This window comes from Phaenicophaeus curvirostris, chromosome 2, assembly GCF_032191515.1.
Source record: "Phaenicophaeus curvirostris isolate KB17595 chromosome 2, BPBGC_Pcur_1.0, whole genome shotgun sequence".
In the NCBI taxonomy this organism is placed as follows: domain Eukaryota; kingdom Metazoa; phylum Chordata; class Aves; order Cuculiformes; family Cuculidae; genus Phaenicophaeus; species Phaenicophaeus curvirostris.
In genome coordinates this window covers 5,760,093-5,832,181 of record NC_091393.1, presented here as the reverse complement: position 1 = coordinate 5,832,181, position 72,089 = coordinate 5,760,093, and the positions used below count along the sequence as shown (strand labels likewise).

The 72,089-nt window shown below is 37.3% G+C and overlaps 2 protein-coding genes across 2 annotated transcripts; both read left to right on the top strand.

Moving 5' to 3' along the window:
* Positions 1-13,164: 13,164 nt before the first annotated feature.
* Positions 13,165-38,006, top strand: UFL1 (UFM1 specific ligase 1). Its single transcript, XM_069851162.1, has 19 exons — positions 13,165-13,308; positions 14,217-14,362; positions 15,277-15,305; positions 16,046-16,143; positions 16,982-17,096; positions 20,193-20,323; positions 20,965-21,023; positions 24,285-24,431; positions 25,597-25,772; positions 26,483-26,662; positions 27,044-27,164; positions 29,815-29,937; positions 31,792-31,912; positions 32,876-33,039; positions 33,536-33,666; positions 33,809-33,889; positions 34,644-34,729; positions 35,170-35,350; positions 36,026-38,006. The coding sequence occupies exons 1-19, from the start codon at positions 13,229-13,231 to the stop codon at positions 36,236-36,238; spliced, it is 2,382 nt and encodes a 793-aa protein (XP_069707263.1). The 5' UTR covers positions 13,165-13,228; the 3' UTR covers positions 36,239-38,006.
* A 2,976-nt stretch (positions 38,007-40,982) lies between these two features.
* On the top strand, positions 40,983-70,401 carry FHL5 (four and a half LIM domains 5). The gene is made up of 6 exons (XM_069851161.1): positions 40,983-41,201; positions 58,685-58,866; positions 61,124-61,298; positions 64,063-64,232; positions 66,372-66,558; positions 67,536-70,401. The coding sequence occupies exons 2-6, from the start codon at positions 58,708-58,710 to the stop codon at positions 67,685-67,687; spliced, it is 843 nt and encodes a 280-aa protein (XP_069707262.1). The 5' UTR covers positions 40,983-41,201; positions 58,685-58,707; the 3' UTR covers positions 67,688-70,401.
* Positions 70,402-72,089: the final 1,688 nt, after the last annotated feature.

Sequence of the window (72,089 nt, the reverse complement as noted above, 5' to 3'; positions counted from 1 at the left end):
ATTTTTTTCACAACATGTGGACAAGCTTTAATGTTTTAATTGGAGTACATTCAAGTTGCAGGTGGAGGGGTTTCTCAGTGATTGTTTTTGTGTGTTTGTTCTTTTAGAGAAAGTAGAAAGTATTTCTAAGATTGCATATTGGAAGGAATATTTATTTTCCTTCATTTTACAGCATCAGAGAAGAGAGTATCAGGTCTGTTTTCCCAGTATCTCTGGTCCACTTCCATTAAGCAATGCCAGTGCCCCTGTATTGCACGTGGCAGTATAATGAAGTTCTTTAGAAACTTCAGTGGTCCATATATATTTCAGTGCATCACTTTTTAGTGCTGCTCTAGATAACAATTTTGATCTATAATTCCCTGTGTGGTTAAAAACCATTCTTGTTCTTGTATTTTTTGCCAGCAGCTGAAATCCGCTAAACAAACAGTCACTGTGGCGTGTTTGCCTGGACACATGGCTGGGGGTTTTCAGCAGTTAGTCTTTGAAACTTACTCTTGAGTCAATGAAGCTGAAAAGACATCTGACTTTCAGTTCATAGGGTGAGGCAGAGGACATTTTTCATGGGATTGGAAGACAATTTCAGTGGGATTGCAGGCACACATTGCTGTGTTCTCTTCAGAAAGATAATTAACGTGTTATGTGAACGAGCAATTTCATGGACAGGCACTCCCTCTGCACCCTATCCTCAAGGAAAGCACTTCACTGCCTACATGGCTAGAAAAGCACAGGCAAATCCTACTTTGGGTTCACAGAGCCATTAAGTCCCCAGTAAGTCTACACCCATAAGGCTGTGCTTAATGTGGGCACATTTGCATATTTAAACTAACTACAAAAAGGGCTGTTTTCTAAATATATCCTTATTAAACCATTTTAATTGTTCTTTACCTCACATGCCAGCTACTTGCAAAGGTTACATCTGAGCATGCTTATTCTTTCTTTATATTCACCTTTGTTTTGATTCTCTATTCAACAGAGAATTTGAGAACAGCAGACCAAAGTTAGTGTCTTTTGGGCTTACCATAAGGGGAACTGAGATGATCAGTATAATATTCAAACACTCTGTCAAGAACTGAAATACATAAAGAAGGATAACCAACACTCTGCTTTAAGATCAGCTGTGACTGTTGAATACCCACAGCTTTACTACTGCAGACAATTTAGTACTATCGGGAAACAAAAAGCATTTAAATGTGGAGCATCTCTTACACATCTTGCATAACTGCAGACTGCTTGATCAAGATCAATTCAGTCCCACCTGGAAGCATGGACAAATACATCATTGCAGGAACTGCAGATTCTGACTTTTAATCCAAAGGAACTCCTATGATAGATCTCACATTTTAAAAGATTTAAGAAAAATTTCTTCTGTTCTCTGGGGGTGCAAATCTTTCCATCATGCTAATGTATGATTAATTTGAGATCTGTGGTCTCAGATTTTCTTTTCTACTCCTCTTATATGATGTCAGTGCATTTTATTTGGCTGTCATACTACTCACCTCCAAAGTCATTATACTAAGGCAGCTGGTTGGCCATGGAAAACATAAGAAAAATTAAAGCAGCAATCAAAAACCTGAAAAGGAATATGTTCAATACCTCACGGATCTTTCATTTTATATAAATAAGTAATGCAATTTAGGTTCATAGAATGTGAGAATCCAGGCTTTGGCTCTAATTTGCAGCTGCTACTTCCTGCAGAAAAGCAAATGTGTTTAAGTGGATAACTCTGTTTATTTCAGAATTATTTACAAAAAATTGTAAATTGTGCCAATTTTCCTCAACTTTTAAGCAGTCTTCTGTAATGTGGATTTGTTTTCTATAATGCAGATATTTGAGTCTCTGAAAGGTTTAGGGATGAAAAGCTGTACTATCCGTGTTGAGCTGCAGCTATTCAAATTCTTTGGCATTTAAGATAGTTTTCTTCTGTTCAAATTCAGGAGCAAAATAGTGGAACTCATTTATAAACCATCCAACCTGCTATCAGCTGTATGGTTATAAACCATGACTTTGATTTCTGTGCACTATGCTTTCCAGTCTTTCAAAAGATTATTGTCTCAGTTACCTGCAAGCTGCATGCTTGGAATTTAACCTAGACATCCCATAGCCCACTGCAGAATAATCAAGTTTTATAATAGAGTTTAACCCATTGGCACACATATTTTGCTTCATTAGGTATTTCATGCTTCATGGCATGAGGTATTTTTTACTATATGGAACTACAGTGTTGGCCTTAAAATTGTTTGGGTCCCCAAATTCATTAAATAAACTTCCCTACAAGGAGAGGGAAAAGATTTACAGAAGTCACAGCTGATTTCTGAAATTTCAAAGCAGCAGCAAACAGATCCATGTTTGTTGTAGAGTACTTGAAGTATCAGATTTTGCCTCTAGAATTAGGCTTTTGTGAAATCCAGTTCACTTTTGTTTCCAGTTTTCTTAAACTCCAGTCTCTAAAAGTTCTGCCACAAGGTGGGTTTGCCTTCATGTATCTTTCCTTTTCATACAGTAAAAGTTGCTACCAAACACTATACGGAATCTTGTGCTGTACTGACAAGCTTTTCATATGACCACGTGGTGAGGCAGCTGATGATAAAGAATAGAATAGAAAAAAGAAACAGTCAGTTCTTTGCTCCCTCTCTTTACCCAGAATGGCCTATTCAGGATTAGACTTGTGTAAGACAATTGCAGAATGTCACAAATGCCCCTCCTATCTTCAGGAAGGGCAAGAAGGAAGATGTGAGGAATCACATGCTAAATAGCCTCACCTCAGTCTCTGAGTAGGTGGTGAGGCAACTAATCTGAGAAAACTGTTTCAAACACATGAAAGACAGGAAGGTTGTTAGGAGTCATCAGCATAGTTTTACAAAGGTGAAATCATGCTTAAGCAACCTGATAACATTCTACAATGATTAGACTGGCTTGGAGCGAGCCAAGTGGGGGGCCATGAAAATAAAGGGACTAGAGCACCTGAAGTATGAGGAGAGACTGAGAAAGCTGGGGTTGTTGAACCTGGAAATGCCTCAAAGAGGGGTATATTTATCAGTGTGTATAAATACTTGAAGGGAGGGTATAAAGAAGAGGGATCCAAGCTTTTCTCAGTGGTGCCCACTGATGGAATAAACTGGAAAACAAGTTACTCCATTTAAGCAAAAAAAAAAATCTTTTTACTGCAAGAGTGGTCAAACTAGATGATCTCAAGAGGTCTTTCCCAACATCCACTATTCTGTGATCATGTGAAAACACCTGCCACCGAGACAGAGGAAACTGTCTTTAAAAAGAACTCTTTAAAAAGCAGTCTGGAGTTCCCCTGCTGCCATGAATTCCATTAAATCTGGCATCTTACTTAGATCTCAACTGCATGAGTTTACACTTTCATTCTTGGAAGAATATTAGCCTGCATGGCTCCAACCTCCATAACTCTGAGGAAAAAAAAAAAGTAGCGAACGAAAAAGACTGTGAACCAATAAGGCAAATAAAGAACTCAAAAAATATTCCTTTAATTTAAAAAAACATAAAAATATAGATAGAAAGTTAAAACTCATAATTTGGGGCTAACCTCAGGTTTTGCTCAACGTAAGGGATCAAGATTGCACACCCTATCACCAAGGAAGTTAACTGCAGAGTCTCTATTTGTGGCTCCTGTTGGCAGTACTCCAGGTCACTACACTCCTCAAATGCCAGTTAAAGAGCAAACAGAAGTCAGGCATGGGCACCTCTCACTCCTGTGAGAGGCCTTTCCTCAGCAGGTTCCTTCCTGTAAAACTAAACATTTCTCCCATGTCTCTCCTGGCCACGGACAGTTCCCTTAGCTCATGAACACCATTACCACCACGTGCTCCTCTGGCCAAGCTGACCTCCCAGCAAACTCAAGTAAAGTAATAAGGAATTTCAAAGGAGCAGAGATACAGATTACATGTACATTTTTCAGTTTTACCTGGCGTGAGAGTCTCAGTAAGTGCTGAATAATCAAATGCAATATATGTTTTCTTTTTCCAGAATGCATTTAAGCTGTTCTAAGCAGATTTATTATGGATTCTCATGGCTGAGTAATGGAAAAACTTGAATTATTTCTTGTGATACTGCTTTGGAGGCAATACCACAAGACCAGAAGAAACATCTACCATCTGCAGGCTAAAGCTGAGTATTCATGTCAGTGTGGTTTTGATGAAAAGCCTGAAAGCTTGCTAGCACATTCTCAGCTGAGCACACTCCAATTACAAAAGGGAAGATTAATATCATCAACTTCAGTCACCTGAAAGTTAGTTGAGTACTTAAAAATGAGTAACCTTAAGCCCTATATGTATCAAGGGGATGAATGAGGCACCTCTAGAGGGTAATTCGTCTTATCGTAAATCTAGTGGTTTAGACAAGATGAATCTCTCCCTGCAGACACTTGATTCATTTCACTGACCACAATACTCAGAGTTTAAACTTAAACAAGTTCCAAGATTATAAGTCAGCTAGGATGCATAAAATGTCCATTACCTGAACTCCGTTAAATCGGACATCTACATAGGCATTTTCATTGGGAATATATGTCCAAGATCACCTAGAAAATCATTTTACATAATGACAGGAAGGTTCTGGGTCCAAAGGACTGATACCATAAACATGTATCTTGAGAAAAAAAACAAACATGCAACAAAATGAAAGAGTACAGAGGTATTTTGGAAATAATTAGGGAGTAGCTCACAAACAGCTCAGATTGAAGTTGTTAACTTGCTAGGTTAAACTATCTGCTGACATTGATTCAGTTAAAAGGTGAACCATTCCCCTCAGTCTTTTTGTCACTGCACACTGACAGAAAATGGAAATCTGCTTTCTGATCACAACATTTTGGGGCCATTTTAGGAAATGTTTTTCTTCTTGTCCCTAAGTACGTAATGGAAATAACGCCTGGGATTCAGCATGAGGCTAAGAAACCTAGAGAATAAATCAGTTGCCCAAGCGCGGACATCTGGTTCACATACATTAGTTTCAGCTATTCAAAACTTCCACATAGGGCATCTTATTTCAGATGTCATAAGACTCATGGCTACCATACATGATACATAAAAAGGTTTTTCATTCCCAAATTGATCTACGAGCTTTTTCCTTATTTTAAAGTATATTTTTTAAATTTTTTTTTTTTAAAAAAAAAAAGCCACCTATTTTAGAGACACAGAATTAAACAGATTTTTTTAAAAAATGGAGATTGTATCTCAATTTCACCAGAAAATCCATTACTCTTGACATGATTTCCCACTCCGGAATAGAATAAAGGGATAGGTGATGAATTCATGAGTCCTAAGGTTTTTGTCCCCCTTTTCGGGGGGACTTTTAATCCTCCTCTTACACTCCATCAGCATTTTCCTCTTTCAATAGACCAGCACTATGTTAAAAGAAAGTAACCTCTGTAAGGAAAAAGGTAATCATGTACTCTACAACATACTGAGAGAATGTGACATATGTAGAAAACAGAAGAGGAAAATATCTACAAAATAATTTTCTGAGATACAAAGCCTGTATCAGTCCTGAAAATAAAGCAGTGAGATAATAAATATATTGTGTAGAAGACCAAAATCTAAAGGATATTTTGCTACCCAAATCTCTAACTCTTTAGCTTCAGCAGCTACCATTTGAGCACTTAGGAAGAATCTTTTTGTCAAATACAATATTTGCAGATGCAAATTTAGCAGAAGGTTTGGATTTTTATTTATTTATTTATTCATTCATTTATTCTGTGTTTGCTTCTCATAGAAGGATTAATTTGCTTCTCACCATACTTTGACATTTCTGAATCTGAAAGATACTGGAGATTTTTATCCGAGCACATCTGTGCTATTTGCAGTGTGTGCAACATGAATGCATCCTCTAACAAAATGATACAGAATGGAATGTATGAATATGTTGAGCTAAAATAGAACACAGTTGTTCTGCTTGAGCATGATTATAATTTCAGAGGCTTGGTGCAGTACTGACTCGAAGCAAAAAAAAAAACCCACACAAAATTCACTTTAACTCTTTGAATGCTTTCTCCACAATTTTACCTCTTTGAGTCTGCTAAACTTATTTTCTAGAAAGATGCTAAAACTAACTTTTCAAAGAATTTTATTGGTCATAAAAGAAAAGCCAAAGTGTAGGATTGTTTACATATGTCAATTAAATTTTGCTAAAAATAGTCAGAAAATGGAATAGCAAATAGTATGCAAGAGCACAATCAGAAGCATTTGAGCTACTGCAATGTGGCAAGTTATCACACATGAGCTGAAATGTGATGACTGATCACTGTAAGCTCCTGGCTTGTCCCAATTGCAACGTAAGATACAGTTGTTCCAGTCCTGAATTTACCATTTTTCAGTTGGAGAGGCTCAGTATATTCATCCACAGATATTATCACGCTTTTTGACTGTCTCCACTCACAGAACCTGACTTAATATGGCATGAAGCTATGTAACTTATTAATATCATTAGCTTAATTTGCTTGGGAATTGAGAGTCACAACACATTTCAAATAATCATATTAGATCAGATCTTGAAATGCACTGATCATCTTCAATTCCTTTTACTCACATTTGCAAAACTATAAGAACTCTGAATCATATGAGATCTGAATCATTTGTGATTCATTTTTCCTACAAAATCACTTAACCACACATAAGACCACATGTAAGAGAAAGATCTCCTATGGTAATCCAGACCCAATTTAGACAATTGAGGCTCATCATTCTCCCTTAGAAAAAATTCCAACTGAGAACCAGTTCAGTTTTTTTCCTCCTAACTCACATCTTGAGGTGTTTCCGGAAGCAAATTGTTCCGGGGTTTTGTAACAATTTTACCTCTAACCTAATTATGTGTTTTCCCTATATATCAGTTGTTTACCATTTGATTAAAGGCTCAATTGTGTATCAGCCTTTATAAATTCAACAGAACAGATCTTTCTTGTAAAACAGACCTTCCATCCCCTGCCCGCATAAATTATACCTACAGATCTTAACAAGGCTTTTTCTTTTTTAACCAGGACACTTAGTACTGTACCTGATTCTGACAACCAGTGTCTTTCACTGTGGGTCTCACGTGTTCAGCACAAATATTTTACCACAAGCACCCTTGCATCCTACTGATCCTTTTCACAAATTTTATACATTTTTAGGCCACACTTATTCTGTGAACAAACAATTCAACTAAGGCACTACGGTGACACAAACACTAATGTTCATTAATTGATTCAGTTTGGAAATTAGATGATGACAGGCAGGCAGGCTTGAAACCTGGTTCTTCCATTCCTGTTGAAATTCCATACCCCTTATGTGAAATACAGAATGCCACACTTGTTTGAAGTACTCTTCCATTTTGTGGCAATGGACATCTAGCACCTTTAATGCTTGAACCCACGCTGTGCCCTGGGCTGACATCTCTGCTGATGCTTCAGTGCCTGCCAAGAATATGCAAAACCTCAGTTCACTGCTGCTTTACAAAAGCATCATGAAAAGCTATTTGAAAATGCATCACTGTGAAAAGGGTACTCTGGGGTTAAAAATGTGTTCAGTCTTTTTATTTGCGTGTTTGTTAATACTGCGTTTTGAAACTATCTTAACAATAAATGTGTACTTCCCTTCTAATTTTATTTGCTTTTATTTTATTTCTCTGGTCCTAAATGCTACTCAGGTCTTTGCTTGGGATTGGATTTTGAGAATTTCTGTTGAAAGACCCCTTAAAAGTTTATCTGTTATCTTTGATAGTATAAATGCTTGTTATTTATGCAACAGCATATATTTTATATTGTTAGCAACATTTTACAAGTGCTTCTGGTTTACTATCAATAAAAATTTTATATACCACTTCAGTGCTCTCTTCCATGACAGCTCAGTATATCAGAGTAAGATACACTTGATGTTTGCAGTACCTCACTATGACATGCTATTACTGACAAATTGGTCTTCTGTTTAGCATTAATCAAAATTTTCAGTTGAATAGCAAAATATGGGCATTTACAGTGGGTTTTGTTCTTTTCAATTACTTCTACAAATACAGCAGTACATTTGATGTTTAACTGTGCGTATAGCTGAAAACCTGCTGAAATATGCCTCTCTCTCTCCCCCTAAATATTCTGCATTATGATTGAATATCAGGTGAAAAAGGCAGTTACACTAAATTCTGCATATTATGTTTAACTGTTCTTCAAAAAAGATCAAAGGGAGTTTTGTCAAACAAAACGTAGGAATTTGCTCATTTAAACACTTCAGTACATTTAGTCTTGTAATACAAGTAAAGAAAACAACATCACCAAATAAGGCTATAAACTAGACTTAATACTTTGAAACAGAGTAAATTTCACTAGCTCTATACATATACTAACAAAAAGAAAAGAGTTACTTAAAACAATTAAAACGGTATCTATACTAACATAATTTTATGAATACATCTGAACCAAATGCATTAAATGCCTGAACAACGCATGCTGTTACATTTTGTATTCAGTTTTACTTGTGAGACGTTGCACATGCATGTGCTGTTTAATGCCCTGTACATCTATAAATATTTTAGCCAGGGAAAATTTTATTGTTGGTATGAACATTTACTGCAAAGGAAGAATCAAATGAATACCAGATTCCCTCTGTCTACAGTTAGACAGGTAATCACACTCTTTAATTGAAAATATGGTGTTTCATAACTAAACCAATTATGCAGAGAAGGCTGCCTGAGGTTGAACTAAGCACCCTTCCATTAGCATACTGAACAGCCACTGTGCAATAGGACAGGAAAAGAGAAAAGAGTACAGTGAAAGCAAAATATTATATCATTTATAACTGCACATTAAAGAGGGACTGTGAAAATTAAAAAAGCCAAAGCTCTCCATGGCATACACAGCCAAGCTGAAAACCCTGCCCTTCCAATATATGTCCAACATCCAGTTAACATTTAAAAAAACCTTTGCTTTATCTTGCCAGCTCTCTGATAAAGTAAGAGCTTGTTAGGCACCTGTTCCATCATCAGAGTAATCCCTTGGAATCACCATATCAAAGTTGTTAAATTTTGTATAACAGCAGTATGGAAGCCAAATGAGACATGAAGTAACCTTTTCAATTGTTAAAATCAAAGTAAGCACATTAATAAGCAAAACCTAATAGCTGCAAATTTTAAACTCACAGACTCAGCTGTTTGGTAGGAAAAGATGACGAGCAAGTAATGAAGGTAGTATCATGACATATGCAAAATAAAAGAAACATTTCATAGAATTCTAATTTATACTCCATTCCATCTAGTTTACAAACTATTTTTAGACATCTCAATGGACAGGAATTTACACATTTCCACTTGCATAATTTCTACTTCTTCATCATTACAGTGGTTACAGTTACGTCCTCTCTTTGTAGGTATCTGAAAAAAAAATGCCCCATATAAAAAAAATAGTCTGCACACAGTGTAGTCTACCAAATAAGCATTATGATCTTTATTATGACTTATTCCCTCATTAATGTCAGATCAATTCCATTTCCATGTGAACAAGGTGTGACACTAGTCTTTTTGAGTAAAAGAGAAATATATTATGCATACCACAATTCCTCTAATTCATTTTTTTATGCCAAGTAAAGTTCTTCTCTATTCTGCATTACAGAATCACAGTTTCATTAGGTTGGAAAAGACCCACAGGATCATCAAGTCCAACCATTCCTATCAATCACTAAACCATGCTGCTCAGCACCTACTTTATTTACTCTTTCTATGTATTTCATACATACTGCTGAAAATGCTGTGGTCAAAAATACCCACCTACTATGTTACCACTTTGATTTGTTTATACACTGCATTTATCACATCCTTTGCATGGTAATTTAATGCTGTAGCACTGTCCTCTCATCCTGTGGGTTTTCCTAACTCAATAGATTAATTTCCTAATCTATCTTGAGATGAACAGGAGCTACCTTTGAGTGACAGAGAGGTTATCATCCCTAGCTGTTGAGATTCCAATGGCATTAGTAACAATACTTTTTCATTACAGGTTTAATATGGGATGCTTGACTATACCTTTATCTTTTCTTCTTTCCTAAGTAAATACTAACAATTCCAGGCAGCATCATCGATGTTTGAAGTACCTACTCTGCAGTAAAGGAGGATGCAGCAGGGGCATTTTTGCTGGATCACTAATTCAAACAGGCACTGTATCAATGCCTTCTTTCAATTAGGTTTTTTTTCAGTAATCTCTTTTTAGGATAACTGCTATAAAGATACCATAAAATATGCCACCAGTGTTTGTGTGTACAGAGTTTACAATGGGACACTAAAAAGAGCTGATTTTTCAGAGCTCTTGCTTTCTTCCATGAAGGTTTCTTGAGTCAAAAGGTGAGTTCTCAAAAAATTAAAGAACACTCTCATTTGGCATTAGAAGTCAGTGCTCCAGAGTATAGAAATACACGTCTGGAGTTTTTTTCACAAAATTCTGAAGCAAAACTAGGTGTTTATACATAAATAATAAGAGAAGTTTGTGTACTTCAGCATCATGTTTTTCTCCTGCTACCAATGTTGTAATAACCGCATGAACCTTTGGTGGTCTTTTATCTGGAAGATATATAGATATAATTTTCTGGAATGCTTGGTAGCCAGCAGGGGCTCAGTCCATTTCTTCAAGTTTTGATCTATTGGTGGTTAATGCAATTAAGAGCAACACAGAACTGAAACTCTGTTCCTTTAACTCACGCTCCTTCAGTGGACTTGTAGAAATTGAGGGAGCTGGCAGATGTGCTTGCCAAACCCCATCCCTGGAGGTGTTTAAGGGACGGGTGGATGAGGCGCTGAGGGGCATGGTTTAGTGTTTGATAGGAATGGTTGGACTCGATGATCCAGTGGGTCTTCTCCAACCTAGTAATTCTATTATTCTATTCTATGATTCTAAATTCCAAGTTCCCCAAGGACAGCTCAGAATAGTGCATCTGAACATAAGTTAATGTTGCAATATGAAATTTAATAACATATTTTATGTGATACAGACAGCACTGATTCATTTTGACAGGATTAATAATATCATTATTTTCTTTTATTGTCCCCAATTAAGACAGAGGAACTGATACTCCCAGAGTGAATCAATGCAATACTGTACATGTCCTTCATAAGAAATTATTTGCTGTGTTTTGTGTCGATGAAATGTGTCCATCAATCCATATCATAACTGTTTTGTAAAGGTTTATTTAAAACTTTGCTATAATTAAAACTACAAATACCTTCACTCTTGCTTTATACACCTGCAACAGCAAAACAAAAACATTTATGTTTCCACTGTGGCTCAGGCATCAGTAAACTTCAGAGTGCTGTAGTAAAATTATTTCTATCAATTTTACTTTTAAGCAACATATTTATTGCATAAAATAAAGGCTAATAACATTAGGGTTCAGTTAACTGCAAGAGGTTTGTGCATGTATAGTAAAATGAACCAGTCGCTACTTTTTTAACAGAAGATTTAAATTAATTTATAAATTGTCTAAAGAAAACATCGATTTCTAGATAAAAAAATAACTGAATTGTTATTAGAATAACAATTAGGTATAGAAAATATTAACACACGTTTTGTGCATGTACATGCATCTTGAAAGAAAAGGGTTCTTATGAAACCTCTTTAATTACAGACTCGAAACAGAATCTGCAATTTAGAAATATCAATATGCTCGTAACCATTGTGTTACCCATACAAGGTAGGAAGTTTGCAGATGATACTGATGTGCGGGCATATGATAGAGGGGAAAAATTAGAAAAACTTAGAAGGCTTAGATCACTGAAATACTCACTGTCTGCTAGTAAAGGCCTTGAAGACCCTGGAGGTTGATAAGGGAGGAGCTCAATCAAAGACATTCACTGATAAGGGAAAGCTGAAATGTGCACAACAGCAGAAAGCTGACTGCACTTGTCTCTGCAGTCTTGGAGCTCGATCAGGATGAGAACGCACCTGCGCACAGCTTGGGTTCAGGGACGATTTGTGAAGAAGATGAAGGCTACTTCAGCCCTGAGCCCCAGACCACGACACCGCGACTGTGCAAGTATGTGAGAAGTTTCTCGAATCTAATTATAATAAGAAGTGGGGAAAGGTCATGAATATGTAATAGGCGCTTATGAATAGGCATGTCTTTACACTATAACTATCTGCTTGTTAGACCATAGTGTGTGCAAGTTAGGAGGATTACCCCCTCGTACCCGCCGGCGAATAAATGCATACCTGGTTTATAACCATTAACGGAGTTATAGAGTTTGATTCCACAAAACAATACTAAGCCGAGTGGAAGCGTGGATCTGCTGGAGGGCAGCGAGGCTCTGCAAAGGGACCTGAACAGGCTGGACCGCTGGGCAGAGTCCTATGGCATGAGGTTTAACAAGGCCAAATGCCGGGTCCTGCACTTGGGGCACAACAACCCTGTGCAGTGCTACAGACTGGGAGAAGTCTGTCTAGAAAGCTGCCTGGAGGAGAGGGACCTGGGGGTGTTGGTTGACAGTGACTGAACATGAGCCAGCAGTGTGCCCAGGTGGCCAAGAAGGCCAATGGCATCTTGGCTTGGATCAGAAACGGCGTGACCAGCAGGTCCAGGGAGGTTATTCTCCCTCTGTACTCGGCACTGGTAAGACCGCTCCTTGAATCCTGTGTTCAGTTCTGGGCCCCTCACCACAAGAAGGATGTTGAGGCTCTGGAGAGAGTCCAGAGAAGAGCAATAAAGCTGGTGAAGGGGCTGGAGAACAGGCCTTATGAGGAGCGGCTGAGAGAGCTGGGGTTGTTTAGCCTGGAGAAGAGGAGGCTGAGGGGAGACCTCACTGCTCTCTATAACTACCTGAAAGGAGGTTGTGGAGAGGAGGGTGCTGGCCTCTTCTCCCAAGTGACAGGGGACAGGACAAGAGGGAATGGCCTCAAGCTCCACCTGGGGAGGTTTAAGCTGGACATTAGGAAAAAAATTTTAACAGAAAGGGTCATTGGGCACTGGCAGAGGCTGCCCAGGGAGGTGGTTGTGTCACCTTCCCTGGAGGTGCTTAAAGGACGGGTGGATGAGGTGCTGAGGGACATGGTTTAGTGATTGATAGGAATGGTTGGACTCGATGATGCGGTGGATGTTTTCCAACCTGCTGACTCTGATTCTATGATTTATTTTCCCGCGGCGTCAGGCGGCGCGGGGGCGGCTCCTGCCCGGCAGGTGGCGCTGCGGGCAGCGCGAGGAGCTTTGTCCCCACTCGCCGCCCGTAGCGCGGCCGGCGGGGCTGACGTGGAGCGGCGGCGGGGGCGATGGCGGCGGCCGCCTGGGAAGAGATTCGGCGGCTGGCGGCCGATTTCCAGCGGGCGCAGTTCGCGGAGGTGGCCCACAGGTGAGCAGGGCCGCGCCGGTACCCGCTGCGGCCTCCGGAGCCCGCAGCCCTCCCCTAGACCGGCAGCGATCCTCTCCCCGGGGCCCGGGGGGGCGGTCGGGCCCTGCCCCTTTGCGATCCCCCGGGCGCTGGCTGTGAGCCGGGGCTTGTCAGCCCCGGGGGGGCGTCTGGGGCCCCCGGGGGGCAAATGGGGCTTTGCTCACTGCCTCGGCTATTGACAAACTTCTTTTTTCCCCTATTTCTTGCTTTACCTCACAGTCCTAAGATGTACTAGCGCGTTATTTCACGGCATTCAGCACGCTAACATCTACTGGAGTAACACTTGCATGGGGTTGCCTCTACTATTGATTCCGCTGCAGGGTTTATTCTTGGCAGAGAATATGAAGTTCCTGGCTCTCTTGAAATAATTCAGTCTTGTCTTGTTCAGTAAATCCCTTTTCCACAAAAGCGCATAGAGATGTGATGCCATTAGGTTCAAGTTGCTAAACGTGCTCACGGCTTGTTTCTTCCCTGTGTGGTGTTGAGCAGTTGAGGTTGTTGCCCAGAACTCCTTTTTGTTAAGAAGGAAAAAAAAATCCCAAACAATAAAAAAAAACCCTAAAATAATAAAGTACAGAAAGATCTAAGACAAATTCTGTAAGCACAACCATACCAAAATCACGGACCAGTGCATTCTTACAGGACAAGGTATGTACAGCTGATCATGGAAGAGTAAAAGTCGTTTTAGAGAGATGACCCACAAAAGCGAAGCCATATGGATGTTAATTAGATTTTTCTCTTTAAAAGTATTGACAGAGAACAACAAGTAATCTTCATTGTATTTCCTGTGTTTCTATTTTTGAAACATCAATTTAAAGATCCTTTTAGCAAGGACTTGCAGTAACTTATTATGTCTATTCTGTTTATAGATTGTCAGAACGGAACTGTATAGAAATTGTCACTAAACTCATTGCAGAAAAGCAGTTGGAAGTAGTGCACACACTTGATGGAAAAGAGTATGTCACTCCAGCACAGATTACTAAGGAGATCCGGGATGAGCTTCACGTTTGTGGTGGTAAGTGTGCCATTTGCTTTTTTTTCCCTCTGGATTTGAAAGCTAATTTTGAAGTCTACAGAAGCAATTTGAAAGTTCTCTTCCGGGCCCTTAATCTATTAAAAAACTGAGTTTCTTTCCTATTGCTTCATCTACAAATTAATTTACCTACTAATATTTTATTTTCACTTCAGATCTGTGTTAAGCCTTTAGGTAAGCATATCAGTATATTTTACTGGATCATTTTCACCATGCAGGATTTCTGAGGTAGAAGTGGTCTAAGAACACTTTTGAAGGAAATTTGGCATTTTGGTGTGGCTAAGTATCTGGCCCAGATGTTTGACCTTGATTCAGACTTTCAAAATTATCCTCCTTTCATATCATTAGTAATAATATTTTTAAGTTGCCATCTGCTTTGTAAGATATATAAGGAAGCAAATACACTTCGCACTGCTTTTTGTCACGGGTTTTAATGAGAAGACAGTGTTTTGTGCCTTTAGTTAGACTGAATGGAGACTTTCACAGTATTGTATGTTTGGAAAATTAACTTCCTTAATATATTCATACAGACTAGTCATTTTCATATAAATCTCACAATATGCCTCAGTTTGTGTTATGCCGTTGTGCATCATATCAGTATGATTGCCTGAACTCAATTTGAAGTTGCTGGGTTTTGTTACTAGCATCATGCAAAGGAACGAAGTTTTGATACTCATGGACTAGTGGTAAAATCCAGATCAGCATCAAAGCAAAAACTAATTGGGAGGGAGTTTGAGCAGTGGTTTTTACTTCTGGAATTTCTGTATTGGATTGTCAGCAAGGAGAGAGGGTAGAATACAATATGGGATATCTTGCACTGATCACCTGTGGTTATATTCTCAATCTGTTCAAACACGTTTCATGTACTAAAAGTATATTTGTACTTTTTTTTGAAGGTCGAGTAAACATTGTTGACTTGCAACAGGTAACTTTTTAGTAATAAAAAAATATATACTTCTTTCTTTTCTTCATCACACATGTTGTAAATATGGAGATCATCAGTTTTGCTAAGTTATTTCTTTAAAAGAGAACTAATTTTATGGAGAGCTGGTAGTTCATGTCAGATTACTGCAGGTTACATAACCCATAAGTTTACGGCTTTATTGAAAGCTCGTCTGTGTTTATTGATAATCAAGAACCTCTGAAATCACTGCTAAAGTAAACTGATTTTCTTTATGAACTCTTCCCTTGTAAGCTAAAGGGTGCAAACAGAAAAAAAAAAAAGTTTTCCATTTAAATTTAAAGCTGCAGGAGCACACGTTATTAACTCTCTTCCTTCTTCATTATTCTCTTCTCTTTACTAATCTTTATCCTTCAGTGTTCTTCCCCTGTAACAAGTTTTCCCTTCTGGCTTGAGTAAAATGACTTGGAATCACAAAACCATTCTGAAAGACAGTTTAGTATTTTCTGTTCATTACTTTCTGGATTTTTCATAATCTAGGTTTCTTTTAACGTTGTCACATCTGCAAAGAGAGTGTTTTCCCCCCAGAAGCATTGCTGCTTTATTCCAAATCACAGATTAGTTGTGTGTGTATGCAATAGTAGTAAAAAATAAAAGCAACTATTCTCGAGACATAGGAACATGTAAGTATAATATCTCAATGTTTGAGAACTAATTTCAACTTAAAAGTTCTGATAAGAGGTTTTGTTGGTGGTTTTTTTTAGGTCATAAATGTAGACCTTCTGCACATTGAAAACAGAGCTAACGACATTGTTAAATCTGAAAAAGCTGTTCAGCTTGTACTGGGACAGCTTATAAATGAGTGAGTACTTTCATGAGCGATATGCTTTATTCATATCTCATTTTTAAAATGCATACTAAAAGCCTTTGTTGCTTCTGGAGCAAAACACATTTTTCTTAACTGCTACCAGGGCTGTTTGGTAGTGATCAGTGTTTCTTTTCCAGCTGGTGAATGAGGCCTATCCCAGTAGAGTATTTAGTGAATTCATGAAGCAAAGGCCCTACTGAATGTCTCAGCCCAGTATCCTGCACTTAAGAGTCTTCATTTCTTACAATAGCCAGGTCTCATTTGCTCTGTGGCTTTGCTGTCTGCCTCAGCTGCCTCAGAGAAGGAAAAACCTTCTCAGTTTTTTCCCACTTCTTGTTTTACCTCACAATCCTAAGATGTGTGAGCAAGTTATTTCATGGCATTCAGTATGCTAACATCTACTGGAGTTATATTTTCGTGGGGTTGTCTCTATTATTGATTCCAGTGCAGGGTTTAATCTTGGTAAAGAATATGAAGCTCCTGGCTCTCCTGAAATAATTAAGATCCATGTTGCTCTATAAAGCCCTTTTCTAAGTCTCATCAACATATAATCTTTTCCTGCTCCTGCTTCTTGACAGTTTCATACAAGCAGATAAATGGCCCATTTTAATACCACCTACCCGGTTAGCAGGCTTTTTTAAAAAGCCCATGTTTTCACTCATATTGTTCTCTTTTATTCATTTAAAGTAACTTTCAGTTTATTTTCACATAGTTGCAACAGAAAGAGGTATAGTGCCAGGTCAGATGATAACTCAATATGTGGCTAATAGGTTGATCTTGATTTTCCTACTTAACATGTTGGGTTTGGTTTTTTTCCTTGTTTTTAAATAAGGAGTTACCTGAATCAAATAGCAGAGGAAATAAATGATAAACTACAGGAAACCGGCCAAGTGACAATATCAGAACTGTGCAAGGCATACGACCTTCCAGGGGACTTTCTGATACAGGTGATGCAAGCCACCAACTTAGTGAATGTAGAATTGATTCTGTTCACCTTCTTTTGTCATCTTTGTAATATCCATGGCTCTAATTGTGATCAGCTGCTTGTCGTTTAAGTAGAAGAGTATTAGATGCATGACAGTTGCAGTGTAACAGCTATTTACAGATTGAGGTTGACTTTTGCCATTTCACTTTTGGACAAAATTTCTTCAGAATCTTTATAACTCTTAAGAACATGTCAAGAATGTTAGGAACAGGGTAGATTAGTGAAGCTCTGAAAATGTCTTTGTTTGCAGTATCAGAAGGAAGATACAGGGTTAGTTTCATCAGTCTCATCATAGAGCTTTAAACTAGATGTGAAGGGGGAAGGAGGTAAAACCAGGCTTGATCAAAAAAAGCCTGAGAAAGCCACTCCAGTTGCTTAGAGATGGTGTGCTGGCAAGGGCCATTGGTCTGCCACCTCACAGGAAAAGAGGAATAGCATTTCAAATGGCACCACAGAAGGGTTATAAAATTCACTGAGTAGTCGCTTGGGAATTAAGACTTAGGCATGTAGTGGGACCAACAGCCCAGCTGAAATGCATCTACACTAATGCGTGCAGCATGGGCAATAAACAAGAGGAACTAGAAGTTATTGTAAGGCAGGAGGACTATGATATAATTGCCATCGTGGAAACATGGTGGATGACATGTAACTGGAGTGCTGCTATGGCTGGCTGCAGACTCTTTAGGTGGGATAGCCCCATATGTTAGAGAGAGTTTTGACAGCCTCAAACTCGTTGATGGTTATGATAGGTTTGAGTATCTAGGGGAGAAAATCAGAGATACACCTAATAAGGCAGATATTGTGGTGGGAGTCTTGTTATAGACCATCCAGCCAGGAAGAAGAGCCTGACAGGTTATTCTATAAGCAATTGGGAGAAGTGTCACAATCGCTAGCCCTTGTCCTTGTGGGAGACATCAACTTGCCAGGTGTCTGCTGGAAGTATAGTATGGCAGAAAGAAAACAGTCTAGGAGGTTTCTGGAGTGTGTGGAAGACAACTTCCTGACACAGCTGGGGAGTGAGCCAACTAGGGAACATGCCCTGGTGGGCCTGCTGTTTGTGAACAGAGAAGGCCCTGTGGGAGATGTGACAGCTGGAGGACACCTGAGGTGTAGCGATCATGAGATGATAGAATTCTCAGTTCTAGGAGAAGTAAGGGAGTGGGCAGTAGAACAGCCACCTAGGACTTCTAAAGGGCAGACCGGTTACAAGTGGTGTTCCCCAGGGCTCGGTGCTGAATCCACTTGTGTTCAATAATTTTATCAATGACCAGGATGAGGGGATCGAATGCACCCTCAGCAAGTTTGCAGACAACACTAAACTGGGAGGAAATGTCAATCTGCTTAAGAGTTTAGAGGCTCTACAGAGGCATCTGAACACACTGGGTCAGTGGGCTGAGGGCAACAGGATAAGGTTTAACAAGGCCAAGTGCAGAGTCCTGTGCTTAGGACACAAAAACCCCATGCAGAGCTCCAGGCTTGGGGAACAGTGGCTGGAAAGCTGCCTGTCAGAGAAAGATGTGGGTGTGTTGGTCAACAGTCGACTGAACAAGAACCAACAGTATGCCCAGGTGGCCTGGAAGGTCAACAGCATCTTGGCTTGTATCAGAAACAGCGTGGCCAGCAGGACCAGGGAAGTTATTGTGCCCCTGTACTCGGCACTGGTGAGGCTGCATCTTGAATACTGTATTCGGCTTTGGGCCCCTCACTATAAAAGACATTGAGTTCCTGGAGTGTGTCCAAAGAAGAGTAACAAAGCTGGTGAAGGGGTTGGAGGACAAGTCTTAGATGTGGCTGAGGGGACTGGGTTGTTTAGTCTGGAGAAGAGGAAGCTGAGGGGAGACCTTATTGCTCTCTACAACTACCTACAAGGAGGTTGTAGAGAGGTGGGTGTTGGTCTCTTTTCCCAAGTGATAGGTGACAAGACAAGAGGGAATGGCCTTAAGCTGCATAAGGGGAGGTTCAGATTGGGTATTAGGAAAAATTCTTCCACTGAAAGCGTTATCAAGCACTGGAACAGGCTGCCCAGGGAGGTGGTTGAGTCACCATCCCTGGAGGTATTTAAAAGACAGGTAGATGGGGTGCTTGGGCGTATGATTTAGTAGTGCATGTGGTACTGTTGGGCTTGACAATCTCAAAGGTCTTTTCCAACCTAATGATTCTGTGATTCTGTGATCATCTACCCAGGAAGAAGAAATACAGTGGTAGAGACCTTTCAGATTATTCAGAAAGAGTAAAATAAACGTTCGTTTCTAGAAGCTGGCGCCAGACATTCGGAGTAGGAACAAAAAGTTAGTGACTATTGAGGTGTTTGAAAGGATTAGGGAGAATTCTCCTACCATTGTTGACTTTCAGTTGAGCTTATATTTTGTTTGGAAGATTTTTTTTCAAAGGGTAATCCTGTGGCATGTGTTAAGTGAACAGTCATATTAGGTATCACAGACAACCTTGTTAACTCTTATATTAGAAGACATCTGTTCATAAATTTTGTTGCATGATCAGCTTCTACAAAAACATTTCTAACGTGGAAATTATTACATGCTTTCTCTTTCTTTCCTTGGCAATATTTCCTGGGTTTAGTTAACTTTGCAAGGATGCACATTTTTTAAACTATTTGCACATCTTCTATGTTTATGGTTGCTAATTTTTGTCTTGACTGTTTGAAAAAATTGGATAGTGAATTCGTCTGCCAGTAGTTCGTACTAAATACAGAGGTTAAATCTTAACTTTCATTGTGCCTCTCCAAACCTTACTTATTTCTTTTGCAAAGTTTTCTGTCATCATTAGATACACATATATCTGATGAACAAGGGCATTCTTAGGAAAGCTGAATTCCAGGAAGTTTGGAATGTGGGCTATAGTGGCATCAGCTTACATGTAGTAAGATACATTCATAGTATACCTAAATAATAATTTCCACTTGTAGTCCTAGTTTCTGAATGTTTTGTTTGTCTTAGCAAAACTAATTGACTGATCTGTTAAATACAGATTTTTTATTATTATTTTTTGCTTAACATCATTAATGTATAATTATAGCAGTCATCCCAGCTTCTATTTACAGGCATTATCCAGGCGTTTGGGTAGAATTATTCATGGACAACTAGACCAGGAAAACCGTGGGGTGATTTTTACTGAAGCCTTTGTATCCCGGCATCGAGCACGCATTCGTGGTCTCTTCACTGCAATTACACGGTAAATTGCAACACCTGCAACCACGCATTAGTATGTTTTTACCATAGGTCTTTGTGGAACAAATTTACTTGCAATTGAAAAGAAAGAAAATAAAGACCTAAGGATGTATCTCTTTAAGGGTAGTTCAGTTTCTGGGGAGTAATATTCAGCTACATTGGACTCATTTTTTTGAAATCAAGGCCTCCTTTTGAAAGCAGAACAGAGGAAGTGCAGCAACATAGAACATAGTGAGGTTTTTTGGGTGAAGAAAATATTAATCAGTAGTTCTTTCATTTGTTCAGAGAATGCCTATCCTCACTGTCATTCTGCGGCTCCCCAGTCAATTATGTACTGGTGTACCCACTACATGTGTTCACAGAAAATGTTTTCTTACTAAATCAGTAATTTTCTGTGTCAGTTTGTACGAAGAGAAAAACTTGACACAGCAGAAGTTTCCTTGCAATAGTTATTGTAGCTCTGTTATAAAACTATATAGTAATTCAAAAGTTAAACGCTATAAGCTGTGTTAAATTTCAGCGTAGCAAAATATAATATTACAATATAATGAGTGTCTCCATCTGGAGTAACCTCTCTTATTTCTAGATTCTCCACATCAATTTCAGGTCATTAACTTAATTGATTTGGTTTTCTTTTTTTCCAAGGCCTACACCTGTAAGTAACTTGATCACTCGCTATGGATTTCAAGAACATTTACTTTACTGTGAGTTTCGTTCAGTCTGTTTTATGTTTTTGTTAGTTTATTCATTGATTCTTCATTACTAGAAGCATGCTTTCAAAGAAGCATTTTAGTATATAGCCTTAATTCTGGAATAAAGAACAGTACGTTTAGTGTAAGAAGTTTTAAACCTTTTGCACTATCCGTAACTGAAGAGATGTTCTCTGTATCTAAAGCAATGGAAGTGTACTTTGATGAAATGCCTCTGGGAGCAGAGTGATGCAAGAAGTACAGTACTCATTTTGTCATCTGTTTTGTTATTTGCCCCTAGCTACTGGCAGTTTTATCAGTGAAGCACACAAAAGGGGTCAGATTTTACATAGCCAAATGGCATTAACTGCTCTGGATTTCATTTATTGACTTTTCTCTGTGATAGCAGGGGCAGAGCTTTTGTTGTCCTCTTAGTTAAATGTCTGTATGCTGAGAGATAAAGCATATCCAGTAACTGTTATTTTCCGCAGTTCCTTTTAAAATAGAAATTCATAAAAATTTCTTTTGGGCAGTACTTAATTCTTTCTCATTTCTAATGTCGCAGCTTTTCTTTGACAACCAGGAATCCTCTCCCATCTATCCAGAATTCTGCTTTGAGCATCATTAGTGCTGTTAAGCTAGCTGACCAAGTGTTGCTGGTCTTCAGAGCCTTTTAATGGTTTTCTGTCTCTTCTTGTGAAAGTCAGTATTTCTCTTTTATTTGATGGGGTCTTCTGTTTTCAGGGCATCACACGCTTTCGCCTCCACTATAATACCTTCTTATTTTTAGTGACAGACTTAGTCATTAAAAATGAAAATCTAAGCATTTAAACAAAAACATATAAACATTCTACTATCACATAATCAATTTAAGGTTTTCTCTTTTTTTTTTTGGTGTGTGCCACCTAGGTATAGATTAAAATAAAATCTGCTGGACTGCATTATAGTAATGTTGCAGCACCCAACAAATTTCAGGATGTGATTGCAGTCTTTTTCAAATAGGTCCTGCACGTAACCTGATCATGTTTTGCTCATGTGCAGTGTTAGCGTGAATCGAATTTCTAGTGTTTTCCTGTCACCAGTAATCATCACAATGGCTAATTGTATTTCTAGTACTTCCTTTTTCTTAGTTTTTTTTAGTAAGTTTGTTCATCTTTTTCTTCAGTTTTTGTTACTGTATTTAATTTCCTTTGCAGTTTCCTAAGTTTCAAAGAGCTTTTTACTCACTGCCAGAGCACATTTGATTTTAACCTATCCATTTTCTGAGATACTATTTCAATTCCATAGATGCTATTTGCAATGTGTTTTAAAGTGGTCTTTGTCAGTCCTGTGTCTATTCCAGAAAAAAAAAAAAAAGTTCAGTGTACTGTTCGTATAATTTACAAACAGCTGGTTATCAGTGCAACACACAGTGTTAAACAAACAATAAACAAACAATTTGGTTCAGTCATAGCTGTGCTGCTATTCATGTTAAGCTGACATGAATTTGTGATAGAAGATAAATAATTTTAGAAATGAGAAACTGCTTAAGTTAAAGCACTTATTCCAAAGCATAATGAAGGCACAAATGTTCTTCATTTCTGAATATTGTGTTGCTGACATGGGGCAGGTGTGGAGGGATGCTTATTGTCTGTGCCAGACTTTGACAGACACCTAATAAGACACTATAAACTGCTAAAACACCTTTAAAAATACATGTGGGATTACAGTAGTTCTGCAAAGGTCCTGTTGTTTCTTTAAAAACAAAAGACTATCTAGGCCTAATTGTAATAGGGACTGTGAAATCTCCTCTGAAAGCACCTTCTCTGCCCTGTAGTTTTTAGAACTGGAAATAATACAAATGTTAATTTGCATCTCTTCTCCCCATTTTCTAGAGTCTCTGGTTTATTGCTGGTTCTCAACAAAATTATTTTAAATACCTGTAAAAGTTTTACTTTTCCCCAAAAACATTGACTAAAAAAAAAAACCACTGAGAATACAACTGTATTGCCTGACTGTCTGGCAATTGTTTAGGTAGAATAGGCATCTTAACTATTTTCTAGGATAACTAAGCTATCAGTAAGTACAAAAAAACCTAATGTCATTTTCAGAGTCTGTCTTGTAAACTCCATTTTATACAAGGTAACTGTACCATGGCAGAACATAATTTCTAGGTCTTGTCTTAGATTATGCAAAACTGTATATTGTTTAAATCAGTTTCTCTTTTTTCTACATTTTTTTTCAGTGTAAATACTGTTCAGCTTTGTTAGTGGCAGCCGTGTTCAATGGCTGCTAGCTTATAACTGACAAAAAATTTGCACTTTAAAATTTCTTCTGGAACTAGATTTTCCTGTGTAAGTGAGCAAAACATTCATGTACTATACTAAGGATATTGAAATGTTGGCTACTACTCGTAGGTAATGAACAAGGAGTTGTACCTTGTGATACCATCTAGTGTTCTGTTTCAGGGCAAAATCTGTCTGTTAATGAAATAGAAATGAACACAAACTAAGGGTAAAAAAGCCATCTGGCAAAGCTCTGGGAGTCAGCAGTTGATTTCACTGTTGTTTTTTTTAATATATCTAGTGATTTATGAAAAGGCAAAAGCAGAACATATAGGTCAAATCAGATACTCCTGTGCATCTTTAATAGATTTAAAATACCTCATTTGGCATCAAGAATGGCTTAGTTCTTTGGTACTACCAGTTATCAATACATTCCTTGTCAGCAATATTCATGCATTATCAGGATGTTCTTGCTCACCAGTGTGACCATTGTAAACCATGAAGATGGTCACAGTTAGGAGATGCTCGTATTTATGCAGTCAAGGTAGCAATTTTTCATGCCAGTTTAGTGTGTTCAGAGCTCTCTTTTTTCCATCTTGGTTATCATGCAAGCAGTGAATTCAAAGAGAAGGTTATTAATAAAATTCTCATATATTTTATTATCTGTCCTGAGGAAGATTCTTTTATGTCTGTGTTTTCTAAATTAAAAGCTCAAACTGTCCAATTGTTTTGATTCTGCCATTGTGGCTCATTCTTTTGAAACTTTTTATGATTTACATAGCTTTTACCAAGATAGTCACGTGTTAAAAATAATTGATAGAAGTCAGAAATGTTTCACTAGAACAAGCACTTCTTGGTCTTCGATTTCTTTCAATTAATACTAAAAAGAAAAAAAAAACTAATAGGTTGGGCGGGAAAAAAAAAGAAACTAAGCAGTGAAAATAATTGCTGTGTTTTGATTAATGGATATATTGAAGTGGAAAATGTCACTTCATTTGTTTTCTTCTTGTAGCTGTGCTGGAAGACCTTGTTAACACTGGTCGTCTAAAAGGCACTGTGGTTGGTGGGAGACAGGATAAGGCTGTGTTTGTTCCAGACATCTATGCCAGAACACAGAGCAACTGGGTGGATTCCTTTTTCAAGCAGAATGGTTACTTAGGTAATTAATCTTTATTCCTGCAGTTAAAGTACTTTTCTAAAACTAATTTAAGTATTTGGTCTTATTTCAAAATAGCTAGTGTCTAGAGTGGAGCCTCATAAGAATAAGTGGAAATCAATACAGTAGTCAGTACTTTTAACTTAAAAGATGATCTTTTGTATAATGATGTGTATTACTTTATCACAAAGAACCATATTTCAGTAAAGAAAACCATACTGCTAAGCAATAACTTTGTTTCTCACGAGAGTTATGAATATTACCTTTATTTACTGCTGCGAAAACATTTCTTAGACTGCTCATTGTAGACTTTTCAGATGATCATGTTTGACCCATGTGGTTAGAGTTTCAGACCAGGAGTCCAGCTTATTACCACACCTTGGCTGCTAATAGTCCAGATTGCCAAGCATGCAGTGCACAGGAACAGTCTTTTCCAAAATATGGTTTGTAGAACTGCAGTGGGTAGCTCTAGTGTCGTGATTTGAATCCAAACAAGTCTGTCTAACTGACAGCTGAATGATGCTTAATGATGGTGTTTTAAAACAGGAGCTGTGGGAAAACGTGGACCTGACTAAACAGAAGAGTGTACCCTTATGGTCCCAAAGGGCCATTCCCTAAATAAGTTGGTCTTGTAGTTTGAAGAGGTCCAATGTAATTTACTGTAGTAGTAGTATTAAGTGTTCTGGAATATTGCTTGACTGATAGAGTATCTGTCAAAGTCTTCAAATGCTTTCAGAATGTCTTTAAGTATAAACTGCCAAATAGTTGAAATGCTTTAGTTGTGAGGCATTGGACGATTCTATGAGTATGTTGGGGTACCATTTGATAACAAAAGATTTTCATGTTGTATGTGTTGTAAATATTGTTCATGTTATAATAGTGTACTTAGGAATTAAATAATTACAAAGCTAATGATATAAGAATCTGAAAAAAACCCCATGGTTTTTCGAAAACTCAGACCAAAATCACGTCCATGAGTTAATCTTCATATTTCTATTAACTGTGTTTAGATATAGCTTGGACTGAACTAAGTTTTAGGTCAGCATCAGCTTGAGGCTGCATTTGCTCCTATAAAAACTAGTTTCCTGGTTTCAAAGAAAATGACAACATAAGAATCTGTATTTATATGAAGGTACTTAAATATAACGGACATCTAATTATTTTATAGAATTTGATGCATTGTACAGACTTGGCATCCCTGACCCAGCAGGCTACATTAAAAAAAGATACAAGTCTACACAACTCTTATTTCTGAGAGCAGCTTGCGTTGGTCAAGAAATTGTGGATCAAGTTGAAGCCTCTGTAGAAGAAGCCATCAGCTCTGGAAGCTGGATAGATGTAGCAGTAAGCAAACCTTTCAGTTGTTGTTGTTTGTTTAATTTTTTTTGTCTTATTTTTGTATCAAATTATACTTTATTGAAACTACATATACATATAATGGAAGACTATGTCAAATAAGAATATTCAATTTAAGTAAAAGAATAAGTAAAAAGACAGTATTTGCCTTTAAGTTGTTCTGAACAAAAGCAGGGGAAGGACATAACAGTATTCAGCTTATAACTACCTAAAACCAACTTTCATTTCAAAATTACTGCTAATGTGTTCTGCTAGAGAGTGGATGGCTTTTTTGAGAAAAGATTAAACTGAATTTTTATGGCGGTCTCAGTAAGGAGAAGAATATTAGCCATTTTGTCTTGAAAGCATTATTTTAGTCCTTACAACACTGTTTCATTGCTTGTGAGGAGGACTGCTGCTGTTTTGTGTTTGGTGTTACTCTGTATCTTTTGAAGTTGAGCTGTATTTTGAAGAAGTTTTCCTGTGTTTTCCCAGAAGTAGCACACATTCTAGAGCAGCATTGATCTGAGATGTTAAAAAGTTTAAAATAGTTTTTACCCTTAAATTATTAGTTTTCAAATTTAAAAGTGCAATATATTCTAAATAGCTAACAGATGTCCAAAGGGATGTCTGTGGATTCTTTTTGTCGTTAAATACAAGAATGTCTGTGTAATCTGGAAGAAATTGTGTGTAAATTATTTTGATTTTCTGTACCTTAGACTCTTCTGCCCAGTTCATTGTCAGCAGAGGATGTTGGGATTTTGCTTCAGCAAGTGATGAGATCTTTAAACAAAAATTCTTCAGGTTTAGTCTTCAGTGACACTGTTGTCGTCAGTGAGAAATTTCTAAGCAGCTGTGCTGATCTGTTTTCTAATATGATGCAACAGAAAGCTGAAAAGGTACAGTTTTTTTTTTATTGCTCAAGGTGCAATGTACTTTGAATGTTGGAGTATAGTTTATGTGTCTTTCTGTTTGCTGTTGCCATCTCTTAACATCTCATGTGAAATACAGCTTGAGAAGAGGGACTAAAATGAAGAAAAGGTTTGTATATGTAATCAGTGCAGTTTAATGTATATTCAGTTGCACTCGGGCAACACCATCACACTAATGGTGTGATCATATGCTGAATTTTGAAGAGAGAGTATGCGTCTTCTCATATATTGCACTTAGAAAACATGGTGTTAAGATTAGTATACTTAAATATGGCCTAAATATTTCCTTATATATCTTTTGTTGCTCTGTGTATCTTTTTGCTATTAAGTGCATGTTCTTCATTTTAGGAAATGAAAAATAACCCAGTTAATTTAATCACTGAAGAAGATTTAAAACATGCTTCTGGTTTAGAGAATTCATATGCTAACAAAAAAGACAAAAAGGATGAAAGAAGAAAGAAAGCAACAGGTAAGGCATCAATGTTTAGTTTAAGCCAAAAAAAAAGAAAAAAAACATGTTTTGTTTAGATATAAAGCTGATATATTTTGTAGTCCATTAGTTGCCTCCAGTCTGTTGCTGAAGATATTTGAGAAATAATACAACCACTTCCCATCCTTATACTGTAGGTGTAGATAGAGCTAAGCCATGTCAATGAGAACGGATTTCAGATTTGGAAGTGCAGAGGAAATACCGTAAAGATACCTTGGGTTAGTGCAACGCAAGGCAGCTGGCTTAAGGGGCAAGGGATTGATGTTTGTTTATTGATGTGTACAGGATGATCACGTAAGATTAAGTTGCGCTGTGAGGATTGACCAAGGCGATATTAGCTTGAGGACTTCTGTACTGTTTTTTGTTACATGGTGTATGTTACACTCTTACTCTCCACTTTTCAGAGATCGAGGAAAATGAAAATATTTCTTAATAGTCTTGAGAAATTACTTCCAAAATCACCCTGTGAAAATTGAGAAATGAGATATTAAGATGGGAATTTTTGGAGGATGTTGTACAACTTTTCTGAGAATCCCATGCCAGACAATTTTGTGTTGTTAACACAAAAAACGTTGTTTGGAGGTTCACACAGTTAACGTTTATTCTGGATTAAATTAATCCCAAACGTTACTTCGTTTGTGTGGTTGTTGTTTGGAATAAATCTTCATCTGTGGAAAAATAAAAATGTGTGGGTTTAACCCTTTCAAGTCTTTCTGGGTTTTAAAACATTATTTAGATGAAAGACTATATTTTCAGCCCCAGAAATTTTACATGGCTCTTATGTAGCTACAGCACAGCTGAGCAGTCCATGTTGAACTCTACATATGAGTTTTATGTGCTACAGAAAGTAGGAGAATTAGAGCACTGATGCATTTAGGTTAATAAAATATACTCAAAATAGAATATTCATAGAATAGAATACTCAATAGAATATTATATTCAACTCTTAAAAAAAAAAACATGACTGAGTTGGCATGGAATCTAAACTTATTCTTGCCACCAGAGCCAGAGCTGAAGCAGAGGAGCTTGAACTTTATTTGAACTGTCATAAATACAGTGACTTCAATTTCCAGCCTTGAGTAGTGAGACTCTACAGAACATGTACCACATGTCCAGACACATTTATATTCACAGGTGACGTGTGCTGCGCCATCAGAAAGCACATCCTTGAGGTGGTTTTGTTTGTGGACTGTTAGGTGTTACTACCTTAAAACAATCAACATCATAGTTTAAGAATTGGATGTTGTTATTGCATAATGGAAGAACGTGGCCAATGTCATGGCGCCTGTCTTAAGGTCGGTGCATGACTGCATCGATGTCTATTGTCTAAGTGTAAGCTGACATGGCGCAGGGTTAATGCAGTTCATACAAATATGAATTCTGCCATGAATTGGATTAATGAAACTTCAAGATAAATTCTCTATTTATAATACCATTTGCAACAGTATCTTACAAAAAAAAAGTATCTGCAGAGGCATGTGCTCTTGTAATCCTTTCTGTATGTTACAGTCCAAGTATCCTGTTGTCATAAAGTTTAGCTTTTCTGGCAGTAGCCTCTCCTCTTTCATCTCTATATGGATGAGGTCTTGACTGCAGATTGCAGCTTTTTCTGCATGGCTCTTCAATGGCATACAGAATGAAGGGAGCTTATTTCCAAAATAACTAGTCTGTTGCACAGTTGAAAAGGTTTGTATCTGCTCAGCTGAATGCAGTCACATTTCAAATAAGCTTGTGAAGAATACCAGCTCATACAGTTAGCTTTGTGAGTAATAGCATCTTGTCTTTGTGCTTAATTTTCTTAAATTATAATAACATTACATAATGTAGTTACTTGAAATCTTGGACCTTATATTTAAATGGAAAATAACTACTTTCTCAAGACTTAGTGCATGTATAGAACCAATATTGGAGTTTGAGTTTCTTTCAAGTGAAGAAGGAAGGGAACAAACTGTGAAAAAGGGAGCAAATGACAGAACAGCTTACTTTGTAGAGAAGGACTGTGTTGCAGTTGAGATCCGTCTGCAGTGTGAATGCATGGGTTAGAGGACTGAGGAACTAAGTAATTTATGTTTGTCAGAAATGGAACATCTCATTACTTTATCATCATCTAGGAATAGTTGGAAAAAAAGTATTGAATGCACACTTCTAAGAATATTTTGGATAAATGCTTACTACCTAAGATTCTTTTGCTGGAAGTTAACAAAGTTACCTGGAATATTTCTGAGAGTTCAGTTATTCGGCACAGAATAAAAACGCCAAATGCTTACTAAAGTGCTATTTTCAGCCAACAGAAGTACTCTTATTACATTATTGACACTGATATGTCATCTGTTTTCAGCTGGAAAATGATATTGCTCTTTTTTAATGATATGTATGTTTGATATGATTAGTATTTGTGTTTATTAATATCATTAACTTAAATAAAGCTTTCACTTTGTTGCTTTGTTTTTTCTTAAGAATGAAACTTAGGGCCCTAAGATTCTGGAATTTGTGCTGTAGGTTATGTATAGAATTAGGTTGTGTTTCTTTTAATTCAGCATTAACAAGTAATGCAGGTAAACTACTGCAATATTGCAAACTTTTAAGTGCTAGAACATCACTGTTTACTAAACAAATAGTTCTCCACCAGAGGGCAGTGGAAGCACGAGAGGAGGAGGAGGTGGCAATGCTAGAGAGATCAAGATTAAGAAGACCAAGAAGAAAGGAAGAAAGGATGCTGACAGCGATGAAGAGTCGCAAACAACTAGCACAGGTTTGTCATTTTATTTTGGGCACTATCTACTCGTAGTGACATGTTTTTATCACTTTATTTTCCACATCTTTTTTTCTCCCACTATATTGGTAAGGTCAAGTAAAAAATTAAAGAATTTGAGAATTTGAGAATATTCAATTAGAATTGTATCCAAGGATATGATGTTGCTGTCTAAAGAAAATGGACATAAAGTATTCACTGAGTAGTATAACTGTCTTCAAAAAAGAAATTCAAGTAAAGCAAATGAGAGCAGGTTTGGAGGTTTGTTTTTTTCCTTTGTAAATTTGATTTTGTGTAGGAAATGCCTTAGATTTCAGGAAGAATATTATACTTAGTTTCTTAACACCTGCTGCATAGTGTATGATAAATGGAGAAGTTCTTGTCCAATTCTAAGGCTTAATTAGTTTAAATAAACAAATCATAGCAATGAAACAGTGCTTAGATGTTTTTCCTCATAAGGATGAAATATGTAGTCAAAATAAAGGTTTAATATTTTAGATAAGATTTATCTTACTTAACTGAGACTTCTACGTAGGAGCTTGCTACCTTTGTAATGGAGAAAAGTTGGTACTTTGCAGGTGAAGTATGTCTCAATTGCTTTAGATGTGTATTACAGGATGAATTTGAATCACTCCGAGTTGATGCCTGTTTCTGTGTCTTTACTGCTAGGAGAAGGAGCATGGATGGCTTTCTCAAAAGTAAATGCTTACATTGTTAGATTTTTAGCAAGCAGTGGTTGCAAATGAGACAATCGTAAATATGTGTTATTTCTTTTATTCAGTGGCGTACCAGAAATGTATACTTCCATTTTATATATAGTATCTAGACTTTCAGTACTGACTGAAAAATTCCTTTAAACGTGGTTTTTGAAGTTGTGAGGTAAAGCATCTGAATTTTGTAGGGTACTATTCTCTTAGAATTACTGTCACTTATAAATTAACTTATTTCGAAGACTGCTCAGTTACTGAGTAAAACACTATTAAATCTCCTTTTTCTTTTGGTGTAACCTTTCATGTTTTACAGTTGTTGCTGCGTGTATTGCTGTATTCTAATAAATAGACTGAACCAAAATCCCAGGATAAATTCAGATGTAACCATTCAAATATAAGTAACACTACCGAAATCTGGTTTAAGCTCCCTTTCCACCTGTTTACATAGCCTTGTGTGTTGTTCATTGTCACTGTGGCACAGCTAGGAACATCATTGGTTTCCATTCATTCAATTGCCTCATGTGCAGCATAAACCTGTTTTATGCTGCATCTGGAGCACGGAATGCCCGTCCTTTTTTGGTTCCCTGTCATTATTCTGATCTCATTCTTATATGTAAACACTAAATTCTACAGCATTCATATCTACTTTATGTCTCAGGTTTTATACTGTAACCTCAAGTCTAGGATGCTCTGTTACATGATTGTGTACCTTGATAAATGGAGTTAAATAAAAGAACTATCACCTAATAAAGTCCTTCAGATAAGAACTTTCTATTCAGTTTTCACGTGTTAGAAAACTGTTTGCTCTTGGTATTGTCATCATTTCTAAACCAATGAATGGGCCAGTTTGAAATCTGTCATGAAAAATGCATGTCCTCCCATACTATTTAAGTTACTTGTTATAGAAAATAACTTGTAAGTGATCAAAAAGAGAAATTTTGTCAGTTTTTCATATGTGTAACATTTAACTGTCATCTGTAGTCATCCCTGGTTTTTTGCATTGTTGGTAAGGCGTTTCTCCTATGAAGGTTTGAATGCTGAGGCCACAACAGCACAGTCTCATGCCACAGAGTAACTGCAACAAAACTAAATACAATGCCTTGTCAATGAATGTTTCTCTTGTTAATGAATGTTCCTACTACAGGTAGGAATAAGCAGCCAGAGTTCCCTTTCATGTCACAAGAGGAAATTCAGAATGTTTTAAAGACCCACATGCAGGATTGCCCTGAAGAGCTTATTACAGAACTTGCTGAACATCTAATAAGGTAATTTCAGTAATTTCAGCTGAAGTTAAAAAAGTCTGTGATTCACTTCAAATGAATCTTCTCTTTAGACTGTTTCCTTGCTTAGAAAAAAATGTTTTGCCAATGGAATTGAACCACAATGTTCTTTTCCTGTGCAGCTCCGTTGTTACATACTTGCTTATGTATTGAAAAGCCATGCTGACAAGGTAGTGAGAAATAGTTCTGCTTAGCCACAGGTGGTTCTGTACCCTTAATCAGCAAGCATATTTCAGGTTCATGGGTGTGTTTTCACCCCCTTAAACTGATCCATGTTGGGATTTCATCATCTGTGCACCCTTGGTATATGGTCATGTTTCCTGTCTTTTGTGGCTCTTCTAGTACCAGTGTGAACTTGGTAGTAAGCTAGGTCAGTGAACTGATCTAAGCAAAGACAAATAACATCTTTTAAAAGATAATCTGTACAAGAATGTGAATGGGAATACGTGTGTTGGGTGCAAAAGGACACGATAGGACAGCTTCAGCTTGAATAAAAAGGAGTGCAAGTGTGACTCTGTCTTTAGCAGGGCCTGTGCTATTTTAATGCAACTTAAGTCTTCCCCTCTTACAGCTCTCATTAATCTGAAATTTGTCCACAGACCGCTGAGTCGGTGAATAGCTTTGCTTCTGAAAATCTATTCTGTCTTTCATCTTGTTCCCATTTAGGAGTTGTTAGAAGTTAAAAACTTGGCAAACACGTACGTACCGTGCTTACTGTAACCAATAGTACCTCAGCAATTACAGAAGTACTTTTTAATTTCCTAGTCTTGTTTTTCTGATTTCAATTATTTGTTTTTAATGAATCTCACAGAATGATGAGATAAACAGTCCCATTCATTTACTGTGTAATGAGGTAGCTTTCTCTATTGCTGATATATTTGGAAAAACCTTCTACAGTTTTACTATTTTCTTAATGTTCCATTTTTCTCTTTTCTTCCATGTTCCAAGGCCTTTAACAAAAACCTATCAGGAAGTTGTACGTTCTGTTTTTACATCTTCAACATCTTCCTCTGGAGCTAGCAGAAGACAGACTATGAAGGACCTGCAGGAGGAATTCTCAAACTTGTACAATAACATCCGGTTATTTGAAAAGGGTACAAAACATTTTGCAGGTACAATAAATAACATACTTTAAAAAATTAATATGCTCCTTCAGTGATGTTGAGTTTATTCCAGAATCTAATTCAAGGTCAAAGAAGAGCAATAGTTTAAAAAGGAAAAGCTCAGAGATGTGTTTACACTGCTTAACACTAACCTTATTCTGTAGTGCTTTGCTTTGCACAATTAGTGAAAAATGTTCCTGCTATTTCATATCCATAGTCTGATATATGTTCTATCAAGGTAATTCTGGGTTCTTCTCCTTCATTCCAAAGTGTTTGTGAAGGGAATAAAAAGAAAAAAAGAAAAAAAATTAGTAAGCTGTCACATGTGTCACTAACAAAAGAATTGAATTCAACCTGATTCTGAGAAGCCCCTGTTAAAAAAGCTTTTAGGTTTGATACTGAAGTACGCATAGCTTAGGAAGTGCTGGGATGACTTACCTAGGAATGAGTTACCTAGGAATTAGGTAGCTATAAGTTACTTTTAATCACTTATTTCTTTTAACAGATGAGACTCAAGCTAACCTTGCCAAACATCTGTTGAAGACTGTGTGTACAGACATTACAAATCTTATTTTCAGCTTCCTAGCATCTGATTCAATGATGACAACAGAAAATTATTCTGCAATCACAAGTGAGGTACACAGATAACAGTTCCTTTTTAACAGTCTGAAGTAGATCACTGATGTTTACTTAATATTTAGTTTTCTTCTGTTTAAATATTCCTACAACTAAAATGTTAATTAGTACTATGAATTATTTCCATTCTTGTTGCACGCAGGTCCGGACCAAGATTTTGGGTAAATTGCCTGAAGACACCAAATCTCCTTTAACTAAGCTGCATACTTCTCTGAATGGCAAGGTAAAGTGATCCAGAGTCTTTTAGTTCAAGTTTTCCATTCTGCTGGTAGGATGCTAATAAACAGCTGACATACATAGTGCGGTGTGTAACTGCCGCTGCTGTGAAGCATGAAGTCAAAATAATCTTTTGAAGTTGCGTAAGTCAGTGAGAGTAAGTACATTTTCGTATCTGTTAATTTTAAGAAGTGAGTAGGTGATCTTCCAATTTGATACTGATAGTCACCCAGCTACTTGATTCCAGATGCAATCTAGTGAGTTCTTAATGTGCAGGTGATAGAAGTAAAAGCTGAGAGAGAATCTGCAGTTTAAAGTGGTTGGTGTTTCTTGTATTTTTTTCTTAAGTTCCTGATTGTTCTGCCATTTATTTCTTAACTGGTAAAATCCTGGTTATTAAAAAAAAACCCAAACCTTCAGATTATGGCAGTGTAAGTTCAGAGGAAAATAATTTATTAATTCTTTTGTGCAAAAGGCTATACTGATGTTTCTTAAGAAAAAAAAAATCTGTAAATAATTGTAGAACATGTATTCCTTTTTTAATTTAATTTTTAAGACTAATGGATTATAGTCTGTTTTAGTATTTAAGTATGAACTATTGGAAGATGAATAAAGTTAACTTCTACTGAATGCTTTTTCTTTCTTCATTGGTTTATTCCAAATGCATTCTTTGTCTTCTGTATGTGATTAATTTTGAACAGTAGTTAAACCCTTTTTATAGTCTGCTAGCACAGATTAAATTTTAATATTATTTTTAATAGAGTATAGAAGACTTTCTTTCATGCCTTGATTCTGCAGTGGATATTTGTGGTATAATGGTGAAAAAAGGAGACAAAAAGAAGGAAAGGTACCGTATTTTATTTATTCTATGCACAGTGTGTGAAATGTACCTCTGTTGCTGCACAAATGTCACATGGTTACTTTGGTAGTTGTCACACAGAATGTGTAAGAAGCAGTCTTTCTTTCCATACTGTTTAACTGAAAAATATAAAACTAAGCGGTCCTAATTCCAAGAGAGAAGGAGGAGGGGGGCAATTCATATTTACCTAATTTGCTTGACTGACTGCTGACTCCAAAGTATCAGTTTATAAATTATCGGGGTGGGGGGGGGTCAAAATCTGACCTGCACCTGCATTTTTTTTTAAATGTGGAATTTCACATAAAGAACTGGTCAGTAAGAGTAGAAAATTAAAAGTAACTGAAGTTACTTTGTTTTAGAGTCTCTTTTCAACCACTGTAAGGCAGAACAAGAAACATATTTTTATATAATGTATTCCTGTTTCTTAGACAAATCCTATTTCAGCATAGACAAGCTCTGATTGAACAACTAAAAGTCACAGAAGATCCAGCTCTTGTTCTGCACCTGACATCAGTACTGTTATTTCAGTTTTCAACCCACTGTATGCTTCATGCACCAGGAAGATCAGTACCACAAATCATTAATTTCCTAAGTGGCAAGATCCCAGAGGTATCCCTTTCTAGCTTTTTAAGGGGAAAATACTTTCTTTTTCTATGACGGAACATAAAATTTGTGCCTTATGCTATTTCTGCTCCGTAAGACTGGCACTGTTGTTTCATGTCTAATCATTACTTTATGGACAAAATATACACTTTCTCTGATCCATATCTATCATTTCAGGGATCTGTCTTCTAGACTATAGTTTTGTAATAAAATTAAAAATCTATCTGTTGTTAGTAAAGCAGCTTTTGCTTTTATCCATGGAGATAGCTATGTATTGGGGGATGTTATAATTCTTGTAACTGAAGATTTTTACTTTCTTTCCTCTGAGCTTTGCATTTTAAATGATTGCTTTTTAAACTTTTCTAATTCAATTCAATTTCAAAAAAGTAAGAATATTGAATTTTTGTCTTCTGTACTGGCAATGTTTGACTGCATTGCTTTCCTTCTTCAGGGGTTAATTGTTCTGTTCATGCAGCATAGATGCACTTTCATTTTTCTGCCTTTTTGAATGTCTCTCAAAAGTCAGGTTGCAAAATACCTTGATGGAAATATTTTTATGTATCACTAATCCTCTTTTCGGCAAAAATGGGATAATATTTTTTAAAGAATTCAGTTAAAAGTCTGTGTATCTTCTCTGTAACATTGACATTCCTTTGCTTTGTTCTGATTTCTCCCCCTCAGGATCAGTATTCTCTGTTAGTCAAATACCAGGGATTAGTAGTGAAACAATTGATCAGCCAGACTAAGAAAACAGAACATGGAGATAGTGACTCAACAGATAACCTGGAAGATGAGGAAGAAGCAGATACCATTCGAAAAGAGCTCCAGGAAATCACTGCCTCTGTCAAAGATCTTGTTCTCAGACCTAGGAAATCTTCTGTAACAGAAGAATAAAATTGTTATTCAGTACATCCACGATACAGTCAGATTTTGGTTTTTTCATCCTAAAGGGGAAGGATAGCAGAAAATGCTTGACAGACATTAAAATTTGGCTTCTAACAATAGCAAATCACAGCCAGGGGACACAATTATTGGGTGATGATGGCAAATGGAGTTTTCTTATGTACTACATGTAACATGCATTAAATGTACATGTGATGGAGTACAGTTGTGGACGCTTTGGGTATGAAATTTGTGGTTTTTAATTGACATCCTCATGTGAAGCCTCAAGAAATGGTTATTCTTCAAATAAACCTATATTCTGTTCCATACACATACAGGCTTATAGTTTTACTTCTCTGATTTGGATTTATAGTAATCTAAGGATTACCTATAACTGTATATAAGCCTGTATATCTTAGTTTCAAAGAATAATTTTGAAACCATATGCATAGTAGTATACCAATGAAAGGCCATCTTTAAGTGTATTTTGCTAAACTTAAAATGACACATTACTAATGTGAGTTTCTAAACGTATTGAAAGGTGATGGAAATCAGCACTCTCATGCTGTTAATGTATTCTGTTGAAATCCATAATAGCAGTTCATTGAAAACTCATAATTGGAACAGAACTAGTGGTATCCTTTTGCATTGGTATTGTGGGGTGGATAAATACTGTTATGCGTGTCATTTTACATGTTGTATGTTCATTCAGCAGACTTGTTCTTAGTCCAGTTCCTGTAACATTAGAAGCACTTCTTTGTTTTGTATTCTGTCAGCTCCTTGAGAGAACTTGTGGTATTCATTTTATCCTGAGTTTCTGGAAGAAAATTTAGTTTATGATCTTTCTGCATAAAATTTGGAGACAGAAATATTGGCTAAGGCGTTTCCCTCAGGTTTTTTACCAGCATTATTTTGACATGAGCAGTACTTTTTCTTCAGGGAAGCAGGAAAACATGTAAAATAGGGTTCTGCCACTTTAATGACATAAAATTCTTATGTATTAAATATACTTCTAACTTATTTTTTAAAGAAGATAATTTTTAAACCAGAAATCCCTTAGTTGTATTACTTCAGTAAGGCCCATTGATTTCATATGCGCAGTTTCAGATTTTTGCATAAAATCAAGATTGAGTAGTAAGACAAGAAGTGGAGTTCTTCTCACTAAAAATGCCATTCGCCCATTCTTGCCAAATTTCTTCAATGCTGAAAGAAAGCAAATTCTGTGTAGGCCCTGTTCTGTTCAAATATTTCTGTTTTCTGACAGTTTGTGTATTCTATAAGCTTAATCATAAATATATCCAAGCCTGAAATTGCAACAAATGAAATTTGAAGAAACCAAGTATGACAGCTCAGTAACAGATTAACCAAGGTTAAGTTAATTCTTGTAAGGTAAAAAATTAAATTGTAAAAGTTGGTAATGTTTAACAGTGCTCACATCAATGCTGATCTTTTACCAACTGTAAGGCAAAACCATTTGCCAGTTGTAAGGCAGAAGCAAAGGTAGTTGTCTCTCTTTCCTTGGCTGGAGTCTATCGTAGCTGATGATGAAGGAAAAGGAGGAGTAAGAGTTGAAAATGTTCAGACTGTTTAAGAAATAGCATTTGCATCCAGGGAATAAGTTTGACTTCTTGTTATTTAGGCAGAGTAATTATTAAGTACCTATGCTGAATGTAAACAATTTTATATGACATTGAGCTATTTTGTAAATAATATGCTGTATGACATTCTGTCTTCAAATATCAGATTATTTTAATAAAATTAAATGATTAAGTATTTAAAATGTGTTCTGTTGATTTAACCAATGATTGAGCATCTTGCCACTTGGAGTTTGAAACAGCAATTGATAATGTGCGCCCTCTAATTTAACATGCCATTCTGCATGTCCCCGTGGTTTTGTTTGACTGTTTTATGCTGGAATAGCAATGAACTTCTAAGGTTTACTGTACGTTAAACCTGCTATATTGTAGCCAGTGTTATAAGAATGATGAAAAAAATACATTATTTGAAGTAGATACAAGGGAAACAGTAAAATTCAGATAGATCTGCTGGTTACTACAGAATTCAAGGAAGTGTAGGTTGGAAAACCTTACCATATACTTTTGTTGTCTCTTAGATGTGGAAAATCAGTCTTGAAGTATTTACTATGAGCTTCTCATGCCTTTCACCTGTGGTATTTAAACAGCATCATTATATTTTTATAGACTTATAAAGCTAACATGTATATATACATGTATGTGTCTATATGCAAGTATTTATAAACATGCATCTTGTAGCCTCATTTGGTGCTACTTTGAATGGGTGCATTAGCCATAGATGGAGTAATACCTTCCTCAGCAATAGCCTTTTATTTCTTTCCTACTTCTTAAGTGACAAAATACGACTTTTGTAGCTGGTTGGTTGTAGGTCTACAGGAAATAAGCAAGCTACTGCTCTGCTAGAACTTGCAGCCTTCTTTCCAATTCCCTTGTTTCACAGCTTCTTAAGGAAAAAAAATTACACAAGTTTCTAAGTAACAGCATTAGCATTTGTTATCCATGTGAATCTGTTTTAACAGCTTGTTCATATAAAACTACTGTACTTAAGTTCTCTTTGTAGGCTGATGAGTAAGCTACTCAGACAGTGGTGGTTCTTTAGTTTTTTTGTGGTTTTTTTTTTCCTCAGGCCAGGAGAATGGAAATTTCTATAAAACTAGATAGATTTTTGGGATTTTTAAGTAAGTTTAATACTCTTGCAGAAGGCACAGAAGTGTACGGGGTCAGATCAAAGATCCATGTAGCCCAATATTGTGTCTCCAGCAGGGGCCAAAAGTGGATGCCTAGGGAGGAATATAAGAACAAAGCATGTAGTGATTTTTCCCTGGAGTGCTTTTTGAGCCTCCAAATATGGGCTACTCATACTTTTTGAACTATGATTGTACTTTAAACATAGGAAATGGGAATTATCTGAAGCTTTTTGGATAAACAGGATATTTCTGAGAGCAGAATTCCTTTCTCTGCTAACCCAAATAACATATTCAGTAAATGCCAAAGATGTTTTCTCAGGAAAACAACAAATTAATTATTAAATTGGCATTTGTAATTGTTAAGGAATGACATTTATGGGGTTTTTGTAATTAACAAAAAAAGTCTTAAATGGGAAGAGCAACTTGAGAAGTTCAAAAAGAAACACAATTTGGTTTATGAATTTCCCACATCCTCAATGTGAGAAGGAAGCAAGGTCAAGATGGGTCATGTCTGGGGGACAGATGAAATAAGCTGCTATTTCAGAAAGTTCAGGAAGAGAGATGGGAGCTGTATGAGATGTCATCTAACATAGAAAAGCAACTGCAGAGTTTTTGTTGTCTTCTTCAGTAGTATTCAGTTAGCAACTCTTGGCAAAAACTTTGACTCTGTTTTCTGAGCATCTCCTGTTAACATAGTTATGAGCTCTGTTTACAGTTAGACAAATTTCAGGACAGCCTTTGACATTTAAGGAAGCAGATATGCTAAAGAAGGTGTCTACTCAGCCTTTCGGAAAGAACGTCTTAGTAAGAATAATTTCTAGTTGTCATTAACTCCTTTGACAGTTGGATAATTCTTTTGTCTTGGCCTATCTTGTGTGCTTCAAAAGGTTCTCAGTCAAAAACTGCTTTTGTTTTTTTTTTTTCTTTTCAGAAGTAAAGGCAAGAGGAAGGTATTTATTATTCTCATTCTGGACTCAAATTCAGACCTAATTTGTCCTCTCCTCAGTCTTCAAAAAACTGCATGCTTGAAAAAATCAGCGTAGAAGTGCTTAGTATAAATAAAGCTTATAGCTCATATAACAATAGGAGGAAAGAATTTAATCTGTTCTAGGGTATAAGTGCCTGCGAGGGTTTAATAAACGAGTCATCTGCAAATAGAGATGATGAATTCTTAGCAATAATAATCAAATGATCGGTCCAATGTAGTATCTTGCAAGATACCACCTAGATACAGATAACCTCTGGAACAAGTAAGTCCTGGTCCAGCACTTTTTAAGCCATTTGAAAGCTTACTTAGTTCTTTATCTGTGATGTGAAACGGCTCCCACCCACCTGACATTATGGACTAAATGATTCAGATCTGTTGACTCTTGCTTGTGGAAAAATCTGCCTGGAGTTCAGTAGTAGTTCATACCACAATCCACCATCCTTTTTTTCAGTCTGCTTAACTTTATCCTGTATTTTCAAATGGATACAATGACCTTAGTTTCAGCTGTGATTGATTAAAGGTCTGCATAGAGTCATGCAAAGTACAAGCTCTTCTGTGTGCACCATGCATGTGATAGACTGTGAAAGTTAGCTGGCCCCTGTTCTGCCCAAGCAAAAAGCCAGAGAAATGGCTGAGGTTCAAAGAATGCAGGAACTCAGAAAAATTGAGAGAAAACCTAGAGGTGGCTGTTGCTGCTGCTCTGATGGTAATGCCATATAAACACCTTCCCACCTGCTGGAATAGCAGCAAATTTTTTTCTACTATGTCTACCAAAATCTCTTCTGAAATTGGAGGAGTGTTTCTCCCTGCTCCTTTTTCCTGTACACAAAACTCATTTATCAGGGGATGAGTCATGATCCATCTTTTTTTCTTTCTTTTTGCTTTTCTTTTTTTCTTGTGAGGTTTGATTCTTTAATTTTTCTAAAAGAGACTTTTTTCTTTTGACAATAATGACAGTCTGAAATAAGTTCCTTTAAGAATCTCCTACATGGTATGTATTTGTGATTTGTAAACACAATATGTCAAAGCATGATGTGACTCAGTGGTGAGGCAGCCAGCTATTCGCATGTCAGGAGGTCTAAGGGAAACAAACTGACCCTCAGCCTCCCTCCACCGAGCCAAATTCTGATGGGACCCTCAAATAGCTCTGGCAAAGTGTTCTGTTTCTTTTGGACTTGATGAACTCTTGTTTCTGCAAAGACGTGTAATTATTTCTTCTTTATTTTGCTGTACAAGTTACCAAGAGAAAAGGCTTAAAACTGAATGTGAGTATTGAGGCTCTTTTCCACCATTCCTTTATCTGATAATATCTAAATTCAGTAGTATATAAGGTACCTGATTTAACATTTTGAGCAAGTAAGTAGGAATTTTTTTCTTCAGACAGAAAACTGCTAATTAAATTAAATTAAATGCAGGATTCTACATTTTATTTTTGAATGCTATTGTTTTCCTTTTATTAATCATCTCACATATTCATTTATGAGAACATTGTTTGGGGTTTCATTTGTAATGAGTTAAGGATTAGTTGTGTTCACTCCAAAGAACAAGCCAACAGAAAAAAATGTGTGCTGTTTGCTATGACATTTGAATCACAATTTTTATCTCTTAGCAAGCTTTCATAGCTGTTTTCTTTTGCAAGAAAACTTTCAAGACTTCTAGACAGTGTGTTTTCTGATAAGTCATTTGTTTCTGGCATAACTAATTTTAATTACTAACATGACTCGTTCCTGCTTTTTTTTTTTTCTTCTTTTTATAGGTAAAGCCAGTTTCCAGTTTTGGTGTTTATAATAATAGTTTGACTTACTATATAAATCAACTATCATCTCCAAACTCTCTCCATAAGAAACTTTATCTTTTAGCTATCACATTTTTAAAGTTGTAATTTTGGTTTAGAATTTGAAAGGGAATAGTATTGAAAGGGTATACCACTATTTAATGAAATGGTGCTAGCAATGTGTACCTATATTGCAGGTTTAAAAAAGTAGTATTGTTATGGGAATATTCATTAAATTAAAGTATATTTATATTAATTGTACTACTACCTAATTTCACAACAGCAGGATTTTTGATAATGAGATTACCGTTAAATTTGTACAAAACTATCAGTTGTAATTTCCATTTCAATAATACGAATGTTTGACATTATTTCTTTAACAGTCCCTGTTTCCAAAAAAGCTAGAGCTGGGCACAGAATCTCTTACATATAGAAAAAAGTTTCAGATGTCTTTGTTTGTTTTTGTGAATAATTTTCTTCCATTTGTGTGATAAATTGACATTTCAAGTGTATTTTAGCAGAACAGATTGTAACAGCTTTTATATAATAACTTTATAGCACATTGCTGATGGTCTTGCCATGTTATTTTATTGCAGTGTCACAAAAGTCACTTTGTTTCAAGATAGTGTAATTGGTAGAGACTTAAGATGGCATAGTAACCATCTTGTAGAATTACAGCAAAACTAAATCAAAAGCTGCCTGAAAGAGATTCTGATCAGTTGTGACCTATGGTATCTCCAGGTTATTTGCAGGCAGTCATATTTTATGAACTGTATATTTCTGGTTGACTTGGAAAGACGTGTTCTGTGGGCTAGATACCAATCAGCCCGGCTTTTTGCATTTTTTTCACATCCAAGTTTTACTTCACAAAAAAAGTTGAAAACTTTCAGTATTGCCTAACCATGGACAGACAGAAAGAAATCAAAATCTTAACTAATGTGCTTCCAAATGCCAAGCTCAAACCCAGAAGTGAAATTCTAACCCTGTTCAAATAAGCAGCCCTGCTGTCGAGTAAACAAGCTGTTCAGGCTGTTAGATCACCTGGGAAATAAAACCCACCTGAGTTTTCCAGCACAGTTCCCTGCTGCTTAAGGGTAAGATCATGTCTTATGTCTAATTCTAGGATGATCATAAAATTATTTATTTCCAGTTCAACTGTCCTAATATAATCTCTAAAGCCCCAAGTCCGAAAGTTGGAATGGTGAAATTCTGTTGATGGTCCACCTGAGCTCCTGTAGTGTAATTCTTTCTTCTGGGAACAGAGCACACAGCTCTAGTGAGAAAGGAGGCTGTGAACTCCCTGTTTCATACATTTTTATTTTCCTGTAAAATGTAAGAAGGATGAAAAAAGAACAGTTTTATGGAAATATACAAACTTTACTGCAAACATTACTCCAAAATCACTTAACTGTTGTATTAAAAACAATTGAATAAAATCCTACAACATAAAATTCCCTAGCAAGGATACAGCGAGGGTCAAGACTGTTATAAAGACTAACTAATCTCCTTTGGTTGCCTTTGTAACGATGGCTAAATTATATTTCTTCTAGGAATCACCCTGGAGAGGAATCTCTCTCTCCTCTAACTATAAAAAGTGCTTTGTTCATTATCCTCAGTAGGCTTAGGTTAGTTTTTGTGAATATCCCCCATTCTCTGGTGTTATATAGTATACATCAGCTACTGTCTCTTCTTGTTCCCTTTTGTTTATTTCAATTCTACTTCATTCATGCTAATATATTACTTTTCTTCTTTGCCATGATTGCCTTTGAAATTGTTCTATAACAATTGTATAAGGACTGGTAAATTCTTGCGCATCTCAACTTACTATGAATAATGGATCTGAACAGGCTGCGCTAGTTGGTTGCTGGCCTTAAGCTTAGAGGCTTTATAACTCAGAAAAATATTCATCTTCTTGCAACATGTCTTCATACATAGGTGGCAGAACTGAAAGGACGAATGACCAAGTGACAGTGTGGTTTATCTGTTGACAGAGCACACACACAAGAAACCAGAATTTGGTCCAGAGTGACCTGTTATTCCGTGCCTCAATTCTCATCTGTAAATCAATTTTGTTACACTGAAGAGAAAAAAAATGTTCAAAGCAATATTATCTGAGACTGTCTGTAAACAGCTCAAATTCGCTGGAAAATCCTTCATAATTAGGAACTCTTTCAACACTCTGCCTTTAAGGGGTTTGTCACAAACCTGGAACAATTCCACCTGGACTATTTTGCACATGAATATCAGTAATAATCTCTGAGTCATTAAGGACAATTGCGGAGTTTGCAACTGGAGTATTTTATTGCTTCAAATTATTTTGAAAGTACTTTATACCTCTAGTACTGTAAGTTGACCACTTGGCAACCTTCGCACAGTCCTCTCAACTATCCCAGGCCAGAGCCATGAATACAGCCTGAGGAGCACATCCTTTTAATGATAAAGACGTAGTGAACTGGCTTCTCTGCTTTCCCACTCCTCCAGGTTTGCTCTCTGACCTTGAGAAAATCAATTTCTTTGCTTTGACAAGTATTAGCCTTATCTGTAGACAAGTATCTCACAAATTGTGTTTTACGATTTCTTTATCATTGTTGTTAGAAAGGCGTTCTGAGACCTTTGACAGGAAAGCTGTAAAATAGTTCAGAGTATTAGGTTATAATTCTATTTATCAGAATCCCAGAACAGTATTAGGCTGTAAATCTGTTTATCAGGAGCCCTGTCTTCCTCAAGTGAGCTCTTCAAGTTTCAAATTCAGCCACATCATGATTCATTTATGTATTACAACATGCAAAATTGTGGCATAATTAGAGTTCTGTGAGTCTGGGAATTTATTTGCGTGGGAGGAAGAAAGGAAAATATTAAAGGAAAAAGTGTTTCATTCTGAAGTTCTAATCGTCAATTTTTGCTTAGTTTGGTGCTTGAAAATTGAAAAGCATTGAAAACCATCTCAAATTAAAAGCTCAAGACTTTCCAAAGTAAAATCTTAAAATATTTGTTTGGTTTTTTTTAAATACAGTAGCTGAATTCTTGATTTGTTTAATCTCTTGCTGAGACTTTCTAGTGAAAACATTTACTAAATAGAACATAAATCAGCAAAAAGGACTTGAATTGTATTTATCCCTTAATGCAGTTTCTGCTGCTGCTTACTGCTCTCCTCCTCCTCAGACTGACTTTATCGCTCACAAATGGTCAGGGTTTTGGCCTCTGAGCATCATGCCGTATTGAAAATGGTCAATTCCCTTCTAGGTTTGCAAAGATGGTTACTAAGTGTCAGGCTTCACATTGTCATTTAAATAGACTTTACCAGTTTTAGTGGACTCATTGTTCACAAGACTAATAGATGTGGCACTTATGGGCATAGTTCAGTGATGAACTTGGCAGCGTTAGGTTTACAGTTAGACTCTATGATCTTAAAGGTCTTTTCCAACCTAAATGATTCTGTGTAATATCCTTGAGTTAAATAGTATGTTCCTAAAATGTTCCTGAATGTTAGAAGGGAATTTCTTCATTCTTACCAATTTCTTCCATAGGTCTAAGTCTTTACTGATCATTTTTATCTGTCTGAGTTATCTGTCTGGACTGTCTTGGCTGTTCAGATAAACTTTAGTTAAGTCGGAATAGGTCAATCCTACCCTTGAACTTTTTCTCTGAAAGTCATAATGCCAAAACTGGAAAAAAAAAAGGACCTTTTTCACATGCCGAAAAAATCCCAACAGGGCAGTAACTGAAGGGTCAGTAACCTCACATCATAGTAAAGAAAGACAGAATACCATGGTCTACCCACTGCTGAATCTAATTTTAAATCATAACCACTTTTAGGAAGACAGACTATGTTAAAATAGAAAGAAATATGTTTCATGTCTGGCATAGAGATTTTAAGGAAAACATTAGGATACCCAGTCACATAATTGTTCAGCAGACCTTATGTCCTACGTAGGCAGAACAAGTTGTTGCAGTTGTTGCTGCTCATTGGACCTGAGGACTGAAGTTAGAACAGAGTTGATGCCATGATATTTTCTATCTTGTTTGACAGGACATTATCTACTCATCTACTCAAGAGTTTTTCAATTAACATTTGTTTTCTGGTTAATGGATGGTGCACAAAGCCACATATTTAAAGGAGAAAACCCAATCAGCAAACCAATCGATTAATCAATGAAAAAATCCAACATTTTTTTCTACACTCGGTCCTCGTAGCACTCCTTTTTTTTTCCACCATGGTAGAGGACAAACGAGAAGTCCAAGGCCTCCACTTTCCACCCTTTCTTCCATCAGCCCCACTCCTAAATGGGTTTACTGCCTTCAAACATCCTGTTGTCAGCTCTCTTCTAGAACTGAGTTTTTACATTGTGAGTCATACATCCTTTTGCTGTGTTGGAACCAAGAGTGTTGGTTTCCCATCAACAGTAAATACAGGACACATCATAAATGAATGTGTATACCTGTATATTTTACCCTTTTTCCCCACCCTAAAGACCAGGAGCTTTGATACATCTGGATATTTAAACTAATAAGTTTTTCCAGCTTTACAAGAAATATGGAGCAGAGCATAGAAGGAAAAAGTCACCCTGCTACAGTTCTACATCTTTGGTGAAACGCACACACAGCTGAATCGTACAAATTTGTTACTGCAACCTTGGTACAGATGTTCAGACTTTGTAAATGAATTGTACTTAGTGCTCCCCAACAGATATGAGTACACCAGCTCTAACATGCAGAATTAAAAACCTGATCCAGAAAATATTAAATCACCTAATTTGACATCCACAAATTGAGTGAAGTTATTCAGCTTCATTAATTTGCATACATATTCAAATTATCCTGGGGTCCTGTTCTAAGAGCAGACAAAGCAAGCATTCATGTAACAGAGGGAAGCAGAAGGAAATTACATGAGTCTGCTCAACACCACCAACCGTGTATTTTCATGTTGGTTTGTGGTTTCACACCTTCCTGGAAGCCCTTCTTGCCCTCTGTCTCAGTTACATCATATAACTAGTTCATCATTGTAAAAGCAGAAGAATACTAAGAGTACCACATCTTTCCGGTTTTCTCCACTGGGTGAAAACTTTTGTGGTGTATCCACCTAGGAGATGCAATATGTGCATATTTAAGGCTGTATTATTATTGAATCCTTGTACTTGAAAGATATTGCAGTTGCACAGGATCATAACTGCTAGGTCTTATAGCAATGCCTACTATGTTGTCAATAAAAACCCAGAGTGCGTAGGTAGTCCTTTGGAATCAGGCTGTTGTTTTCTTTACTCAATGTTTCTGCCCATTCCTTCTTTATTTGATCCTGCCCCATAGCACTGCCCATCCTAAAGTCTGCTTTCCCTTGAGAAGATCCATGGAGGCACATCACAGAGTTCCTCCCCATGGTCACCCTAAACAATACATAAAATATGAAGAGAGGGTGTACATGCTACACTTGGAGTTGCCAGCATTTCTGAGACTGTACACAGCAGTGATTTTTACAAAGTATGATTCCTATGGAGGAGCCCAGTGCTTGTCTGCAGAGCCATGTCATCTTTGTTTTCAGTTTAAAGTTTGGTAAGAAAGGGGCAGCCAAGACCGATGGAGCTCTGCAAGCAGCAAAACTTAATTGGACCTAAAAATCTAAATACCTGGAAACAATGACAAGTAAATCAGTGATTTTAAACACACAATAGTCCTTGCAGTAACCTTTGCTTTTCCTCAACTATAAAGCCACCCAGCTCGCAACAATCTTTTAACATAGGTGAGATCAGAAATCTTCCGATTTCATTAATTTTGATGAGACATCATAACTTTATTACAGAAGTGCTGCAGCTGGGTTTATTTTTTCCTCAGAAAAATAGGTCATCTTGACACAGAGCAGTTGGGAGAGAAAAAGAAAAGGCCATGCTGCTGCAGCAGATACTTTAATACCACTTGGGGGTTTTGTGTTTGGTTTTGGGGGAAGGAGGTCCTTTTTATTTTTAAAAATAGTGCAAAGAAAATCCTCTCCAAATTTAGCTTGCTGCTAACACTGCTGCTGCTCATCTTTTTCTTATTGTTCATTTTGTTTCTTAAAGCAGTTCTAAAGTAGGTCACAGGCTTTTAAAGAATCCAGCTAGAAAAAAAATGTGCTCCATAGTCAGTTGTACAGTTTTGGTTTTCCTTTTTTTTTACAGGATTTTAATTCATGTGATGTACCTGTTCTCTCACAACATGGTTTTCTTCACCCACCTTTCTATTTCTGAAATAAAATTTAAGGGTGGAGAAAATTCAGTCCCTGCAGTTGATGCATCTGCAAATATAAGAAATGACCTATTTTTTTTTGTTTTGTTAAGATCGTAAAAATTGTATTCAGCATCAGCCTTGCCTATTGAAGATCTGCTAGCTCTTATTAGTGATGAGGCTGGGTTTTTTCATGGCCTGTTAGCAGCTCACTCCCTGCTGTATCACAGGCATCGCTTCCTATTGCTGTTGTTTTCCCCAGGAAATCTTTCAGTCTCAAAGGCAAGCTTGTGTCATTTTCAGGTAGATGTGTTCCTTCCCTGTAGTGTTAGTGTATTGCTAGGATGCTGCTGTTTCCTTGGTGGACTTTGTCTTGGCTGTGTGGGCATTTTGACTTTGTTGCATTGTATAGAGGGGAATTGGTAGCTGCCTGCTTGATGTGCAGGTGTTGTTCTAGCAGAGATCACTCAGAAGTGCTGCTCTGATTTGCACACTGCAGATAAACTCGCCGGTAAAAATCTGAGATCAAGACTTCAGCACATCTCTTCATTTTTATCTTTAATCTCAGTTTTACTTAAGCACTTTTTAAAGTATCTTCCACGATTAAGGGATTGTAGGTGAGGGTGGAGGCAGGAAAAGGAACTGAAAAAGCCAGCCAGAAGGGGGTGATGGGGAAGACTCCGTATTTATTGCCAGAGATCCTTTGTGACCTCAGTGAGCCACTCTCATCCTGACCAGTTCAGTACCAAATTGTTAAAGTTTCTTTTTCTAGTCCAAAGATGTTTTGTACTTTCTGGGTTGTAGGTTGATGGAAGAAAAATACACTAATATTTCAAAGGAAGTACAATATGTTATTCTCTTTTAAATCATGAAACTGTAACCAAACATGAACACACTTTTGCTACCAGATTTCTTCTTTCAAAATGAGATCACTGTAACTCAGATTCACATCTTTTTTTCCTATAATAAAACATGGTTAGCCATAAAATTGCTTCTCCAAATGAAATTGTTGACTTTATATCAGAACTCAACTTCAAGTCTTTAGAGGAATCTTTCTGTTGAGCATTTATGACACACTTTTAGACTAATGATTTTCAGTCAAATTTCACTATTTTGAATTGTAGTCTTCTAAAACAAATAGACATTTTCTATGAAGTATGGGTATGGGGGGGATTATTCAGAAATATTTTCTATTAAATTTTCTATTAAAACACATCAACATTTGCAAAATAAATGTTAGATCATTTTGGATCAAGATTAGTTCAAAACAATTTTCTTTCAAAAATTCTCTTTTGCAATAGCTTTATTTAAAATTTATATTAGTTTTGGAAGCTCATAAGTTCTCCAGTTTCAGAGCATGAATTAATCCTCTAAAAGGGATTAGGAAACTTTTCTCATGAGCAGGTTGCTGCCTAACTATCTCTTGTAGGATTTCTTGTATCTTCCTTAGGTTTTGCCTGCTGAACTGAAGAAAAAAAAATGTACAATTATAGCCATTTTCCTTCACATTGTCATTAAGTCATCACAAAATAATTTTTAGATCTGCTTTCTCTGCTGAGTTCTGGCAAGAAGATGTAGATGTTAGCATCCTAAACACTCCTTTATTCCTTGTTCTGTACAAGGCAGTGGTTGAGTGAATCACTGCCCATGTTTCTTTCTGCATTAAGTCATCAAAACAGCCAAGATTACTGAAATCATGAAGACTTTTAAATCTCTTCTGTAGCCTGGTCTGTAACAATTAGCTCCAGCTTAAAATTTAAAATGATCGGAGAGAAAAAGGAGTTTTGACTTGCACAGCCTGCAACAACAAAAATAACAAAATCTTCTTTACTGTGGCAAACCATGTTCCACAAACAAGCAGGTAACTGCTTTCCATCAAAAAAGGCCCAGCTTTCATGCAGTGCTTATATCTAGGTATCAGAATGGTTGACTAAGTACATATTGATCATGTTTCACACTCAGTGACAATACAGAAAATAGTATGTGTCTCTCTTAATTTCACACATGGCTAGGACTTGAGAATGTTGGAAGTGATTCTTCCCTGTGGAAATGCTGAATCTACTGAAACAGATCTTTTTCTTTGACAAAAAATATCTAAAATCACTATTTTCCTTTGCTCTTTCTTCTGTAACCCAATGTATGCAATTCCACCTGATGTATCTCAGTTGAGAAGGATTTAGAGACTATGTTTACCAGTTTTCAAATATTAGGAAACATTAAAATTAATTGCAATGGAGAACTGATTGCTTATATAATTTTTTAAATCCTACTTTTTTATTATCTTTTAAAATACCTTTCAAAACCTGTACTCCAAAGGATGCAGGCAGCAGAGCTCTGAAGCATGCATTCACCTTCAAGCCTGTGAGCATAGCTTCAAAGTTCAAGTGTGCATTCACCTTAGAGCATATTATAGCTGAAAGCAATAGCATTTCTCACGTGTTTTGACTACACATATCTAACTTAGATAGCAATGATAGCTGCCCAGGGAGGTGATTGAGACACCTTCCCTGGAGGTGTTTAAGGCACAGGTGAACTAGGCGCTGAGGGGCATGGTTTAGAGTTTGATAGGAATGGTTGGACTCGATGATCCGGTGGGTCTCTTCCAACCTGGTTATTCTGTGATTCTATGAACTCACAACGTCATCTACAAGAGGCTGTTTTTATGAGAATGACTACTCCTGCTCAAATGCCCACAAGGGAATACTGAGGTTTTGTGGAGACTTTGACCCTCCCTCTTTTATCATTCAGCAGTGACAAACGTTCTGTGGTCCATCATAGAATTATAGAATTGTTGAGATGGCATTGTACCTGTGGAAATCATCTATTCCAATGATCTACCTAAGCAGGATCACGTAAAGCAGATTTTCCAGGGCTATGCCCTGGGTTAGGTTTTGAATATCTCCAAGGACGGAGACTACATAGCATCTCTGGGCAACCTGTGCCAGTTTTCAACCACTCTCACAGTGAAAGATTTTTTTTCATCTATTTAATGGAATCCCTTGCACGTCAGTTTGTGCCCATTGCATTCTCTTCTGTCAGTGAGCTCCCTCTTCTTCATTTTTTCCCTTCAAGTATTTGTACACATTGAGGAGAACCTCTCTGTACCTTCTCTCCTCCGGACTAAACAGTCCCAGCTCTCTCAGCCCTCCCTCATAGGAGAGACACTCTAGTCCCTTAGTCACCTTTGTGGCCTATTACTGGATTCTTTCCAGTAGCTCAATTTCTCTCTTGTACTGGGGAGCCCAGAACTGGACCCAGCACTACAGATGTGTCTCACTTATTGCCCACCAGTATCTGTGATGTCCTTCTCTGCCAAGCTGCTTTCCATCTGTGTGGTTCCCAGTACATGCTGGTACCTGCAGTTATTCCTCTCCAGAGGCAGGACTTTGCACCTCCCCTTAATGAACTTCATGAGATTCCTCTCACCTCACTTTTCCAGCCTGGCAATATCCCTCTGGATGGCAGCACTCCCATCTGGTGGATCAGCCACGTCTCGCAGTTTTGTGTCATCTGTCAGTATTCTGTGGCTGTACTCTGTCCCATCTCCAAGTCATTAATGAAGATGTTGAACAGTATTGATCCCCGTGTCAACCCCTGGGTTACACCACTAATAATGTTACTTTAAATTGCCTCCTTTAACATTGTACCTTGGATTTGCTAATGATTTCTCATCCATATCCTAGACTCATGACTGTTCTGCTTTTGGAAGTCAGGCAGCTGAAGCTAATCAATTTAAAACTGCCTAAATGTCTTCTAAGTATATAACTCACCGTCTTATTTGAGTATACTTTATCACATGGACGTTTTGTACCAGATGCAATCCTCAAACCTGTTTTACGGTTAAATATAAAACTATTATTGACAATGCTACCAGGATTTTACATTAAAAGGTGCATAAATGCACAGCTGAAATATTTCATGGCTTCATTTGATTCTATAAATCTGACAGTCAGAAAGGAATGAGCTCCATAATGAAAAGAGGAGAAAATTCTGGCTTCATCAGATTTTAAGGTGACCTGTAAAAATTGTGAGTAAGAATGAAAAAAGAAAGAAAAACAGAAGAAAATCTCTGAACCATAGCATTAGTCCTATTTTTTTTCCTATCATATCATTAGCACCAGCCTTGCTGGTGAAGATATTGACAGCACCCAGGAATTTGAGCAGATGAAAAAGTTTTATGTTACTGGGTAACAGCTTGGGATAGACTTGAATCAAGACCAAGTACTCCAAAGACAGTTTGTATCTACTTAAACAAGGAGCTGCACTACTGACCAGCAATACTGCTGATCAGACAAGCTTGTTGTTCTCAGAACAACAGGGCCAGATAATCTGGAACATAATTTCTGGACGCCAATATAGTACTTCTATTACATGATGATTTATACCCTCTGACAATTGGATGTTGATTAGTTAAAAAAAAAAAAAAAGCAATCCAGCAAATAATCTAGGTTTAATTCTGTAGCCCATTAGCAACTTTTCCGCATCCGTCTTCCAAAAAAAACCCCAACTTTCTGCCACTTTATTAGACATGCTTATTTATGACCTCTAATTTCTCTGTACAGTGGGTTTGCTGTGATGGTTGTTCTTAGTCTTCAAGGACAAAGCTCACAATAGAGGAAGAAAATCCATTAGGAGAGATGCATACAGAGCCATTAATTTGAATTTTGCCAACAAAATTGCTCAGGCTGATCTCAGTAGCAAGTACAAGTTGTATTGGACAAACTGGATGCTGCTGGTGCAAGTTCTGTAGATAACTCAGTGGTGAGTGATGTCCTTCAGGGATCTGTATTGACACTAGTACTGCTTAATATCATCAATGACATAGTGGGACTGAGTGCGTCCTCGGCAAGTTTGCAGACAACGTCAAGCTGAGTCGTATGGTTGACACACCTGAGGGACAGCATGACCTCCAGAGGGACTGGGACAAGCTTGAGAAAAGGGCCTGTGTAAACCTCATGAGGTTCAATGACTTTACAGAAGCCAAGTGAAAGGTTCTGCACTTGGTTCAGGGCAATCCTAAGCACAGACACAGGCTGGACAGAGAATGAATTGGGAATAGCCCCAAAGAGAATATTTGCTCATGGATGAAAAGCTGGATATGAGCAGCTGCTGCACTCCAGCCTGGAAAGCCAACCATATCCTGGGCTGCAACAAATGAAGCATGGCCAGCAGGTTGAGGGTGATAATTCTACCTCTCTACTCCACTCTGGTGAGATCCTACTTGGAGTACTGCATTCAGTTCTAGAGCCCTCAGCACAGGAAAGACATGAAACTGTTGGAGCAGCTCCAGAGGAGGGTCACAGAAACGATCAGAGGCATAGAACACCTCTCCTATGAGAACTGGTCAAGTTGAGATTGGTCAGCCTGAAGAAGACTCCAAGGATACCTGATTATGGCCTATCAGTACTTAAAGGGGGGCTTATAAGGAAGATGGAGACAGACGTTTTAGTAGTGCCTGTAGCAATAGGAAAAGGGGTAATGGTTTTAAACTAAAAGAGGGTAGATTCAGACTAGATGTAAGGAAGAAAGGTTGCCCAGAGAGGTGGTAGCTGGATGGATCTCTGAGCAACCTGATCTAGTTGAAGATGTCCCTCCACATTGCAGAGGGGTTGAACTGGATGGCCTTTAAATGTCAACCCAAACTATTCTATCATTCTGCGAAATAAAGCAAACACCTGGTTTGCTGTAGAGGCAATGGGGCTAGGCTTTTTCAGCCTACTCCGTAGCTAGTAGAGATAGTTTTGAGGCACATAAGGTGGTCAGTTTCACTGCTCTAATTAGTCCTGATTTGAGGTTTAGGGAAGAAGCAAATTACGTTGTACTGGAAAAAAAAGGAAAATTTCGATGACTACACCAACATTTGAGTTTGCATGATGTAAACAAAGCTGAAAGCAATACCAATTAAGGAGAAAATTATAGAATTCCTGAGATGCTCGATCCCTTAGTTAAGCCAGACCTCTTGTTCTTTTGCTTTTGGTCATGGGGTATGTAAACACAGTACAATGCAGTGCAGCACTGAATTCAGCTCTAAATGAGCTGCTTTGCCTAGACAGCTCACTAAAACTGTCACTTGTGGATCTTGAAGCAGTATAGTTGGATTGTTACAATGTCATCCTGGTTGGCATCAATCCCAGCTGCTTAAAGCAGAACTTCATCAGTCAGATGAAGATCTGCACCCACTCAGATGCTTCCAGGATCTGCCTTTGGATTACTGTGCTACACCACAGAGATAAAACAACTTGTTCAAAGTTAGCATCTGTGTCTCTTCTTTCCTATTGATACTTGCTTTGACTTGATCTGTAATATATTCCCCTGGTTCCTATTGCTTCTCTAGACATTTTTAGAAGAGTAAAAATTCTAGCCTTATAAACATTTTAGTTTAACTTAAAGGTATCACTGGGAAGCTTGCAGTTATTCTGAAGGAAGAGACAAAGCAAGGGTATTACCAGTGTTTTGAAAATACATCATACATTTAGCTTGTAGTTCTCGGGTTTTTTTGAGGGGTCAGGACTTTTTATTGGGTCTATTCACAAAACAAAACAGATTTTGGGGTGATAGCAGATGTCCAGAGAAATCAAGATAATATAATCATTGAAATAAAGAAAAATTTCCTTGCAGAAAGTTGTTAGGAAATTTTGTTTATAAAATACTATTGTTAGAAAGTTTTTTTTCCAATGTTATTTTTTACTTTATAATGAAGTTGTAACTTTGACTCACTAATGTATTTTGCAAATGTATATGATGAACTCTTAAGCAGCTCTCACAAAAAATCCACATAGGATAGGGAAAATGAGCCAGCACATTTGTGCAAATAAACAAAACCATGTTGCAAGATAAAAACATGTACTTACCTGAAAATTAACAAGTGCCTGCGGTAGCTTGCAGGAATGTCCCCATGATAATAGATCCATTTGTTTTTCTTGTGCTTCAGTGTTGTTGCAATTATTTATTTTGCCATTGGTTTTCTTTCTTTATGCCTCTCTAATAGAGAGACTTGTTCCAATAATTGCATGTTCTTAAAGAAAAAAATGGTATAATTCAATGACAGGCTCACTTAGACTGGGAAATAGTCCATTAGTACTATCATAAAGCAAATGATAGAATATTTTCATTTGTATGTGTGTACCCATATGCACACGTTTATTCATTCCCATCTAAATAGTATTTATATTTCTGGGTTTCTTATACTTACATAACGTAAGGAGGCTTAATATATGATTCAAGAAAATATCAAGATAAACTGTTAAGTGTTAGATTAATGTTGTGGCTGTGCTTTTTGGCTCCAGTGATGGTTCCACATTTATCAGCTTTCTCCACTTCACAATTGTTTTCTTACAGTTTTCTTCACTGGAAGTCTTCTAGTGCTCTGCATTTTATAGGAAACAATTTAACTCTATAGAAAGTTCCTCTCCTAACTTGCTGTAGATACATTCTATCTTAATCTTATGGAACAGTAGGCAGACAAGCCAGCTCTGTTGTTTTCTTTTCATCTTCTTTATATTGATACCAGGAGACTGCTGCATTCTCAGATCTGACCCCAGGGACTCCAGTTGCAGTACCTTCACATTCTTGGCAACACCTCTCTGCACTCCCTTAGCATATTCTAACACTACAAATGATATCACATATCCATGCCTACCAGATACATAAAAAACAGTATGTAGCTTTATTTCAATTTAAACAGCAAAATCCTCCTTTCCCGAGAAATGAAGACATCACAGTCTTTCCCTGTGCCTAGGATAAGAGTTAGCAGCTGGAATACTGGAGTCAGCGTTTCATTCCAAGAGAGCGAACAGCATCAGACCTCCAGAGATTTCTTAACTGACCTTCAAACACAAGGTCTAGCTTCCAGCAAACTTAAAGTAAACATGTTTCTCTAGAGATTAGGATCAAAGCACAAGAAAAACATTCTACTTAACTACGTGGTGCTCATACCATTACTTATTTATTGGAGCAAGGGTAAGTGATGCTGTGGGAGATGAGATTCACTTTTTATGTTGCACTAAGAGTAAAAGTAGTTCACAGAGGTTACCCAGACTTTTTCCAAAAGGTTTGCAAAAAAAAATCATTCTTTTTCATACCTTCTCTGCTTCATTCCCAAGCATGTTTTTATATGATCACAGTCAAAAGTTTTGGGTGACTTGAACACTTCACTAGAGAAGCAGATCAAGTCTTTGCCTCTGATGTTGGGTGGACATTTTTACTGTTCTCAAGCAACCACTGCCACCTGTAAAACATGAATAATGTCACTTTGTTCCCATATCCATACAATTTTTTAGGAGGATAACTACCTTACAAATTCAGAAGCTCTGGAGTATTACTATGGCACATCTTGTATGTACATATAGCCCAGGTTTGCTGGAACAGATTGGCTTCCTGGGAGGGTACAAAAAGAAAATCTATAAAGCCTTTATTTTAGAAGACAATTGTTTGCAGACATCTCAGTAACTTAAAAAACCTTAGGATTTTCCTGTAACCACTTTTCAGCTGAAATAAAACTGTGTTAAGAAGCCGGGGTACTGATTTAGCAGGGAGGAAATCAGAAAGGTCGTCCACTCAGAGGTATCCTGAAGCAGTTCTTAACTCTAACTCTCACAAAAAAAAAAAAAAGAAAATTCCTCTGAAGCACAGTTTCAAGCCTGTCTTATGACCTTGATTAGAGTCCAGTTAACCACAAACATTCCATGATTGTCTCCCTAGGCACCAATTTATACTGCTTCCCCAATATAGAAAATGAGCAAAACTTAACCTTGATTTTGGTGATGACTGTGTAGTGATCATGCACTGAATTACTGTCCTATATCTGGTTTTATATTTCATGTTGTGTAAATGTACAAGCTGATGTATGCAATTTTCTCATATACTTGGATTCTTTCTTTTCACAATCAAATCTCTGATTTTAAGAAAATGGAAGTCCAAATTCAAGTCCTGTTATACTATTATTCCAAGGGTATCACATAAAATGCATCTGTAATATTTTTAAGCAAGCATGTTTCCCACTGATCTGAGTTACAGATTATTTGACTTCCTTACTATGCCCTGTCTTGGCTAGCACAAAAATTTAGGGCAGTCAGAAATACATTAAATCATTTTAACTCAAAAGATTTCCAATTTACAGGAGCAAGTTTCCCATAGCTTGTGCCAAACAACCAAGTCATTACTTTTTGTCTGAGATAAGCATTATAGCCTTTCTCCCTGCCACCTTTTCACTGTTGTACTAATATCCCTCCAGGAACAGCTTAATAAATGCCTGATCTTATTCATTTGTGCCAGTTAAGACCTCCAGTAATTGTTCTTTCTCATAGTTCAAACAATCATACTGGATTACACCTCACAAGGCAGAAACTCAGAAAAAGATGAAATGCCTTTTTAAAACTGAACCGTGTGTATGAGGCAGGCAGTGAGCATATGAAAACAATTAGGAGGGAGTAATTCTAAACGGACTGGATGTAAACTCTGTAGTGGCAAATACACCCTCAAATCTTGTTCTTCATATGCTTCTCTCCCTTACTTGCAGGCTTTGCATCTGGTTAAGATAAAATAATTTGCACTGTTACTCAAAGTGCAAAGATTTCAGCTGCCAAAAGTCACTCATATGTAAATATTTTATGAGAACTTTCTTGGTTGTTCTAAAAATCCTGTAAAATTTATGATTACTGGCACTGACTCCACTGACACTCAATGAGTTTAATGAAGAGTGCAATCCAATGAATTCAGCAGATGTTTCTGGGTTTGCTTCACTGGGAACTTTCCAGACTCTTCTTCCTTGATTCCCAGAAATCAAGACCCCATTTTGGCAAAGTGCCAGTGATCCAATCAGCAACAATAAGGCTGAAATAAGTCTTCATCTCCACAATCCTTGGAATATTCAGCATTGCATACTGTAAGCAGCTGAGATTTGGATGCTTATCCAAGCCTCTTTACCCTGGAAAACTGAAGGATGGGAAACTCATACAATTTGCTCTCAATAGGTTTGTGGTATTTCCTGCACTTGTCTGGCACAGAAATGCAATCTATTTTGCAGTATTCTGGCACTGCCAGTGTGGAACCTGGCAACATAGAAATATGTAAGAAAAGACAACCTTTTCCAGTAACAACAAGGGGATCTTACTTTGGGCTATGATTTTGTTTATATCTCTTTGGATCTTGCTGTCCAATGGTTTTCGTGTCACCTAACATGGCTACGAAATGCTAGCAGCATAGCTGGGATTATGCTGTTATATATTATTATATAACCCAGTCATATAGCTTGGAGTCCTTTGTATTCCTTCTCTTCAATCAAGTAGAAGTAGGGGTATTTTGAAAAGGAAGGAGTGAGCAGAAATACAGGAATGGCAAGAGAAACCAGGAAAACACTACAGCATGGTCTTTTAACTCTGCAAATGGTTTGATTTTTTAACTATATAGCTTTTATCTGCATTCCCTGATTTCAGGATAAAACATGCCTCGCAATCAAGTATCTAATACTAATAATGTCAGTAGTTGTATGTAAAGAATATGAAGACACGTCCATTTTTAGGTATCTGACCTATCAGTGTAGGTACCATCAGATTTAGCTGAAGCAGCCTTCTTGCTGCCCATTCTGTTAGTAACACAATACCCAGCATATGTTGTTAAAGACTAACAATTTAGGATGAAACAGGCCAGCTTTAGAAATCCAGGGCACTACAAATGACCAAGACATGTCTGTCCTAACTTTCAGAGGTAAAGCAATGTTCTTTATTATTTTGGCAAGCAAACAGTCATCCACTGAATTACATGATTTTTCCATCTTTCCAGATCACACAGAGAACCCAACCAGAATGACGAGCAATCACACAGACTGTCATTACTGCCTGCAGTCTCTTCGTGGAAGGAAGTATGCATTAAGAGAAGAAAATACTTATTGTATTACGTGCTATGACAGCCTATTTGCCAACCCCTGTGAAGAGTGCAAGCAACCTATTGAGTGTGATTCCAAGGTAAAGATTTAGCTTTCACTTCTTGTTCTTTGCTAAATTGCACACAAAACCCATTTCTTTAATGGAAGATTCTATATCTGACCCTCTGCATATCCCTGCACTGGTGAACAGACCTAGCTATAGCCATTGTAAATCCATGCACAGCAGAGAGAAACAGTGCTATTTTTCCACAATAGGAAAGCTCCGGGTTAAATATTAGGAGATCTGCACATATATATACCTCAAGCATGCTGGTAGTGTATGTGTGGACCGCAGCCGAACTCCATGCTTCGCTTCCAGTCACTCATTAGCTGAAGAGACTGCACAGTGCTTGAGTGACAGCAGGGTGGTGGTGTAATTCCGTAGATCAGGTTGAATGAAAATTTGGAGCTTCTGAGAGATGTTCTTTGATATAAGTATTTTGAGTTTTGGATAAATTACTTTTACTGTAGATAAGAGCTTAACATAGAATCATGGAGTCATAGAATAGTTTGGATTGGAAGGGACCTCAAAGATCATCCTGTTCCAAGCCCCGTGCAATGGGCAGAGACACTTCCCACTAGATCAGGCTGCCCAAGGCCCCATCCAACCCAGCCTTGAACTCCTCCAGGGATGCGGCATTCACAGCTCCCCTGGCCAGCCTGTGCCAGTGTCTCACCACTCTCATAGTGAAGAAATTCTTCCTAATGTCTAGTCTAAACATGCTGCTTTCAAACTAAAAAGAAACCATGTTTATAATTCATATATTAATCCCTCTTTTGGAAGAGCAAGTTCAGTATGTAGTGCTCTCCTCCCTATGCCCACTTTGCCTACATTCTTTCAAAAGAAAAAGGTCAGAAAGTTATTAAAATAAACCTTCTCAGGAGGCCTCCTCAGCAAAGCACTTCATGTTTTTCAAAGTGCATTGTCCGAGTTCAGCTCAGTACTGTGAAGGAATCATCCAAGGAAACAGCTGACTTGGATGAAGACTGTTCTCAAACTCTCATGAGCATTTTTTGACAGCAACCTTACACACATAGCTCCTTCAAGGTCACCTGGGGAACACATGCTGTGAGCTCACTAATTCCACTTTTAAAATTGAAAATGAAGTAAGCAACAGGACTATTGATGTCAAAGGTCATCAATAAAAAGTCATGTCTTTGGATGGAGTGGAAGGAAAATCTGGCTGAAAAAAATCAGGAGTAACAAGAAGTGACTGTAACAGGCCAGAGTCAGCTAGAAAAGTGGCCCATAGAGATCTACTGCTGGTTGTCAAGGTGCTAGACCCTGGCCCTCTTCCTCACCTTCTTACACAGTCTTTGCATAAAGCTGCAGTGGGCAATAGCCTGTTCTCTAAAAGGTTCAGGCTGCTAACAAACACAAATGAAAGTGGTAAGTGCTCAGCACCTCCTGAAATGAAGTATGGTATATATTTCCATTTCAGCACTTTAAAGGGTAGAGATCTCATAAAAGAAAAATTAGATTAGATTTGTGTGCTTTTGTGCTTGTTACTTACAAAGGAGATCTGGAAGGGTCTAATTTATTTTTGGAGGGGAAAGGTGGTGATGGTAGGGTATTTCTCCCTTGTTTTCTTTAACCTTAGAAAAATAATATCTGCTCTTTGCTCTTTTATTGTACTCTCTGTGGAGGTCTTATACATATACTGTTAGCTGCAAGCTTTTTCATCCCCTAAGCCCACTGAGTCTTAAATAAACCTTGTTCTGCCAAGGTTTTAAGAGGACTTACATTAGGTGTAAACAAAAGCAATGATTTTTTAATAATCTTCCTAAGAATCATTTCGTTCTCAATGAGTTTTTAATTGTTTGTTTACTGCAATAATATGATCTTTCTTTCTTGTTATGTACTGTCAGCTGGAAGAAAAAGTTGTAACATTAAAAAATACATGAACTTTATTTCAAAGTCTGTAGAGAATATACTTCTTGCCAGGTGGCCTGTGCACATTAAAAAAGCTTAGCACTTATTTCCCCTTGAAGGCCAGAAGTAAAATATGGAATGGCTCTTCCAATAAAAACAAATCTCTAATGTTACTTAAGGAAGGACTACTGCCTGCGCCAAAGCAGCTCCTAATGGCCTCTGTAAGAGATCTAAAAAATACCCTGACACAGTGACACTGGGTACTTACATCACTTCTGAGCACACCTCCCACAGGATACATGTAGTATCTCTTCAAGTCCCCATTGCAATCCTCTCTTTTTTTTCATTTTATTTCTGGGAGTGGCTGAGGGGTAAAAAAACAGTAAAGAAATGTATTCATTAACATGGACTTACTTTTTCCAAGGATCTATCCTACAAAGGCCGCCACTGGCATGAGAGATGCTTCAAGTGTACCAAATGCAGTCGCTCATTGGTGGAGAAACCATTTGCTGCCAAGGACGAGTTCTTGCTGTGTACTGAATGCTACTCTGATGAGTATTCATCTAAGTGTTTCCACTGCCAGAAGACCATTATGCCTGGTAAGACAATAAGGACACTTCCATGAAAAACGAAACTGAAATTTTAATTAGAATCTAGTTGGAACTAGATGATCTTTAAGGTCCCCTCCAACTCAAACTATGATATGATTCTATGACTACTTCTCCTTTGTCTGTAGTACCCTCCTGGGAGTGAAGAGAGGGCAAGCATTGGCAGGGCTTGTGAATACTTATAAAGAATATTAGAGTTCAAGATAGGGTAAAATGTCTTCATGTTGAGTTCTTGATACTGTTGCAGCTCTTAGGAAGCATATCCCGCTGTGAGTGCAGGTAGAAAAACAGAGGTATCATTAACAAGAGTGCCAGATTAGATAAGACACCTGCATTTTTGTCTGCTGCATTGACCAGACCTCGAGCTTAGCTTCTTTATGCCATTTTTTTCACACAGCAATAATTTTATTTAAATTGTCAAAACATGATATTCTCTGTTCAAATCTTTATCAGCATTTTTACCAAAAGGAATACAAGTGCATTTGTGTTCACAATAGGTTTACTTCCTGCCATTAACAACCTTGAAAATCGTTAAACTGCTTCTGAGATTTTGATTGTGTCTGTTCAGTACTTCCTCTAGGCCCTTCATTGCCACCACACCAATAAAGCTTGTATGGCAGAGAGATAAAAGCTGTCTCTTCACAAACATCTAAGAGAAGCAACAGTACCATGTGTGGTAAATTGAAGTAGCTCGCTTAGGAAAGTGGGTCACTAACTTTTGGAAGAGTGAACAACCCTCAATGCTTGAACCTTTCTATAGCGCATATGTAGAATTCCAAAATACCAGCTGCAAATTATCTGCCATTGTCTCATGACTACTGCTTCAGAGCCTTTCTCCAAGAGTATCCATAAATTTGGCAGGAATTTTATTTTTTCAGTAGATCTCAATGCCAAACAATAAGGTCTGATCTCTGCAGAATTATTGCCTTAGTATAAACACTAGGTTGCTGATGTCATCGTTCAACCTGTAGCATTGATGCAACTATGTATTTTCACTGTTTCTTTCCTTTCATTACAGGTAAAGGCAGTATCAGTGGAAATAAATATTGTAGCAATATAGTTGTGTTCAATTTAAGGATGATATACTGTTTAAATTCAATATAACTTAAAAAATTTGTCTAATATGTGTACCTTATTAGATATGACGAGAATAGCACCAGAATAGAGTGAGGTTTCCATTATTGTCTTCTGGCATCTATTCACCTTGCAGATTTTGACTCAGAGCCTAGAAGACTAAATCCCTGCAGTAGGTGCAAAGGGTAGGAGAGCAAACAGCAAACTTAAGTGGCACAATGCCAACCAGTTTCTAAAGTTCTAAAGAGCACTTTCTAAGTGCTCTTCAGAGAGGACACCTAGGTGTGGAGGCATCAGATCTCTAGTCCCAGGCTCAGTCAACGGTTTATGACTGAAGGATTATGTGTGTGTGCTTATACGTGTTTTCACCACAAGTCAGAATCTAGTTGCCTATGAGAGCCTCCTTAGAGACTGGTACTCACAGGATTAATAACTGCAGCTCGCAGCTCAAACCAAGCAGCTGCTTGCAGCAAAGCCCATCAGAGAGACAATGTTGCAATGTTGGAGGCAGTAAGTAATTTAATTCAAGTGACAGATTGAAACTAATTCAGGATTACCGTAATGCACTTGCTGCATTAGTGCTTAAACACTTATAATCAGTTAACAATTAGCGCATATATATATATATATAAAACAAGTAACAATAAAAACTCGAGTCAGTAGTTATTTTCCTGGGGAAACCTCTGGCAGAATCAGAGGTACACAGTTCTTACCAAGACATTTCTTCTTTGTGGAGAAAGAGAAGTCCAAGCCCATTGAATGGTCCATCAAGTATGATGGTCATTTTTTCTTCCCCCATGAAGGATTTTTCAGGAATCAATTTTATACATTTTGAAAACATTTTGTTGCCTCTTAGTGAGGTGGGACTAAGTCAATTAGTATGTTTTGACTGGCCCTTGGCAAGGTCATTCCTGTCATCAGAAGCAGGGACTTGGCAGTTCACCGCACCATCCAGGCAGGGAGATCAGCACATGCTTTTGGGAGTGTTTCTGCTCTTAACTGAAGCAACACCAGGATGTGAGGCCTCCATCTCAACCCAGGTGTCGATTAGTCAGTATGAGTGTGAGACCACCATCAATCTATCATTGCACTGGATCAAAAACTAGCTGAACATGGTAAAAAGAACTGTGGATTTAGAATAGAAATTATGAGCTATAACAAGAGGCACTGTAGTGTGCTTTATCACTGAAAAGACTGAAAAAGTTTTTAAAAAATTGCCAGGTTAAGTTGAATAAGATAAATAATGCATTTATAAGTTAAGGAGTCTCAATTTAAGGAAGACAAAAGACAGGGCATTATTAGATGTACTCAATATCCAACAAATTCCTCTTTATGTTATAAAAGTCCGGTGTTCTTGAACATCGTAACTGAGTGGATTGACCTGAGAGAAACTCTAACTGAAGTGTATCACAGAGAAGTTACCGTAGAAGTTTCATATCAAGACATACTCTAAAAATCACAGCTTAGGGAACTTAGCAAGTCTTTTGCCAGGTGATCATATGGCATTGAATGTGTTCGTGAAGTTTCAAGTATATACTTAGAAACTATTAAATTGAAGATAAGTGCTTTCTTGGGTAATAAAATACTGAGATAGAAAATTAAAAACAGGAGTCTTCCCAATATTTAAAACTTTTATTACGAGACTGTACCTGGGGACATTTTTTGGTTTGGGTTTTTGCAGGTTCCCGTAAAATGGAGTTCAAGGGAAGTTCCTGGCATGAATCCTGTTTTGTTTGTCAGTATTGCCGGCAACCGTTGGGAACAAAACCATTGATCACCAAAGACAATGAGAATTATTGCGTGCCCTGTTTTGAGAAGCAATTTGCTCAGCGTTGCTACTCTTGCAAAAAGGTAATTGAACATGTAATGCAAAAATTGCCCTAATGAGGCAATATTGCTTGAGGGGGGAGGGGCTGAATTACATAAAATGTCTAGTGACCTAGGAGTAAAAGCAGACTGCCTTTTTGCTTTGGTATTGGAGACTGAAAGCTGTCTGTGACAGTCTGATGTCCCCCTCAAGTTAATGTTAATATATTCCTTATTATATTTGAAAGAAATTTATTGACCGAAACCAACATTTTGGGGTTCTTTTGTCGTCAACTGTGATTTTTACCAAAGGTTGAAAATTCACTGAAAATTGTGTAAAGCCCTTCTTTCCTGGTAATAGCTGATTTTACCTTGACAAACATGCCTCCCTTTCCAAAATTTTTCACATTATTCACATCCATAATAAGCCACCTAAGCTAAGAAAAGTTTTCACAATCTTGCCTGTTTTCCTTTTGAAATATATCAGACAACAATAAATTAAGTAATATTGAATTGCAATAATACTAATCAAGAGTCCCACTGTTTCAAAGTATAATGTGGCACCAGAAAACTTGATTACCGATGAGGTTGGGGTTTTTTTTCCTCCCCAAAATAGAAATAAATCAATCCATCCCTCCCTCAGTTTTTTGTGTTTTAAAATTGTCTCTGGTTGATGAAAACACACAAAAGCATCACACTATTCTAGTGTGGTCCTGTTCTCTAGAGAAATGTTTCAGGCTGCCTTTTTTTTATGGCAGAATTTAATTTATTCTTTAGCATCTGTATTAGGAAGCAGACATGTTTGGGTTTTTTACTTCATCAAATAACTTACAATATCTTAAGTTAATTGATGTTTATCTGTAAACCTCTACCTTTAACAAAAGGCTTTTACTGAAGAAAAATCTGTTTAGTGTTTTTTTCTTGAGAAGTTAAACTTTAGAAAGAAATTTTATGCATTCCTGTGTCTCTACCTCTAGCCTTTAATTTCCATTAAAAGATCATGAGGCAATTATAGTAATTCTGTTCTGTATTTATTAGAGGAATTGGGTTAGCAGCACTTGTTTGAAATAATCAGTATATGCTTCTTTAAAATTCTAGGAATGCAAGGAATGCCCCTACATAATCAATAGAAAAATTTTACTACTAAAACTTGCACCAGTTCCCGTAAATAAGAATTGAGCCCAAAGAGACTAAATTGTTGAACTGGAGTCTTGAATTTTGTGCCAGAGATTTTGAGATTTTAATGGAAAATCAAATGAGAGTGCAGTACTGAAATGCTAGGGGAATAGGGAATATTTTTGTTTGTTTGTTTCCTGACATCACCCAGTGTTATTCTTTATTTCCCTGAAACTTTTTTCCCCAGGGAAATTTCATGGTGCCTCTACTTTTACTTAATTAAGTTTCTGTATTTCTCTTCATGTTCCAACTGTATTAATTAATTAATTGATTAATTAATTCATTCTTACTTTCTTTCTTTCATTTATTCACTGTTGTGCATGTGATTTGGCCTTAGAAACACTATCTTATAGCTCATCTTTATCTCTCCAGAAATTTCTCTATACAGTCCCTCACAATTTCCATGTAATCCGCTCTTTTCCACTCATACAGGAGCCACAGTGCAACTGGAAATTTCCCTTATCAGAAATAACCAGTGGAGAGCTGTGAGTGAGTCGCAAGGAATAAGAAATTTGATAACATGGATAAACACCAGTTTTTTTCTTCTTCTGGCAGTGTAGATCTCCTTTCTATCTCACTACTTCTTCTTTACTTTCTTTTTCTTCCTACTTACAATACAGTTTCAGTTGCTAGACAGAAATACACCCATTCCAGTTAGAAATTAACCACAATCTCAGCATCAGGTGATTCATCTACTGTCCATCACTGAGAATTGCTCTCCTGAGAGCATGCCTGATGCTAAGCCTTTATCTACCTGTGTAGCATGCATATGCATGTACCCTGTGGTGGAAAATCAAGATTAATAAAGCAGTGGCATGCTCAGCTCAACTGCAGTTAGTCAAAAAAGGTATTCTAGACCAGAAATAATTGATATGACCACACCCTTTTCTCTTGTGCATATGGGAAGAGAGAAAACAAGTGGAAGGACTTGTGAAGGACTTTATGAAGGAATTGTGGATAATCTTCATGCATTGTTTCATTACTCTGCCCTTTTTGTCAATACATTAGGTAATAACTTCTGGAGGAGTGACATACCACGACCAGCCTTGGCACAAAGAATGCTTTGTGTGTGCTGGATGTAAAACCCAGCTGTCTGAACAAAGGTTTATTTCCAAAGATGAGTATCCATATTGTGTAGACTGTTTCAACAAATACTATGCTAAGAAGTGTGCTGCTTGCCAGAAACCTGTTACAGGTGAGTCTCTTCTAGTTGGCACTAGACACTAGTGAATCATCAGTCTCCTCTCAAAGCAGACCCTTACTTTAGAAATCAGCATTGAAAACAGCCCCATCATAATGAAAGACTGAAGGAATTAACTGCTACAGAGACACCCATCACATGAAATATATCTTCCTATAACATACTGATGATGTGTTCCCTAGCTGGTAAGGAGTTGTTTTATGTTGCAAAAGGATTTCTCCATCATTTGATTTAGTACTTTCAGCTAAAAACAAAGGCAGCGAAGACACATTACATGCATCCTGTGTACTTACAGAATGAATAATTAGACTTCTATGTCACTAGTCTATGATAGCTCAAGTTTTCTGAGAGCATTTGCTGATGTTCTGTGTTGTAATTCTATTACATGTGGACTCAGCTGTTAAAAAGTGCTACCTGATTGTTGTGGGTGCATGCTGCATATGTAAGTGGACAAGGAAAATTTGGGTACCCAATCAAATGCATGATTTAAAAAACAAAAACACCCCCAAACACCCCAAAAGCCTAATATTTTATTTCAGATATTCATGCAAGGAACTCCATGATCTGGTAATTTCTAAAAGACTCCATTTTGAAGAAACTTAGGTGGAAATAATTTCACACAGTGTTGCATAGAACTAGATGCACTTACATGTTGAAAATAATTTTCATGGGAGGTGTTGGGAATATAAGAAAACTGGAATGGACACTCTGACAAACCCATTCCATTTAGAGTTCATAACGGGATATGGAAACAAGTAAGTGATTTATGGCTGTGCTTAAAATACTTCTCATCATAGTTAAAGTTTTTTTTTCAATTCAGCCAACAGGGCATATATTGGACTATCGATTTTTTGTTCATTTGTTTGCTATATGAAAGATGATCTGATCACACATTAGAAAGCAATCTGTTGCATTTCCGAATATGTCCAGAAATACTGGATTCACATCTTCTTTCTCATAATCTCTTTCAGCTCTTGGAGGTGCCAAATTTATCACGTTTGAAGAACGCCAGTGGCATGGAGAATGTTTTAATTGTGTGAAATGCTCTGTCTCTCTGGTAGGCCAAGGATTCCTTAGTCAGCAAGATGATGTCCTTTGTCATGAATGTGGCTTGGCTTCATAGTTGCCTGGAAAGCTGTACGGTTGCACTATTCTCACCCTGTAATTATATACTTCATTACTCTGCAGTAAGAAAACCATGTAAAACATGTAACAGTTATTTAGTCATTCAAGGAACTTTCTGGTTGCAATTTAATTCTACTGTAGTTCTCAAATGCTTCTAAAAAAAAATTGAAGCAGCCTAAACTGGCTAAGAAAATAATGCAGGAAAGATTTGTATGTATTTTAAATGTAGCTACAGTATGTTTCTCCTTGTAACACACTGCACTCTGCTGTTAGAAGCTTAAAAATTTACATTGCATCTCCCATGAACCAAGGAGGGTTGTGAAGAGTCTATATGGCATATGACTAATGATGAGGCATTAGCACCGCTTCACAGATGCAGAATTTGGTGTGGAAAGCTGGGCATATATATTTTCCTATTAGATCTCAACATTGATGAAAATAGCTTGTAAAGATAAACTTCCTCCATACTTCAGGAAAAAAGCTGCTGATAAAGCAGGCAGAAAATGGGAGGAAGGGAAACTTTTACATGGAAGGAAACCAAGTCAGAGAGGCCTATTCCAGGGCCAGATAAAGGAAAAAAAAAGCCTTTTCCTCTTCTTACCAAGATTACTCCTCAGAAGCATAGTCTTTAGTCATCCCAAGAACTGAGTGACACATCTTTTCCCAACTGGTTAGTTGCACTTAATTTTGCAGTTATAACTGCTTTAGAACATAAATGAACCCATATTCTGAGCTACTGTAAGAGGTGAGGCTTGCCCAAGATTGGATAGCGGTGATGTACACTTTCCCAAAGCTCATCTGCCTTGAGACTCTGTCTCCATTGCCTTCCCTAGACCTTCAAATATGCACATAAGTATATATTTTTACTAGTAGACACAAGAGTTAACTCATACTTGTCCATTTCACCTTGTACTTCTCCCCTCAAAATCCATTTGACAGCAGTCAAAGCACTGTTAATGGCCTTAGCATTTCTGCACTGCTAGGTCTTTGATTCACAGTTTACCCCTTTTCTTATAAATGCCTTCTAGTCTATAGCAGGCTATAAGATCTTCAGAGCCAGTACCCAACTCATTTTGCCATGGGAGACATGCATTTGACAATATTAAGCCAAGAACTGGTAATGTTGTCATTGCAAGTGAAGCAGACCTCACTTGTAGTACAAGGTATTATTTTCCAGGTAGCTGGCTTTGAGAATATTGTATCTGCTTGCTAAGCTTCAGTACGCAAGTGTCTGTTATTAAAGGTCATCCAGAGCTGAGTTACAAGCATTTCTCTTCTTTCATCTTCTGTGATGTGTGTTACAGTGGCCTGATTTATACTACAGTGTCTGTACCAGGCCATTGTGACCAGTGCAGTGATACTAAAAATGGTAGGTTCTACATCGCTCAGCACTGGTTTGGTCCTCATCTCACACATCTTTGAGTCATACTTTCTCTTCTAGACTTTGACCTTATGTATTTTGGCTGACCTGAGCAGGCTTTATTTATACTGAAGATAGCCATTACTTTAAGTAGAAATCTGAAATAAAAGAAAAATCAGAAAAAAAAAAAAAGAATACGCGTGTATAGCTAAACCAGAACTGAACTGCGGTGGCATAAAATCAATATGGGTAATGACTGACCAACAAGTACACAGCGGTCTGTTTTCCAGTCAATAAAATATTGATCTTTTGCTTTACCTGGTGTTCATTTTTGGTTTTCAGTTTCTTCTTTAATGGCAGCTTTTATTGCCGTCAAGAGTTTGATTAGTTTATGCCTTTGTCATTTCATACGAGCTGCTTTCTTTTTTTACTTTCACATTTCTCATGCCTGATACACATTCTTAGTAAGACTTAGACTTTCCTAAATAGAAATATGTTTCATTACCTTAAAAAATATATTCACATACATGTATAGTGGTTCAGTTATGTATGATATTCTAAAAAAGTGCAGTTAGTTATCAGAAATTAGCCCAATAGTAAATGTTAATTGTCTTAATTTTTTTAAAGGAAAATGATGAATCACCAGATGCAGCCTTGTCTGTGGGGTGTATCTTTTGTTTGTGTTGTCTGAGGTAACATTCAGCAAGTTGCAAGAATGTGGTTTGGGCCCTTTACTCACTGTTATCTGAGCAATCTTCCAGCTTAATTACACACTGACTCAAGAATTATGAGTCTGAGTCCTAAGATATGACAGAGTCACAGGTCAGACACACTAGTCATGATAATCCCAGTCTTTCAGCCTTAACATTTAGAAAAATGAAATTCTTCTCTGACTCACAAACTAATTATATTTTTAGAAATACCAACTGAATTATTTATTTCTCCTGGAGTAAATACACTACAGTCAAATCTGAAACTGAGCATTTTCACTTCAGACTAATGCTAAGAAATAAATGTCATTGCTATAAATAGCCTGAATAAAAGTCATTTTAGATAACAGACTGATGTTTCCTGGTCTCTATCACCAGCTACCAATGCTTCAACATGAATACAGTAATACTTTGCACAATTTGGGTCACCTGTTCTTCCAACTTGAATAGGTGCAGAGAAGGGCTGCAAGAATGAACAGTGTGTCTATGTGGAGGATTGTAGATTGTGGAGGGGATTAGATGGTCAAGAGACTACATTTGGTTCAAGAACAAAGACAAGTAAACTCCACAGGACTGGAAGCTGGAAATCAGAAGACAGCTGGTGCTGCTGAACAGTGATGCCCAGAACCTCTTTGCAGAACCAAGAGGGGAACAGCTATGTGGTCCATTTTAAAGTGATATTCATCAGTGTATTAAATGGCATATATAACGTGGTTGCCTGGGATAGCAAAGCACTAGGCAAAATGAACTCAATGATAAATTTCAGCCTTTGTTGCTAACATTTGCCTTACAGCAGGGTGAGCAGGTACAGACTCCAGTACAGTTCAGTTTTCCTTAATTTCAGAGGATGGAAGTATGTGAGATTTATTTTTTTAATGTCATTTGCTTTTCTTTGGCATTGTACTGTTGTATTTTAAAATTTATCTAGTTCGTGCCCAGCTCTAAGGGAATCATATTGCTTTTGTCATGGTCAAGCTTAATTATCCTAAGGTACAGTGATGTCTCTAGTGTCCTGATCACTTCTCTGATGCACTCCTAGATATATTAGGGGACTAGGGGGGAGGCTGCTATTTTAGGCTGCTAACTTCCTATTACCTCCTTCAGTACTTCAGGCTAAAGTTTAAGTTCTTTGACCACGGCCTAACTTCCAGAGCACTCCTGGAGAGGACATGCTTAAAATACAATTACAAGACCTGTGGTATTGTTATGAAGTGACCCTTCTCTACTCATATTTCTGAACGTCACATTTTTCACTCTGAGGCAAGTCCATATAGTGAGAGCAAGATGTCAGACTTTTCCTGGACCACTAATTTTAAAATCCAGGCATGTTTTAGGTAGATGTTGTAGCAAGCAACACAGAACAGCAGTAATGCTGGAACCTAGGATCACTTCCCAGCATTTCACAGGCAGAGGCACATACTTCAGACTCATGACTTATGTCTAGGATGAAACCCAGACATCTTCCATTCTCTTTCCTTGTCCCCTGGTTTTCTGGAAAAAGAAATCTGTGAGTCTAGGCTGGGGAAGAGCTAGAGCATAGTCTGGCCATGACAGTGAATTGGGTGTCACACCATGATGTAGTTTTTCTGCAGTATCTCAGCACATGCAGGTTCAACTGCTTCTTGTACTCTACAAGAGGATATTGTCCCAGGTTTTCCTCATGGCAGCAGTGGTTCAGTGCAACCACAGGAGCATTGGGAGGGGAGTGGTAAGGGTTTATGAGGACTTCTGGATGTGCAGTTTCAAACACTTCACAAAGTCTCATGACGAGTGGGGAGGTACTTGTTTATACCTCACTGAGTTGACCAGCGATTTCAACACCTGGTCAAGTATTTGTGAGTCTCACTTGATTATACAGAATGGATGTTGAACAGTGTATTGTATTTTACAGAGGCAGGTAAAAAGACAGTGACATATTTACAATGACAGGTATCAATAACTGAAGGAAAGTAATGTTAAAAAACTGCCTCAGTGGAAGCTGGGAGATCATTTCTGTAAACAAAAAGCTGGATGGGATTCATGCCTATAGCCAGAACAAACTTGTTTACTGAACAAGCAGGAATACTGCAATAAATTCTCTACATTCTTGTTAATAATATCTCAAAGAAAATATGTATGTGTGCATACGAGCTTGTGCACCCTCAAATCACCAAAACTTGAACAGAAAACCTGGAAATTTAAATCAAAGTACAAAACACCCAGTATGATTATAAACTACTGTTTCCAAAAAGAAGTTTCAGTTCATCGTATTCAGAAGTACCAAGTGCAAGTGCTTTGCTAAGAAAAGAGGATAGATAAGACCTTTGGAGGACAGATATGGATGAGCACAG

Excerpts from the sequence above, each read along its gene's own strand:
- UFL1 (XM_069851162.1), top strand. The coding sequence starts at position 13,229 with ATGGCGGCGGCCGCCTGGGAAGAGATTCGGCGGCTGGCGGCCGATTTC. Across the intron at positions 17,097-20,192 it reads CAGGGGACTTTCTGATACAG|GCATTATCCAGGCGTTTGGG; the intron begins GTGATGCAAGCC and ends TTCTATTTACAG. Across the intron at positions 25,773-26,482 it reads GAAGCTGGATAGATGTAGCA|ACTCTTCTGCCCAGTTCATT; the intron begins GTAAGCAAACCT and ends TCTGTACCTTAG.
- FHL5 (XM_069851161.1), top strand. The coding sequence starts at position 58,708 with ATGACGAGCAATCACACAGACTGTCATTACTGCCTGCAGTCTCTTCGT. Across the intron at positions 58,867-61,123 it reads CTATTGAGTGTGATTCCAAG|GATCTATCCTACAAAGGCCG; the intron begins GTAAAGATTTAG and ends ACTTTTTCCAAG. Across the intron at positions 61,299-64,062 it reads CCAGAAGACCATTATGCCTG|GTTCCCGTAAAATGGAGTTC; the intron begins GTAAGACAATAA and ends GGGTTTTTGCAG.